This window comes from Pimephales promelas, chromosome 20 (genome assembly GCF_988280905.1).
Source record: "Pimephales promelas chromosome 20, fPimPro1.hap1.1, whole genome shotgun sequence".
NCBI classification, from domain to species: Eukaryota; Metazoa; Chordata; class Actinopteri; order Cypriniformes; family Leuciscidae; genus Pimephales; species Pimephales promelas.
Window position 1 is genome coordinate 1,190,932 of NC_142788.1, and position 72,089 is coordinate 1,263,020.

Here is a 72,089-nt window from a genome sequence, read left to right on the forward strand (position 1 = left end):
AAATCTGCAAAACAAAGGAATGACTTGATCTTTGTAAGCTGTGTCAGTTATACACCACTTCAGTAGGTTGCGAGCCTCTTTTTGAACATTATTAGACGAGGCCACAGACTAGAGGAGAGATTATTAATCTGTGAGCGGAGCGGAGTCTGCACAGGGAGAGCGAGTGATGAGAAACCCAGTAACTGGCGGAGAGACGGGATAAATAGAGCCTGAAGACCTGAATAGGAGGACATTCAGTATTTAACCCTTGTGCATCCTGATGGACATTTTTGTCCTTTTCAGTTTTGTGTTTTTTGATCACTTTGCCTGTGTTAAAGCTAACTGCAAAAAACTTGGCACAGATGTGTATTTTTATTGGAATTTTACTATTTCATCGTCATTTTCTTAAAAAAATAAAAGAAAAAAATATTCCCTCTCAGCGCCTTTTGGACAAAAATGTCCCCATTGAAACCCATTAAAACTGCCATTTTAATCCCCGGTTCAGTTAACTATAAAATAATGTAATCTTTGTTAAGAGGCTTTCATTCTGATGGCAAGGCTTTAAAAATTTTATTTTTTACTATTTTTTATCAGACGGTGCCATTTTTTTTAAGTTTGGCCTATAAAACAAAAATCGCTTTATTCCTGTTTTCTGCTTCGGCATATTATAGAGCCAACTGGATAAATTATGCAACGATATTTGTGTGGGTGTGTTGGTATGGATGTCAGAGTGTGGTTAGTATGTGTGTGTGTGTGTGTGTGTGTGTGCATGTGTGTGTTTGTAATACTGAGAGAGAAAAACTGCAAATTCAAACTCAATCACTGTGAGCTCCAGTGGGGTTTTGCTGCCACCCAATGGGGAAAATATGTTACTACACCCAAACAAACTGTTACCCAAAGCTCATTTTTTGAGATATCATCCTCAAATTTGGAACGCAACCTATTTAGATTTATGGCTTTGATTTTATTGCAGTTTTGAGTTCAACCTGATTTAAAAAAAAATATATATTTTATATAAAATATTGTTTATAAATAATTTTCATTGACTTATACTTATTATTATTTTTTTACTTCAGCAATAATCTGCAAAGGGTCTTCTTTAAAATGATACCAAACTTAAGTCTGTGCTCCAAAGCGTCACATTTTTATGACAGTTTTTTGCCATGGACATATTTTTTAATTGATGCACAAGGGTTAATGTGGTTTAAAGGACTGCTTTATGTTTACTGCGCAGAACCCCTATTTTATTTTGTTTGAGAGAGAGAAATAAAGAAAAAAAAACTTGCTGAGAACTTGCTGACCTGACTTCTTCGTCCTTTTTATTTGTGAACATTGTTACAATTGCATTTATTTAAGTTCAGCTATATGATAAAATATGCAAACACTGCACGAGCGTCACTACGGGAAGCAGAAAGTGTCAGACTTCACATCTCCTTGTTCAGCTCCTCCCGACTGTGAGCGGCTACTCTTCCGATCGGCTACATCCAGCCGCAGTTTGTTTAGTTGGAGTTAGAGTTAACACTATCTGGACACTGGCCCTCCAGGACTAGAGTTGAAGAGCCCTGGCTTAAGTAAACTAGCCTGTTATCTACATGCTCCAGATACCTGATATCGACTGATGGCTAATTATTAATCGTAGCTTTTGCTCGTTATATCAGTCCATACAGATGATATACAAATAACTCGCACAGAGATATTTAAACTGCATGCATTTAGTAGGAATTTTGTAATATTCCATGATAATAATACTTATCATGCTGACTCGTCAGTTAAATGTTTAAGAACAAATGTTTATTTAATCAATGCAATCGACATGCAATGCATTACGTACACAATAGATATTAAAAGTCAAGTTAAGTCTCCGTTGTTTATATAGCGCATTTAACAAGATACATTTTTTATAGATGGTTTCAAAGCAACTTTACAGAGATAAGATGAAAATAATGCTACAAATTTTGTTTTGGCTGTACAGCAGATCTAGAATAAAATAGAGTCATTGTCCAGCTTAAGTAAGTTTAGTGTTGATTCATTTCTTTTGTAAAAAAGTTTTTAATTTAATTAATTTATCTATACAGCAGCTCTGGAGAACACAGTGATGTCATCGTCAGTTCTCATACAATGGTGTCAATGCAGGCAAATCAATAATATTGTTGAATATTAAAAGGACAGTTCACTTTGAAATTAATTTTTGATGTGTTTTATCTTACCTCAAGGGCATCCAAGATCTAGATGTCTTTGTTTCCGCATTAATTTCAATTTTGATATTTTTAGGTCAAACCGTTCTTGTCTATCAGTCATATAATGGAGGTCTATGGTCACCACCTCAAAGAGCAGCACAGAGAAGTCCAGATTAAACATGATTTAATGACTCGTAAATGTAAGTACACACTGATGGCCTAAGACACGAAACGAGCGGTTTGTGTGAGAAAATACTGTGGAAACAAAGACACCTAAATCTTGGATGCCCTTGAGGTAAGATAAAACATACCAAAAGGCGCAGGTCCTCCATCTGTTCTGGATACGGCCCGGATCCGGCTGACTACATCATGAGTTGCTCTCCGTCGCATCCTATCACAGTAAACTGACCTGTCAATCATCTTGTCAAAGATAAAATCCTCCACATTTCATTTCATTTCATTTTCAACCATTGGAGAGAAATGCAGAAGCACTTTGATCTGCAGCCGCTGGTCTCTCATGCGGAGACTCCTCATATTAATCATCCATTTAAAAGTTAATGGCCAAACGGATCTTTATAAAAGTCTACATTGTTATTGCAGATGAAAAAATAAAACGGATAAGATTAAATTAATATTTTATTATCAGATTAAACTTTGATTAGTCACTCAAACCTTTATCTAAACCTTTCACCGTCGGTCACGCATATCCACCATGTTTTGTTGTTTTTTTTTAACTCTTTTTACTCGTGTCTGTAGTTCCTCCTCCAAAGTACAGTGGGTTGTTGTGGGTAATATTAGCCTTTTAGAGTGAGCACGGATCCACACTTCGAAAATCCACTGGGAATAGTAGAGCATCCGGGGACTTCTGGCCTACTCTTTTCAACATATATGCTTTTTACAGTCTATGTTTGGGACACAATTATTTCAGTGTTTAGGATGGATAGTAGCCTATGGACATTGAGACAGTCGAGACCACCTCACTCGAGTCCGAGTCGAGACCGAGACCAGAGAGAGTCGAGTCCGAGTCAAGACCGAGTCCATAGAGAGTCGAGTCCGAGTCGAGACCGAGACCAGTGAGGGTTGATTACCTAATTTACTTTTATTTACTTAGAGAAGTCTTTTTTTTTTTTTTTTACTGAATTTACTTAGAGTTTAAAAAATATGATCAGTTTAGGGTAAAAAGGCCACATAGTAGGTGGTGTTAAAAGTAATTTTATTGCAATTTGTCATGCGCAGTTGCGCACTAGAAAATCACCAATCACTGGGCGTGTCAATCAATTTAAAGAAATATTTTATTAACATACATTAATAATCATGAAAAATATTTTGAATTGAACTCGAGTGGACTCGGGAATAATTCCGAGTCCTAAAAAAAAAATGTTCGAGTACGAGTCAATTCCGAGTCCAAATGCACACGAGTCCATGACAAGACCAAGACCATTAAAATATGGCCTCGAGACCGAGTCCGAGACGAGTCCGAGTCTCGAGTACAACACTGCATTGAGACGCAGGGAGAGATATTTATAATGCCATTCATCTTACGATGTAATAAGTACATCAAATGTTATGGGAAGTGTTCCCAGTTTCCTTTAGGTATTATCAACTGGCCAGAATTTTGAGATCGCAATAAACGTGAAGTACTTTAAGAATTTGCTAAAGTATGAGGAGATAAACCATTCAGGGTTTTATCAGTAAGATTTGATTTATTATTAATCAAGAATATAATTTATCATAATTTATCATTATCAAATATGCATTTTCCGAGAAAACACAATTTTCAGTGTCAACAGCAGCAGTAATAGTGGTAATGACTTTATATGGGGTTTCTCGAGTTGTTTTTTTTAAATATATTTTCTGGTCTTTGAGCACTTTTCTAAATTAACTCCAAAACTCAAAATGGCCCTTTTTTGTGCATCTAATGACATTTCATAAAACTTCATAAAATAACCATCATCAGACAACAACATTAAATGATGTATTATAATAGAAATGCATGGGAATTGTGTTCATTAAATACAAAACGTATATTTATGGACTCATGCCAAGTATTATATTAAAGTTCAAAACTTCGAGTGATTTTAAAATAACCATAAATCAACGAGGGAAGTGTTTTATGAGAATATAATGAATCCATTACAGGCCTTCATGATTCGATGATGGAAAGGAGGAATTATTTGAATGATTATTAGTTGCATAATATATTGAGATCAAGCTTGTTTTGTAGTGAATATTGATCGGCTGTTACAGGTGCTCGATGCGCCTCCTCGACCAGGGTTCACCCGTTTAAACACATCTGCTGCAAAGTGGACAAGGTTACGCATGCGTCAGAGAAGACAGGTCACTTTGTGCATTTATCATACACACCTGTACATATCTTACACAGAATAAATACACGTAATGGAGCTTACACAAAAGCGTCTGGAGAAGATCTGGGTGCCGTGGATGAGCAGCAGACTGAGACAGAGAAGAGGCTGTAAGTCAGACATCTCTCTCAATCTTTGCTGTGTGAAGCTGCTTTGAAACTATCTCTATTGTAAAAAGCGCTATATAGATAAAGGTGATCCTGACTCTTTCTGTGTTCTTGCCATCAGTTATAAGACTACATCTTTTTTATTCATTATGCTGACACAATATTTTTATAAATAACCAATTTTGACCAATTTTTTATAAAACTTCCATATACTCTTTATAAGAGACTGCCTAAGTAAGAAGTGATAGTTAGTGTGTAATAAACAGATGAAAAGCATATTGCATAGTGAAAATGCTTTAAAATAAAATCATCCAGAGAATATTTCCAAATACTTTTTCTTATACTTTTGTTATGTGAGTAATTGTGATAAAAATCAGTTTTGTGCGTGTTTGTGCGTGCGTGTGTGTGTGTGTGTGTGTGTGTGTGTTATAGTTTGAAAGTGTATGATGGTTTGTGTCCTCTGGGCTATTCACCTCACTCGAGTCCAGTTCATTGCCATTCACACACACACACACACACACACACACACACACACACACACACGACTGATACATGAGACACTACTGTTTCTTTAGTAAAATGAATAACTTCACTACCGTAATTAACAATGGCATGAGTGGGAGTGTATACATTCGGTCTCCATAGAGATCAGTTAAAGAAACCCATTATAAAACCATATTAAATGATGCGTCAGTTTGAAATCAACTGTTAGTTTACTATAATGTGTGTGAAACTATCATGGGATTAATTGATTTACTGTAATTAGACATTGTGTGGTTGTTTCAGCATCAGTCCCGCAGTTCACCAACTCTCCCACCATGATAGTGATGGTCGGTCTGCCAGCCCGTGGAAAGACCTACATCTCCAAGAAACTCACGCGCTACCTCAACTGGATCGGCGTTCCCACCAAGGGTGAGAATTATTATTCATGGAAGCATCATATTATACAAACATTTCAATTTAAGAAACAGGTAGAAGCACAACATTTTCTCACACATTACAGTTTTTCTTTATTGCTTTAAAACGTTTCTTGAAACTATGCTTCCTTTTCTCAAAAATCTTAAACATTTAGTAAAAAATTGTGGGCATAGATTTTAAAATGTACAGGGGTTGGACAATGACACTGAAACACTGGCCAATGTTGGAGGTTCTGGCGGCCAATCTTCAGAGTGAAGCACGGGTGGATCAGTGATGGTTTGACCTCCAATATCATGACAATCCTGATTGTATTTGATGGACACGACACTGCCGAGGACTACCAAACCCTTCTGGAGGATCATGAGCACCTGATGCTCAAACCGTGTATCAGCATGATCATGCACCAACACACACAGCAAGACTTGTGGCTGTATTTGGATGCAAAATAAGGCCCTCACCATTCTAACAAATTATTGTGTTGTAAAAACAGTTTCATTGTCCAACCCCTGTAATTAGTTATAGTGTATTTAGCAATGAAGATAATTGCATGCGTATTGAAATAGAGTTAATAATGGCGAATATCAAAGCTAATAAATACAATGATGTTCTATTATTTATTTGTGCAATTTGGCAAATGGATGAAAAAATGGCTATATGCAAATGAGACACAAAATTGCTTAAAAAAATTAACACTTTAATATCAACAAAGCCTAAATGTACGGAGGCGTATTGCATTCACTTGAAGAAAAAAAAATCTACTCTGTTTTTCTGAATCAACGAGTTAATTTTTCATGAGAAAAAAAAAAATTGCTCTGTTTTTCTGAATTAATGAGTTAATTTTTCATGGAATTTTTTTTTTTTTGCTCTGACGAGTTAACGAGTTAATTCAGAAAAAACAGAGCAAAAAAAAAATTGCTCATGAAAAATTAACTCATTAATTCAGAAAAACAGAGAAAAAAAAATTTCTCATGAAAAATTAACTCGTTAATTCAGAAAAACAGAGCAAAAACAATTTTTCTCATGAAAAATTAACTCATTAATTCAGAAAAACAGAGAAAAAAAATTTCTCATGAAAAATTAACTCGTTAATTCAGAAAAACAGAGAGAAAAAAAAATTTCTCATGAAAAATTAACTCATTAATTCAGAAAAACAGAGAAAAAAAATTTTTTCTCATGAAAAATTAACTCATTAATTCAGAAAAACAGAGTAGATTTTTTTTCTTCAAGTGAATGCAATACGCCTCCGTATAAATTAACTGTAATATTTAAAAAAACTAAAAAATGTCAAGGCTACTGGTTGATTTAGGCACTAATATTTTTCTATTTTACACTTATTGGTCAGTACAGGTCATTGCAGACTGGTATATTGAACTCTGTACATTTTTATTGATAACAGTCAGAGTGGTCATTTGGGGGATTTTCAATGTTAATTAAGCAAATTTGTCAAAATGTTTGGTTGTTTTTCCAAATTCAGTAGTCTTTAAAGAACACAAGTCTATACGTAATATGTGCCTCTGTAGACCAAATACAATCATAGAGCATTATTTCTTGCAGTAAACAGTCACTGATGTGAAGCTATTTTAACAGTGTTTAACGTTGGACAGTACCGAAGGGACGCCGTACACACCTATAAGAGTTACGAATTCTTCCTCCCAGACAACGAAGAGGCCATGAAGATTCGCAAGTGAGAAACTCACACTTTACACTACAGAGCTTCATTTAAGTAACATCACATGAGAAGGAGTGCTGTTTCTCCAACATTAATATCAAGTTCTTGTTTATATCACACTCCCAATTATGCTATTGTTCTGAATATTCAGAATGAAAATATATTGATCAACATGTATATGGTGTAAATAATGAAAAATATATGTAAAATAATGGTAACACTTGACTTTATTTTACAGTGTCCTTATTGCATATATTTACCATAGAAATAACAGTAAATGATGCATAATTACATGCAACTAACCCTCGACCAAATCCTAATCCTTATCCTATCCTAAGTAAATGTAGGTGCGTGATATTTTTAGTACTTAAATATATATATATATATATATATATAACTATAACTGCAACACTGTAACAAGGACACCTGGAGAAACAGTGATGTCATCATCCAGCTCAGTTCAGTTTTTATTGTATTTTATTGTATTTTATTGTGTTATTGTATTTTAGTTTTCTGGTAAATTGTGCTTTAGAGCGTGTGCTCTGGCGGCGTTGAAAGACGTGTGTTGTTACTTCACTCAGGATCATGGACAAGTTGCAGTAAGTGACAAGCACACACACACACACATCTGAACACGGACGATAGTTACAAACGTTTCCGCAGATCTTGATGAATTTAGAAGAGCAGTGATTAGAAACTTAACTTTATCTGAACAATTAGCAGCTAATAAGGCCATATGTATCATCACAGTAGTTTCTGATTAATGTTTTATACACAACCAGCCAGTTGGAAATATTTAACATTTTTAAACATGTTTTTGAATGTTTGATGTTCACCAAGGCTGTTTATTTTATTGAAAACATAGACAAAATAGTAATTTTGTGAATTGTATTTAAATGTAAAATAACTAAGCAATTTAATTATGGTGAAGCTGAAATTGAAAAAGCAAATAATGATAGTGTCTTTACAAGCTTTTATTCTCGTAAGAATAGCTGTAGTTGTTTAACTAAAGGAAACACTGATCACCACAATGGTGACTGTAACATATATATTTTTTCTAAACCTCTGTTAATTCTCAATAAGAACTCCTGCAGATGTATGCCAGAAATGAAGTCAAACTGTTAGTAATAAGTGAAGCTGGTAAAGCTGTTTTTGATCTCCTCTGCTGAGATCTTGAGAGATATGCTAGTGTTTAATGTTTAACTTTTTTTTTCTCACTTTTTGTATGTTTTTATTTAAGAAAACTAACGATTTTGAGTAAAACATCCTTAATCCTTAAGGCATTTTTTTCTTGTTTTGAACTAATTTCATTTTACAGTGTAAATATATTGTAAAAACTCTATGATGATTCTCGATGATAATCAAGCCAGTTCTGGAAATGAAATTCCCCACAGGTGTTCGACGCGACCAACACAACAAGAGAGCGTAGAGAGGTGATTCTCACCTTCGCTAAAGAGAACGGCTATAAAGTGAGTGAAACAGGTGAATTGATGAGTCGATATTCATCAAAATGAATGCTTCATCTTTAGAAATGAATTAAAAATATCTCTACAATATATTATTTTTAAGTTTACATTGAATTATCCTTCTTGTAGGTCTTTTTTATTGAGTCTCTTTGTGATGACCCAGAAATCATTGCAGCAAACATCAAGGTAATACAATTTATTTCACGTGTTTAAAATGATATATGATGTGATGAATGTATATGATGTGTTTAAAATATATATTTATTTCTTGAGCTGCATAATTATTAAACTATGATCTGGTATTCTTGAAAGTTTGTATTGAATGATACTGTATGTTTGTGAAAGACCTTTGCTTTCCGTCTGAATCTGCAGCAAGTGAAGCTGAGCAGTCCTGATTACGCTGACTGTGATGAAGAGGAGGCTGTGACGGACTTCCTCAAGAGAATAGACTGCTACAAACTCGCATATGTTCCTTTAGATGATGACAAAGACAGGTGACACACTTTCGCCCATACTGTAATTACGTTCAAAAGGTCACGGGTGACGTAGCCGGAGTCAAAATCGTCCGACATCGTCGTTTTACCTTTTAATTCCTTTTTTTTTTTTGTAAACGGCGTTTGAGCTAATTTGCACGTTCAACCTATGCGTTCAACTTGTAAACACTGACTCTGTACTTCCGGCTACGTCGCCCGTGACCTTTTGAACGTAATTACGTATAACGTGACGTTACAAACGCGCCTCACAGAATAGAGCAAGGCTAGCATTTGTCCTTAGAAAAGTTACATTTTTGGAATAAGTTTTGAAATAAGCGATCGTTTCGCATGATAAGACCCTTATTCATCGTCTGGTGTCGTTTAAAGACATTTGAAGCTGCATCTGAAACTGTTATTAACTGTCTTTTGGACCTTGAACCGTTTGGACCCCATTGAAGTCCATTATATGGAGAAAATCCTGGAATGTTTTCATCAAAAACCTTCATTTCTTTTCGACTGAGGAAAGAAAGACATGGACATCTTGGATGACATGGGGGCGAGGAAATTATCAGCAAAAGCTTTTTCAAAAGTGAACTACTCCTTTAAGAGAATTGTCCATTTCCATCTGTTTGGAAGTTGAAGTAATCACGCCGGTATGGAGACGAGTTGTTGAGGATCAGTGCTGATGGATAACTCACAGTATATTTTCCTCAAAAACAACATATTTCCCAGAATGGACTGTTTTCTACGGTATATTACTGTTTTAAAGGGAAGTGGTATGATACAGTTTTCACAGCAAGCGTACATCTGTTGTTTGACATGACAGTAGTGGAAGTGCTCATCATTACTGTGTGTCCACAGGAACCTGTCATACATTAAGATCTTTAACGTGGGCAGCAGGTACCTGGTGAATCAGGTTCAGGACCATATTCAGAGCAGGATCGTCTACTACCTGATGAACATCCACGTCACCCCTCGCACCATCTACCTCTGTCGACATGGAGAGAGTGAACTCAACGTCTCGGGCCGCATCGGAGGGGACTCCGGTCTCTCTGCACAAGGAAAGAAGGTCAGCGCAAATCTAAAACAACGGAGCAGAACTTTCAATGAGTCCTGGATTGATGATGTTTTAACTGTTTATTATAACCGAACCACAATTCAGATATAATAAACCCAATAAAGAATAAAATAAAAGACATAGCACATTGATCTTCCAGTTGAGGGTCTTTCATGTGGAGAATTCTCCTCGTGTTTTTGCAGAATGATGCATTTAACAATTTAAATAAAGTTCACGATTTCATTTATTAATGAAACTGAATTATTGACTGAATTATTATACAGTCTGTTTCTTGCCATTCCATTAATATTCATATTATTGTCAGTATTTCATTTTGTGTTTTTTTTTATTTATTATTTTTATTTTAAAACGCTTATCACGTTATAATTGTATTGTGTGACTTATTTTTAGATAAATTGTACTGCAAATGATTAAGTTTTTTTTTCTCTCTCTCAAAAAGGATAAATTATGATATTTTGTAAAGAGAAAACAGTAGCCGTTTCAAATCTAGATTTGTAAAAGGGGAAGGTAAATATAAATTTCTCTTTTGAACATGCTGAGATTTTGTTTTTATTATTTTTTTGTTTAAATATGCTCTGTTATCGATGACCATATTCTGAAGAGGAAAAGGAAATGAAAAGAAATAAAATACTTCATTCATTTATCTGCAATGTTGTGTCAGTTTGCTGCTGCTCTCGGGACATACATCAGGGGTCAGTCCATTCTGGACCTGAAGATCTGGACCAGTCACATGAGGAGAACCATCCAGACTGCGGAGGCGATCGGAGTGCCCTATGAGCAATGGAAAGCACTGAACGAGATTGATGCTGTGAGTCTAGGTGCACTTATAGGAGATCGACTGAAGTGCACACTGGGAAAAAACCACAGACAGTTGCCATTTTGATTTTTGTATTATATATATATATATATTTGTCATGAAGTTCATGTGTTGGTGTGCAGGGTGTGTGTGAGGAGATGATGTACGAAGAGATTCAAGAACACTTTCCTGAGGAGTTTGCACTCAGAGACCAAGACAAATACCGGTACCGCTATCCAAAGGGGGAGGTGAGTGTATTGGGGCAAGCAACACATCAACAATACGTCAGAGACTTGCCTTCAAAGGGACTTTGTTAAAACTCACCTGGGCCATGGACACTTTTGAGACCCAAACAGCAATCCAATGGTGTCGATACTGAACAGCAATGAGAGATACATGTTTTTGGATGCTTTATGTGTTTGGGTGTTGCCCAGTGCATTACTGGTTTAGCAGTGAGCCTTTCGGAAGATTATATTCGCTTCCATTACCCACATAGGAACATATTGACGGCCCAGATCCGGCCCACATCTGGCACACGTGGAAAGATGATCTGGCCCACGAGCAGCGTGGAATGACGGCCCTTGGGTGGCTCACTCCTGTTTGCCGGATCTGGGCCAGAAGCCGGCCATAGCAATGCCACATGTCAGCCAAGAGCAAAGAAATAATCCAGAACTGGACCTTGAGCCACAAAGCTGTGTATTTTAAATATGGAGTCATCTCAGCCTTAATAAGCCTGTTCACAAGCAGAATCACTGAAGGAAAGAGGAGAACAGAAAAAGAGACGAGCAGATGGGACTTTTCCCGCTGGGCCGGTGGTGTTTCGAGGCCCGGTCATTGCAGTTCTTAGCAACACCAATTTGGAGTTGCTATATTTTGCTTGTGAAAAGTGAAATGAATGAATGTAGCATATGGAGAGATGGGTAAAGATGTGCTAAAGTAGAAAGAAATCTGAATTGTGTTGTATCATAACATCCTTTATTGCCAATTGTTTAAATATTGTGTCACTTAATGAAGTTACAGTAGTAGTAGGGATGGGGCCGATCCGATCCGGTATCGGGACCGATACCAGCGTAATTCACGTATCGGATTTTTCCGATCCAACCTGCGGAGAAATCCGATATTTATGAGCCATGTCTGCGCTTTAACGTCGTCTGCTGAAATGACTCCAAAAATGATTGCGCCGGGTCTGCTAGTCTGCTAGCTACGGAGGCGTATTGCATTCACTTGAAGAAAAAAAATCTACTCTGTTTTTCTGAATTAACGAGTTAATTTTTCATGAGAAAAAAAAATTGCTCTGTTTTTCTGAATTAATGAGTTAATTTTTCATGAGAAAAAAAAATTTGCTCTGTTTTTCTGAATTAATGAGTTAATTTTTCATGAGAAAAAAAAATTTGCTCTGTTTTTCTGAATTAATGAGTTAATTTTTCATGAGAAAAATTTTGTTTGCTCTGTTTTTCTGAATTAATGAGTTAATTTTTCATGAGAAAAATTTTTTTTGCTCTGTTTTTCTGAATTAACGAGTTAATTTTTCATGAGAAAAAAATTTTTTGCTCTGTTTTTCTGAATTAATGAGTTAATTTTTCATGAGAAAAAAAGTTTTTGCTCTGTTTTTCTGAATTAATGAGTTAATTTTTCATGAGAAAATTTATTTTTGCTCTGTTTTTCTGAATTAACTCATTAATTCAGAAAAACAGAGCAAAAAAAAAATTCCATTAAAAATTAACTCGTTAATTCAGAAAAACAGAGTAGATTTTTTTTTCTTCAAGTGAATGCAATACGCCTCCGTAAAAAAGTGAGTTAATACAATGAAGGAGATTAATTTAATCATCAGAAACTCAAAATAATAAGTAAATAAATTATTTAAGTTGATTTGACAAAAGAAAATACGTTGTGATAACAAATTTTGAAAATATTTTTTTACAGTGTATAGTTCTTGTGTTTCTGCTCGACTCTTTTTCTGCTTTTGTCTTTCCTTCGGTGATGCTTGTAAACAGGATTATTCAGCCAATTAATACACAGATTTTGTGGCTCAGATAAGGTCCAGTTCTGGATTATTTCTTTGCTCTTGGCTGACAATGCTATGGCCTGCTTGTGACCCAGATCACATGTGCCAGATGTGGGCCGTCAAAATGTGGGTACCCTTCAAATTGCGCAAATTTAAATTGCGAATTGAAAATAGAAACATGCAAATTTTGCAAAAACTCCCATATCTGGCAAAAAAAGTTTTTACTTTTGAGGTGATTTTTCATAGCCTGACTTCGTCAAAGCCCAACGGAGCGGTTTTAGACTCATATTCTCAATAGAATATGAGTCTAAAACCGCTCCGTTGGGCTTTGATTATGAGGCGTGTCGTAACCGAACCAGGAAAAAAAACCTCTGCACTCAATTGGATAGTCGGTAGACCTACAACCAATCAGAGCAACGCAGTAAGTCAACTCCTTTGCATAGCGCAGTTTTCAACTACAGAACTTACTTATTTTAGAAGTTAAATAACGAGTGTTGCTTCTTTACGCCACCAAAGGAGAAACCACAACGACCACAGGCTTTTCATTACGTCCCATCTTCTTAACGACCGTCAGAGCCAGCTGATAAGTTCATGTTGGAGAGATGCTAAAAATATCTTTCCGATCGACAAATGCCTTGATTGCAGTTTTCCGTTCGTCTATTAAAATTAATGCGCTGTCGATTTATTTTACAAAAGACGCGACAGCGTAATCTATACATCTCAATTCTCCAGCTGCAGTCATCGCTCTTTGATAACGTGATGATTACGTCCCTGCAGATCATCTGTCCATCATCGCATAAAGCCCGCCCTGGCAATCTGATTGGCCCGAACGTTTCTTGTCTGATCATAATTTCTCCTCAATGGATCGAGTCCAGACCGAACTTCCAGACCAAAAAATGTTGTGTGCGGAGTTCGGGCTGGCATCCAGGCTAGGTTTTTCAGGCAATTCGAAAAAAGAAATATTTCGCAAAACTCCAATGGAAACAGTTTTTGCGCATTTACAGGTCAACTGATGTAGTTCGGTATGTTTGGACAGAAGACGAGACATAGTCCTTTATTGAGCTCATAAAAGACAAAAGAATTACAGGAATACTGGATTTTAAACAACAAAGAAATACCACAATCAATTCAATTTACATTACATGCAAAGGTTAATATATTTGTGTGTGTGTGTGTTCAGTCCTATGAGGATCTGGTTCAGCGTTTAGAGCCTGTAATCATGGAGCTTGAGCGCCAGGAGAACGTTTTGGTCATATGTCATCAGGCCGTCATGCGCTGTCTGCTGGCATACTTCCTGGACAAAAGTGCAGGTACTTCTGGAGCATCCATTTACTCCAATACACAGGCTTTACTGAAAAAGTTTGCAAACACAGCTATTCCCAAAACATTGTAAGCAGATTGTAGGACCACAGCAACTAATGGTCTCTTCAATCAACTTGAGCCCTGAATGTCTGCATTGATTACTCATAAAAAGTGTTGTGATCTTCGTTTGTGTCTAAGAATAAGGCACTAACAGCATCGCTAAAGACATTGCATTGCTTGGTATTCGCCTTATTCACGGCAGCGCCATCTTTGATTTTTAATGAGAATGAAAGCGAGGCTGTGAGGGATAGACTTGCATCTCTTCAATGGGCTGTACTGTTATTTAACGTGTTTTTTGGATTGTTCTGCTCATGAAACACTGGAAAAATATCTTTCAAAGAAATGTCAGTTGACTAAAAACTCCCGACAATGTAAGCTGTGGAAAATTTTAAGTTAATCTAGCCGCTTTATTCAGCTTTTTACAGCGGATGCCGTTGGAAACACGGTAAGTCTATCCCTCACAGCCTCACTTTCATACCTGTCATGGCGCTGCTCTGAATAAGGTCTATAGGGGCATTTGTTATTCCACGGTTAGACAAGTTGACATCAAATGGAGAAGATTGAGGATTGTTGCTACTCTCCTTAAGAGTGGGCATTTAAATCCAATAGGCAATCCTCAACGAGATGATAAAGAACAGCAAAAGACCACCATCATTCAACCTACTGGCTCTTTGCAGAGGTGAATGCAAACTGTTTCTCAAGAGAACTTGAAGAAAGATGAAGTGTGTGTGTGTGTGTGTGTGCAGGCTTGGGTGTTGTGACGTCATTACTGGCGTGGCGGCCATGTTGCAGCTTACGCGCATGTAAACATACAGCAAGTCGAACGAGGAGAAGCAGTAGAGTTGGGATAAAGAAAAGAAAAAGGGTGTTAAAATCTCTAAAAGGTTGCAGAATTTACCGGGATATGTTACCGGGAAGCCAGTGACCGGTATGTGGACTAAACCCGGCACTTAACGGTTTGGATCCATATGAAATTTCCAACAAAGAGTCGGCAAACAGTGGGAACACAGTAATCCGGAGAGATGGTTAGTAACGTTAGCCGTCAACCCTCACGTTTGTTCCGGGTTTCTCACGTACTTGATCTCTTTTCCCGCTGTCTTGCCGTTTTAGTATATTCCTGTAAAATATCCCGTATTTTAATATTCTCATAACATTAAAGGGTTAGTTCACCCAAAAATGAAAATTAAGTGCGGAAAGTACGGTAATTAAAAAGCGTATGTACAGCGCGCATCTTCCTCTGCTTGTAAACAGAAAGTTTTGCGCTTCCAGCTATATCAGCACATCATCTTATACGGTAGGGGGCGGTAAAACTCCTAAGCGGTGAGCAGCCGGTAACAAGAAGTAGTCGAATGAGAACGTCCTCGTCTCAGTTCTCGCGCATGCGCCCATAAGGAAGTAATAGAATCGTCGAATAAAGTCGTTATTTATGTTTTTTCGCACAAAAAGTAGTCTCGTCGCTTGATAAACTTATAATTGAGCCGCTGTAGGCACATGGAATATTTAAACCTTTTCTTTAATGACTTTATGGGCCGTCAAGAGCCAGTCCCTTAGGCAGTCTATGTAGGACTGATCCAGCTCTCAGATTCAATCAAAAATATCTTTATTTGTGTTCTGAAGACGAACGAGGGTCTTACGGGGTTGGTACAGCATGGGGGTGAGTAATTAATGACTTAATTTTTGGGTGAACTAACCCTTTAACATTAGCCCTTTAATCGGACCTGTCAGTCTCTGTTGTCCTGTTGCTAACTGTTAGCCTCTTGCTTTAAGCATCGTTTTGCTTACTAACTTAAGTTTGCTTAAAACAGCTAACGTTGCTAACTACACTTTTGAAACACATAAGTATGTTACATGTGTGAATGCCCAGATAGCAAACTGACATTGAATCAACGTGGAAATATGACATCGAAACAACGTTGATCTGACATTGTTTTGCTCATCGAATTAACGTTGAACCAACGTCAGACGCGTCATTCTTTCAAAACTAACGGAAAATCAACTTGAAATCAACGCGTTGTTTCAACGTTATGAAAGCAAACCAATTTTCGATTTTCATTTAGCTTTGAAGAATGCCGCGTCTGACGTTGATTCAACGTTAATTCGATGAGCAAAATCAACGTTGTTTCAATGTCATGAGAGACGTCGTTTCCACGTTGATTCAATGTCAGTTTGCTGTCTGGGCTAGCAGCTAGGTGGAGCGCAGTTTACCTTTGTCCGGATTAAGTTAGCGTAACGTACTGTGCTGAAATTTCAAATGGATCCAAACAGTTAAAGTGCCGTTTTATCCACATACCGGTCCCTGGTTTCCCTATTAAACGTATCCCGGGAAATTCCGCATCCTTTTAGGGATATTAACATCTTTTTTATTTTCTTTCTCCCAACCCAGCTGCTTCTCCTCGTTTGATTTGCTGGTGTGTTTACATTTGCGAAGCTGTCAACATGGCCGCCACGTCCCAGAATGCAACGCGGCGCCCAAGCCCTTTACCCACATGCCTGAGCGCGCTCTGCAGATTCCACACGCCATAGATATGTATATAAAGGCTAGATATGTCGTCCACGCTGCTGGCCAATGGAGGTCGACGTCCGCACCTGGCGGCCATCTTGTCACAGGCAGCTCGCTCACTCGTAACATTGTGTTAATGGTGCATGTACTATTTAAATGACCATAACTTGCTCAATTTTCTACCGATTTTCAAACGGTTTGTTTTGTTATAAACGTCAGAGACGTAGTTATGACACTCCATACTTATGAATAAAAAGTGTATAAATAAATAATCATCCAGATAATTATAGCCACGTTAATAACCAAACCGTTTGTAAATCGGTCAAGATTTCAACGAGATAAAAGTATTTGTGTTCGTGCTGACCACTCATCTTACATCAGCTTGCCTGTGACAAGATGGCCGCCGGTGATGACGATGGAAACTCCGCCGTAACACAACTAGCCTTTATATACATAACTATGCCACACGCCACTGGCCTTTCCTGAATACGCTGGAGGCGTTTGGAGCTCCCCCTAGTGTCAGTGTTTCAACACAACGTTGAAAATGACAGACAGAAAACAAAGAAATATTGATGGTGTGAAAGTACTTGCTTTGATTTATAGGGTGGATGTTCGAAATTCATCTTCACTGGTGTAGATTTTATAAGCAGCTACAGGAAAGATTTTGTTTAAGTTGAAAGAACTACAAATTGTTCAATTCTGGGGTTAGCTTACTTTTTCCAGTCTGCACTGTAAATTATTATAATGATAATTTATGGTCTTCAATAAAAGAGTGTTGTAAGTGCTTGTGTATAATTGTGACTGAACAACTGAACAGACCATCAGCGATCAATGCAGAAATACAGTTAGTTCACAGACGTTTCTTGTACATGTAAGTCTTTGTAATTCCTGACGTCTCTCTAGATGAGCTGCCGTATCTGAGGTGTCCTCTGCACACGGTGCTGAAACTCACTCCTGTTGCCTATGGTCAGACTCTCTTACTCTCTTCTGTAATACAACTGTTTACATAAAGATCAATTAGATCGTTAAATTATACATTTCCTATTGTGTTTCCAGGCTGTGATGTTGAGTCCATTTTCCTGAAGGTTGAAGCAGTGAACACACACAGAGACAGGCCTGTGGTGAGCACAGTAACACTCTCGTACTGAAGCACTTCTGGAATAAAGAGTCTTTTTAGATCAGTTTGGTACAGCACAACCCCAGTTATAGAAACACTGGGACATTTTGTAAATAGCATTTATTAATTCCCTTGAACCGTTATTTAACTGACAGAAAAGTACAGAGAAATGATTCTCAATGTTTTCACTGGCTAACTTAATTGTATTTGGTAAATATAGAGAGTCACTTGTAGTTCTTGTGTTTTCTGCTCATCACTTTTTCTGTTCAAAAAGATAGCTGTGTGTCTCATATGACCTTGTGATTTGTACACTCTGTGACTACACAAATCACAACTTAATAACTAACTTAATTGTGTTTGGTAAATATAGAGAGTCACTTGTAGTTCTTGTGTTTGTTCTCTGTTCTCTTCTTTCCTCGAACAGAAAAAAAAGATGGCTGTGTCTCATATGACCTTGTGATTTGTACACAAATCACAACATGTAAATAGGAAAACGTTTGCGTTATTTTGTCACTGATTAGGAGTAGTATGCTAGCTGTAGCCATTTACATCCAGTCTTTGTGCTAAGCTAGGCTAGCGGTGGGTGCGTCAGACAGAGTTACAGCATGCACAGAGATAAAAAAGGTATATATGGACTTATCTAACTCTGGGGGATACGGTGAATAAGCTAAAGTCCCCAAAAGTCGAAGTGCTCCTTTAAATGCTGTCCTGATTTCATTTGTAAGGCTTCCTTTGTATTTTTGATCTGTTCGGTTTTAGCAAGTTTATTGTCAGCACTTGTCAGGCCATAATACTGTGCTACACTACATGCTTGGGTCTTGCCCAAACCTAAGATATGATTGCCCCCATTGTGAGAGTATAAATATTACGACAGTCTCCTTCCTGGATCGCTTTCTTTGCATGAAAACACTAATGCCTCACCGGGACATTTTGAAGGATGTTTAAGTAAATATAGTTCATATTCATTCATCTGATTTGTAAGCTTGCATGAATATATAACTGCAGTTTTTGTGTACATTCTTTGTGATTAAAAAGTGCTTGATTTCACAAACATTAACCATATTTTATCTTCTCTTTTCCAGCAACCTCCTTTCTTTGTTTGAGATGTGAGTTACTGTGATACTGATGATCTTCTTGTGATGTTTCAGAATGTGGATGTGGACAGAGATCCAGAGGATGCTTTACTGACCGTACCAGAACACAACTAGACAACATCACAACTTCTCCTTTCTGTCATCCGTCTGACCTTGGATGTAGTAGTAATTGTGGAGTGAAAAGTGTTATTCAGCACTGTAGACAATGTCACAAAGATCTTAATTCAGGTATGATACTAAATTACCCATGTGTTAAATAGTTTAAAGAATATTAGTTAAACGGTTAGTCCCAAGAATGAAAATTATCCCATTATTTACTCACCCTAATCATATATTACATTCTTCTTTTTAAGTCAAACACAGTTATATTAAAAAAAATCTCAGCTCTTCAAAGCTTTTAATGACGTATAGAAGTCTAAAATGAGATTTTTTAAAGAGAAATGTTGCTTTAAAGAGAGGATCGTGAGTTTGTTGCCCAGCCCTGTTTGTTTGATCCGCAAGAGGCGACTACTCTCACTTACGCTACTCCTACAGCCTAGGTCAGGCGTCGGGTCAGAGGTCACTCTTACAAACTAGACTAGACTTGTGTACGGCCATTACCGCAAAATGAATTTTTTTCCCCCCTAAATTTGTTAACAGTTTGGGGGCATAAGTAAATACATTTGCATGTAAACTGAAGGATGAGGAAATTAGTTTTTGAATCAAAACCATATTAATTGTGGCTCTACATGGTCTCTGATTAAAAGGAGAAAATTAAAAAGACAATTAGGACAAACTGGCATATGCTATACACAAAGCAATATGATTTGATATTATGCTGATTCAATGTTAAATAAGTGATTTAATTTAAGTTGAACAAATATTGATTTTTATGTCCATCTTGATATACTTTTCATGAAAAGTGAACACCAGTCGTGTTCACACTAAAAACACCAGACCCATCGGATGATACCCTTGTGGGTAGGCCTACCTTTGGATGGCTTTTACATTGTATTGTGTTTTATAAAGTCAAAAAAAAGTTTGAACCCAATTACAATCTTACATTAGTTGATCTTACATACAAAATGGTAATTTGCACTTTATATCGAACTTTCCCAGTAAGCTACCTTTTTTATGTTATATCATCTTTGTTATATATTTTTAAATGTTAATTGTTCTTGTTATGCAATTTTAACTTTATCATATGATCTTAATTAAGTATAGGACTACAGATGGTAATTAGTATTGTGCTAAATCTGGCACAGCCATCTTTTTAATGTAACTGCACATTGTCCTGATTTAACTAAAATAAACAAACAAACATTATTTCAGGGTGCACACCTGATGAAGAATGTAAAATTTCAACATAGAATAGAAGATTATGTGAGAGGGGTCGTCATAGCACTTAGTATTGTTGTCCTACTGTTAGTTTATCTTTGGATAAAAGTGTCTGCTATTAATAAATAAATGTAACCTAATGTAAATTTGGTTGATGCTTGTTGTTGGTCTACGCCAACGTCATAAGAGTTAAAATTCAAATTCGCATTATATTCCATATCATTAATAACAACAATTACTGTAGCCTACACATGTTCAATTATTGAATGATTTAAAATAAAATTATTTGTTAAAAATCACGCACAAAAAGGAAGCTTCCACGGAATAAAAAGATTAAAAGTAGGCTATTTGTGGCTTTTTGTCTCAATATTCTAATTGTTTATATAATTGCGAGTTTATATCTCACAAATCCCACTTACGATTGCGAGAAAGACAGAAATATGACAATATAAGTCACAATTACCTTTTTTTTATTTAGTGAAGAAAAGAGAAATAACTATATCTCTGGCAAACTGCTCGTGAGAATGCTGCTCGTGAATGTGTGCTCAGCGGAAGGACAAATAGTTCCTATCCTGCACAACTACTCGCCGACATATAGTCCATTATATTCATTCCAACACTTGTGGTATGAAATCAGTTAATGCTAAACAATTATTAAAATAACCACTTTGAAATAAACACCGTTATCATTAAATGAAGGTATTTGTAAATACCCTCGAGTATTTACGTCAGTATCAGTATTAGCTACTATTTGAATATCCATCCGCCAAACCCACCTGAATTCTAGTAACTTTACACACACACACACACACACACACACACACACACACAGACAGCTACTCAAATACCCCAGCTGCAGTCCGAATTTAACGTGAGCCTGTCTTAAACTTAAAAGCAATCTGCTAATTATTTGTTGAGGATCAAACGAGACTTTACTTTGGAAAATCCTCGATAGTTCGCGTCGTGACTGAAAATGAAGTCAATGCTTCACTCTGGCGCTGACTCGCGCCCTCAGAGTTGCTCAAACAGCGATGTGGACGGAACAAACCAATGTATCGTTATCAAGCTGGAAGAGGACGATCCAGAAACTGAAATGGATCTGAGTATATTCGCTCCTGTCGAGTCAGATAACTCAAACGATGAAGAAGAAGATGATGATGAACTCTCGTGCTCATCCAGAGCTTCTACATGGAGCAGGAGAAACATCCAAGAGCGAGGTTTGGCTTGTTTGACCACATCTTATCGTGTATCTCTCTGTGTGCCTCCATATCAAATCTAAACACATTATAGTAAGGTTTTAAAGAAAATAATTGCTCTATTCTGGCATATCTTCACTTTTCTGAGCCATTTTGCAATATGCTCTGGTGTTTTGTTTTTATTGTTTTTTTTTTTTTACCGTTAACGTGGATGAAGTCAGTTCTCCTCAGGTTCTCCTCAAATCCACACTTGTGTAGCTAACGTTAGTTCATCACATTAACCATGTCGAACACTAATTTTTTACAACCACAACGTGTCACTCTTACTAATCAACACTAGGCTTATACTGTTATCACTTAAAACCCAACACATTTCTTTTGAATGTTTTGCTCCAACTATGCTTTTTTTTATATATAGCTTAAATGCAGAGTCTATGTATGGACAGATTTGTGTCAGTTAATTTATATATTTTCCTCTCTTTCTGTCTCAGAAAAGCAGGAGTATTGTGCGCCCCTGAAACAGTCTCCCAGGGGGGGTTTAGAAGGACACCATGAGAGCCGACAAACCTTTCGGGATGAGCAGAGCCCAAAGCAGAGTCCTGACTGGGGTGCCGCACACGGGGTATTGTGCCACAGCCCTCCTTCTCTCTTTCATCAAAAGTTTAGCAGTTAATACATGAAAAATAACTAAGCCAGAAGTTTATATCATTACATTTTGAAATTGACATCATTTATGGGTCATTCATTTCTACAGAGCCCCTGAGGGGACATCGTGATTGAAATAAATAAACAGAGGAGGGGAGGAAAAATTATATAATGCTTTTGCATTCACTTCCAAAATTTCGTTTTGGGACTTTGATGTCCCAAAAACAGTAGTCTTTTTTTTCTGTTGTTTTATAGGAGTAGTTCACTTTAAAAAAAACATTTGCTAAAAATTTACTCGCCCCCATTTCATCCAAGATGTCCATGTCTTTCTTTCTTCGGTCAAAAAGAAATTAAGGTTTTTGATGAAAACATTCCACGATTTTCTCCATATAATGGACTTCAATGGGGTCAAACTGTCTTTTGGACCTTGAACCGTTTGGACCCCATCAAAAACCTTCATTTCTTTTCGACTGATGAAAGAAAGACATGGACATCTTGGATAACATGGGGGTGAGTAAATTATCAGCAAAAGTTTTTTTAAAAGTGAACTAAGTGAAGAACCAACCAATGTCGTGAAAACATAGTTAAAATAGTCCATGTGGCTCCAGTGGTTCAACCATGTTATGAAGCGATTATTTTTTGTGTGCAAAATTTCTTCATTTGTGTTCCAAAGATCAACAAAGGTCTTATGGGTTTGGAACGTCATTACTAGTCCTTTAATATATAAACTTTAATGAAATTTAGAATTGTTGACATTATTTGATGATCGTATCTCCATGTCGACTTGCAGCAGCAGTCGTATCATTTAACCAGAGTTTTTATAAAACTACATTTTAGTCTTGTAGTGAAGTTTATCTTCCACGCAACAGACCAGGAGACTTTGAGGTATTTTTCACGCAGAAGTTCTTTATTGCGTCGCTGTTGCCTTCTCAAAGATAGTCTCACAAACTTAGAATACAGTACTTTATACATTTATAAGGGAGTGGCTTGCATAGAGGTGGAGACACTGAAGCAGAGCAAATGGAAATGCATGTGACCCTAGAGCTCCAAGGCAAATGGTCTCAGACATTAACACAGCGGGTGTCCAAACTCGCTCCGCAGGAGTCTTCACACGGGGAGACGAGAAACAGGAAAGGCATGACTTTCTCATGCGGTCACAGGGCAGTCAGAAGTATAAACTCCTACTGTTGGCAGAGATTTAGAGACTTTCTTCATGTAAAACATTAAATTAAACATGTTTAAAATTTGTAATACCACAGTCTCATCTTTTTTAACCCTCTGGGGTTGTTCGTTTCAGAGTCACACTCGGGGTGTTCGGGTCCAAATGGACCCAAAGGGCGGGATTCATATTTAAAAAAAAAAAATCATGATTTTTTTTTTTTTTACTTGTTTTTTATAATATTTTTCTTTTTTGGTGTTTTGAGAAAATTTCAAAAAAAAAAAAAAAAAGTATAATTTGTATTAATGAAAATTTCTTTTTTAAAGCTGTATTTCATTTTAGAGTCAAACCTAGGCCTCATAAAAGCAATTTTTGAAATGAGATGGATGCCATCTGGTGGAAAAACTGAGCATTTTAAAAATGCAAAACACATGTATAATCTGAATTTTTTTGGTGTGTTTGTGTATAAAAGTGTGTTTGTGTCTGGATGTGTCTGTTGTGCCTTCACTGTTGTGTGCTTTTTTTCAAGATCATGGCTGATTTGTAGATTGTATACACAAAAAAAGTCAGTATTTTCACATTTTTGCCAATTTCCCATTCATTTTCCATGCGGGTCCATTTGGCTATTTTTTTTTTTTACAACCACTTAGACTATTCCCATCCTGTCCCCCAAAATTCACATCCTGTTTTTTGGGTGTTCAAATACCAAATACCACCAAAGTCACAAAATTTCGGACCATTCCGAGGAAACTGTGATTAAAATTTTTTTTTAATTTAAATTCTTCGGGTCCATTTGGGCCGAACAACCCCAGAGGGTTAATCAATGATATGGCAGGTTGATATGGTTAGTTATTGTTCAATGACATTGGTGTTGTCGCATCATCTCGTCTTACTTATGGAATAAAATGTCATCAATGTACTTTTTTTTAATCATAGATTTCAGTAACAAAATTAATGTTCTGGAAGATATTTGAATGGGTTTGGAACACAGATCCTTTAACTTGGAGTATCAGATCATTTTTTTGCTCATGCCAGTAATGATCATTCTCTTCCAAAGGACATGAGCGTAGGACTCCCTTCTGAGGAGCACACCGGTTACCAAGCTGGGCCTCCGTGTGATTCGGCCAGGGGTCCTGCAGAGAAGTCTGGACTGAACATGGCGATCAGCCCTTTAGCTGCCATGGAGCCTCCAGTATTTCCAAACGCACCAGAACAGGTTTGAGTCTCATAACCCAATTCACCAATAAACTATTACACAGATCAAGGTCAGTCTCCTTTTTCAGTAACGTCTGAATTGTCTTCTAAACCAGAGCAAATCTGCTGTCGGGGAGGACCAGCAGAATATCCTGCTGGAGGTGCTGAACTACTGTAGGGTAAGAGCTTCTGTTTTCAACTTCATGACGATTCAGAGTCTAGGTCTCTTTAATACATCTCACCTGTGTGTTGTCTTTCAGTTCCTGCATGCAGCAGTGCAGAGGATTGAACAGAAGATTGACATGCAGATGGCAAATGAGGTGCCGTAGACCTTTAACCTCTTGACAATAAGGATGAACAAGGGCCGGCTGCCCAGTTCATGCTGCCAATTATGATAGTGCGTTAATGTTAGTCCGGAGGTCTCCAGCCCTGCTCCTGCTCACCCGCTGAGGTCCGACCCTAATCAAAGGTCAGGTCACCTCGTGCGTTTTTACTGATCGGATTTATTAAATTTTTGAAGACTTTTCTGAATATTGTAGAAGGCAAAACACTGCATATTTTATTGACATCTGCATCCATTGCATTTCATGCTGTTTTACTTAATTTTCCGGGTCAGAACGTCTACATTTGGTAGTTTCAGCAATAGTGTAAATGCAAAAATCGGATATGGGTCACATTTAAAACATGACGAAAGCGGGGTGTCAAAAAAAAATCAAAATATTGTCAGAAAATCGGATTTGGGCATCAAGACCTGCAGTGTAAATGTGTCTCCGCAAAATGGAAATGAATCCGATTTTCAATTCCTGTTCACATCATGAAAGCTACCGATATGAGCTGCAATTTATTTATCCGCTAATTTCAAGATCACAGACATCTTCTAAGAGATACTCTACTAGTGCTGTCACATCTGGCTTTAAGTTTATTTGATCATTATGGAGGAGTAAAACTGACACGTGGTTTCGTCAACCTGATACCTTTACACTCGTCTGGTTTAGAGCAGCACCTGCAGTGGTTTGAGCGATGGGATGTTAGTGACCGGGTGTAAAAAGCCTCAAACACTATAAATAATAGTCTATTTATATAGAATAAACGTCGCAGGACAGCGGATCCCCAGGAGCAGGGTTGTGTTAGAGGGTTTTACAACTGGTATCGCACAATATGAGCCCTTAAAGCTTTTGATTACCTAAAACAAAAATATAAGATGTGTTTTGTGATGTAACTTTTATATTCAGGTAAATAAATCACGTTTTAGTTTATTTTTGCCCCAGGGCCGGTAAAAGCGTCACCAGAGCTTCTGCAGCGACTAGGCCAGCAGGAAATGATCTGATTGTCAAGCCCTGACAATGACTGTATGGCTGTACCGATGCGAGATTTTTGAAAACAGATAATCTCTCTGTCTTTTCCTAAAGGCGTCTGATGTAAGGAGCTCGGCAAGGCTGAAGAAGGCTTCAAAGGTTGGTCTGTAAACCATTTACCTCTCTGTCCCTCTCATGCACACACTGTTGAGCTAAATGCAACACTAAATCCATTGTGCAGAAACAAGTCTGAGTCCTGCATGGGGTGCGCGATATGGCAAAAAAAATCATTTTATATGAAATCACGATTCTTTCTCATGTTGGTTTTACTGTTTTGCAAGTGACTGAGCATTAGCCAAACTAATGTCCCTGTTTTAAAAACAAAGCCTTGGGTAAGAAAATATAAAATAAAAGAATGCATCTTCGTCATTTGACCGATCTGACGGCGATCGCCATCTCCGTGAATATGCCTACACAGAGAAATGCACATAATGGATTACACAATTCTGAATTGTTTAGTTTAAAGACATTTCAAGCTTTCTTTTTTTAAACTTTTTTTTGTTTTTTGACAAAAAAAAAAAAAGAAACAACAGCAACAACAACAGGCAGACAGACCAAGGAATAGCAGGCAAATATGTCATAGGTTAACAGAAATGCTCAACATCAAGTAAAGCAAGGAGAAAAAAAAAAACCAAGACATATACATCTCAGTTTGTACTCAGATAAGATATCCATTTTTCCCAATATGCTTCACATTTACTCCTGGCATGTCTCGGAGAGAAAGTCAAATGTTCCATAACATAAATTTCTATCCATTCAGCAATTGTGGGGCATTCTTTACTTAGCCATTTCCTTTGTAAAAAGGGCCACGAAATCGACCCAAATCGCGGAGTTCGATTCGTGGTGAAGGTCTCAAGCGTGTTCCGTCTTTTCCAAGCAAAGTGAATTTTAATTAAATGCAACTCATTTAATCTTATGCATTAACTCGTTTCATCTGACTCCATAAAATGAAAAGGTTTATCAATGATATCTGTGCATCATTTAATACGTTAATGCTTGACTATTCCTTTTAACTCTAATGAAAATAAAGTCAAAGTCTGTTAGAATAGCCAAATATAACAATTTATTATTTCAGGTAAATGTATTATTACAATTCCACAAGATAATCAATGCAAACCATTAAATGTTTCAAAGAACAAAGAACTTTACCCAACATATTAGGCTACATGAGCTGGGAGGACACAACATCATGGGCTGATCTGAATACAGAAAGCAGCCCCGAACTCTTGTTACATCTCCCTTTATAATCAGACCTCACCTGATATGTAAATCACCAGGATACAATGGAAAGTTACTGAATCTCCCCAACATGCTTATTGGGCGCAGACCATTTGCTTGGTAGTAAATTGCATTCAGACAAAAGGGCCAGACGTGTGAAGTCAAAGGCACATCCTTCTTTGTGTGCAAGATATTTCTATATTCTTAAAACCTTATTACCTTTTCTTTTACTTCTTTGGGAATGAGACATTATTACCAGTCACCCTGAGACCATCAAAATGATTCTAAACAATCCTTAAAGATGATCACATTCACATTAAAGCCATATTCTTGTGTAAGTTTTCAGTGTTATAGAGAGAGAGAGAGAGAGAGGGGGTAGGGTGTCAAATGTTAATCTGCAAGCAATGCTATTGTCTTAGAGAAGGCACTGGTCAGATATTTTCTCTAACCAGTTTTCCAGTCTTACACCTTGTTATTGTTTTTTTTTTTGCTACCAGGCATACGCTGAGTTTCAGTTCATTTATGATGAGACGCTCCAGTTAACACACAACAAGTGACCGCGCCGGAGCCTCATATCATTATTATATTCTCTGCTATATTTTTTTCTTATTTATTAAATACAGGCAATTGGTTGATAAAAAAAATGATTAAAATTAAGATTTTAGAGATCTTAGATTTTAGAGATAAAATAATATTTATACAAAAAGACTCTATTTGGACAAATTGCTGCACATTAATTTAACCCTCAGGTGCTCTTCGGTCATTTCTGACCGAAAAAAGTTTTGTTTTGAAATTTTAAAAATCACAGCTTCATCGGAATGTTACGAAACTTGGTGACTTTTATGGCATTGGGTATGTGAACACAAAACAAAATTGAGGTCATGATCCGAGCAGGCTAAGTGGTCGTAAAAAAAATAGTCACACTTGTGCTCTTCGGTCAAAAATGACCGACCATTGGAAATGAATGGGAAATTGACAAAAACACAAAAACTTTGAGAATTTTTGTGTGTACAATCTACAAATCGGCCACAATTCTAAAAAAAAAAAGTTCACCGCAAGAAAGGGGTGACACTCTACAACATCTAGAGTGCAAAACAGACACACCCACCAACACACACACACACATACAAACACACTTTTGTAAAAAAAAGAAAAAAGAAAAAAAATTGTGAATATTTGTTTTTTTGTCATTTTTTTATAAGAAATAGTTTTTGAGATTGTTTTAACTATATATACAAATCCACCAACAACAACAACAAAAATGTGTTCATAAACAGCTGGGGAATTCACATGCCTCTCAATAGAGAGCTGTACATGCCATCTAGTGGTTACACCACGATTCTTTTTCTCTATACTGTAACTAGATGGTGCTAATTTTCTTCAAAAAATATTTTTTTTCTGAAGGCCTAGACTCTATATTAAACTAAAATACTGCATTAATATTTTTTTTTTTTAAAAATAATATATATATATATAGAAAATAATATATATTTTTCTATGGCAAAAATAAACCATAAATATTGCATAAATATTAATAAATTAATTTAAATAGTCTCAAAATAATAAATTAAAAAAGAATAAATATTATAGAACAAAAATAAATTGCATTGGTTTTACTGGGATGGAGAAAGTTTCATTTTTAGGTGTCCGGTCACTTTTGACCGGGAAGATAACAAGTGTGACTCCGAAACGAAGAGCACCTGAGGCTTAATTCTGAATTTTGCACACATGCGTTGAAAGGCATTTGTTTACGTGCATAGTTAAACATATCTGCAACAATTATCAAGTTTGCTTATAATTGTGCATGCATTCATTAATCATTGATACTAAAATCATAATAAAGTAGGCTAAACTATGTACAAAAAAATCAGATGAGCCCAGATTATGAACGCAACGTGTTTAAGAAAACGTTAAGCATTTTCCTCCCATAGAAAACCATTATACGAACGCTTAATGTCCTCTTATTATGTTGAAATAACAAAATGTATTTTTTTTTTCTTCACCATGTGGATCAGGACTTCCAGAACACAGCCTGAATATAACTTTGATTATTTTTGGGTTTGCTGACGGGAAGCTTTGGTCTTTCCTGAGGGCGTTCATTCTTAATGCATATGCCGATCCATTAATGGGCATTTCTTCATAAATATTCAGCATTGTGATAAATGCATTTTGCATATATGGCGTTATGCGTAGTAGAACTTGATGTAGGCCTACACATACAGGAACAGATATTGGGTTCTGCGACAGAGAAGTAACGAGTAACGTAAAAAGTTGCTTTCCATATTGGGTAACTAAGTCAAGTAACGGATTATGAGGTGTTGCACTACTTTTTAAAAGTAACTTCCCCGACACTGGTCTCAACGTTATAGCATAAAAAGGATGGAAAAAAGCACAATCCTGAAACTTTGTAATATAATCAACCAAAATTCCTGTATTTTACAACATGTGTCAGGTGTCCATCCTGCCTCTCACATTGGCAACATTTAGACCAAGTCTGAGCTTGGTTATTCAAAAGGAGTGTTTTCGTCATTAATTTGATCTGATAATGTGTCCCACATCTCTCAGAGGCCGGCGTCTCTACCTGTTGAGGACGGGCTGGTGTCCAGTTCTTTGTCCCAGCGTCTTCATCCGCCAGTCCAGACAAACCCGTGGTGGATGGCTCCGTGGAAGCGAGGGCCGGACAGGACAGATCTCCAGCAAGCTGACGACAGCAGCCTTCAGTCGGGCAAGCCTCCTGGTGCGGGACGGGGGAGGGGACGGGGCAGGGGGCGGGGCCGGGGGCGTGGACGTCGGGGACGCTATAATGGATCCCAGCGCCAATCTCAAACTCCGGATCCTGCGTCACTCGTGTTAAAGCCATTCGGAGACGAGACAACATATGATCCACAGCCATCCCAGATAGTGAAGAAAAGACCTTTGTGCAACACAGGCCCAGTGCATCAGCAGCAAACGGAGAACGGCCTGCCTCCGCTGGAGAAGAGAGTGAAATTGGAGAAGATGGCCAACAATAAAGAGGCCACACTTCAGGTTCAGGAGGAGCCCAAAGGTAGGATATGGACTTGGCAGTATGATGTCATTACTTGGTGGGCATTGACAAATAACACTGTTTGAGATGATACAAGGTAATTATCTTTTAAAAAACTTTCGTTCTTAGAAATCTCATCTAAGAAGTCATGTTGGCTTATGATATTCGACAAAAGTATTGATTTAGCTTTAAAGGGTACATATCATGCTTTTCAATCATTCATTTTTACATATAAATCATACCGTTGTGGTCTATATAAATCATAACTGCAACGCTTGGGTCTGAATTCCTCATTATTATAGCTCCACAAGCCCCTTTTCTGATGAGCGACCCGTTTCGAAGCGGCCCCTTTAAATAAAAAGGAGATGCGTCACACCCCGCCCGCTCTCCAGGTCGATGAGTTCTCGGTCGGTTCAACTGCCCACGTTCGGCCATTATTGTTGTAGTTTGATTAGAGATATACGATTATATACGAAACCTTCAAAGAACATTTTTATTCACACGTTTAAAAAATGTCAACAACAGAAGACTTGTCCATCAAGCCTTACATATTCGAGCCAGAGCGAGCGAGTCGATAAAGACGACGACGAACCTGCAGAACAACCTCTTCATGTATTGGTATGCGAGTTAACTGTTTTGTGTTATTAGTGAAAGTCGACTATTTCTCTTGTTAAAACAAGCACACCGACAAGATAAATGACTACGGTCTAATCTTACCACAAACAATCTGTGCTGATAATATGAGGCGTTTAGAAAAGCAGCTAAATGAGCATTGATGAAACTCAAGAACAATAATACTGCAGACGTGTAACGTTACTTCAAAACCAAAACAAAGAAAGACAAAGGTACTGCTAAACCATGACCACCATGTGTTTAAGAAAGTAAAGTACTTTATTTTTATTAACGATATTTACAGCTTATGGAAATGCTCTGTTCGTCGTCTCCAAAGATAGAAGGAATTTACCTCTCATTCAGACGAAGTCGATCGGCGAACCCTTCTGTATAACGTTACTGGCGGAGGTTGTTGAAGTGGGGATCCTTGAAGTGCTTCAGGTCAACAACCGAACATTTTGACTTGCCCTCTCGTAACTTCTGCATCATTGAGCTCGGACTACAAAATCGGAGCGAGAAATAATAATGGCGGATTGCTCGACGTGTTGGGCCGGTAGTCGATGTCCTTATTTGTCAGTTCCGCTGCAAATACGGTGACGCTGTAGTTAAAAAAAAAACAAACGCTGTAGTAAAAAAGTGTATTTTGCATGATATGTCCCCTTTAATGATATAGCTGATAATTCGCAGTTAAACGCAAATAGTTGACCGCTTTTCTTCCGTGTTGTGTAATGGATTATCAGAATAAAATGTAGAACTAAACGTTTCAAACTAAAGTGCCCCTGTGAAAGCACATTAAATGTAATACGAACTGTGAAAGTTGATTTAAAGGTACAATATGCAGGATTTTTCACCACTAGGGGTCACTAACCTCTTACAATAACAAAGGTGTTTATTGATAACGCTTTATGGATGAGTGAATGCAGTGATGTTTTTTTTTTTTAACTCTTTATTTATTCAAGTAACAACAAACATGACATAACAAAACAGAACAGCAGGGTGTAATCACACTTGAGTCTTATAGAGTATCCATTTCTTCCATCTCTTTTCAAAAAGAGCTGATTTCAGCCTAACAAAGTGAGTGATTTTTTCCATTGTAAAGATTTCTTCCATTGTGACACTGTTAAAGTGTGACTCTTCAGCCAGTTCCTTGTAATAGTTTTTTTGGTGGCCATCAACAAAACTTTGTATAGATACAAATCCTCTGGTTGTATAACAGAATAGGAAAGTAAACCAAGATACATAGTTTGGAAAACAGTTGGAAACGCATAGCCCAAGACAACTCTTATTTCAGTCGCTATGTTTAACTAACTAACTTTGGGACAGAGAGTGATTGGCGTTCATGCTGCCACAGAGTCTCCAGCAGTACTGGGAGGACTTGAGTTGCTTACTTTTGATATGAGGTGTAATGAAATATCTGATTATGTTTTTCCAGCCAAATTCTCTCCACTGTCTTGAGCTGGTGGAAGTGTGTTGAAGTAGACCAATAGAATGCCAATCATCCTCTGACACCTTGATCTGTAGTTCAGATTCCCACTTTTGTTTTATATAAAGGGAATTAATGCCAATACAGTTTTGTAGGCTTTTATACAGTCTAGAAACAATTTTTGAGGGTAATTTTTGGTATGCACCCGACACCAATTCTATCAGCTTACAGCCCTCCTGATGCAGTGACGTTTTTATCATGACTGTAGTATGAAGCAGGGCGCCATTGCTAGACGTACACCAGCGTCACACGCAACGCAAGTCCCGCGGATATATAGGAAAAAGGACATTTAATTCTACCGAACTACACGCTGAATTACTCCCACAGGCCAGTTTATTCGAGGAATTAAACTTGAGGTAACAGCGCTGCGTCACTAGCTCTAACAGTTTCACTATCACACTAAACCGCATTGAGTGTGTTGAATGTTGTTGTGTGTTGGCTGTATGAGCTAGATCAACATTAGAATAACATACGAAGTTAGTCGCGGACGGACGTGGAGCTCTCGGCATCTCCAAAGATGTTGATCTTCGTTTTAGTCCTCTTTTTATCTCCAAGTCTGCTTGTCATGGTCCATAATGTATGAACAAAACAACAACAGCGTGAGCGTCCTGCTAGGCATGATGGCAGTAACCCGGTCTGTCGCCATGGTTACTATCGCAAACTCAGCGGAAACCGGGGGTAACGCGGATATGATATCATTGAGTGGTGACTCCTCACCCCGTTTCCTCGGTTAAAATCGCAATTTTCTCACCATTTACAAAGAGTTGGAAACATTTGGGAGATTGTAAATAATCAACTAAACGAAATATGTAACATTAGCCTAGCGGTTTTTGGATATTTTACTGCAAAAATCCTGCATATTGTACCTTTAACACCATTCACTCCCAACTTCTGATAACTGATCTCCATATTTAGATCTATTATACGAGCTTTATATTATAGATGAGTGTGTCACATTTAACTCCCCTTCCAACGTCATCACTTATGTGTAGCCTGAACGAGCTGAACGTTTTACAAAGGCCCCCTCATGATTATAACTGTGAATAAACACAAAGTTAATGTGGGTGGGAGTAATGAACACAATATCCTCGTTTTATTGACAAAAATCTGTAAATATTAATACAAATATGCACTTTTCAATAATATATCATATTCCGGGGAATCACTTCCACCTGAGTAGTCACACCGGGTCAAACGCAAGTTGTTGAGAGGAAAAGAAAACGGATAAATTGCAACGGTATAGCAGTCACATTTTATTATTACGTTTAAAAGTACTTGTATAATGCATTTAATGTCCAAAAAATAGACACTTATGTTTTTATAATGTCTATGCTACAAGTCATTTTGGAATACGACCTTGAGTGTCCAGAAAGGCGCCAAATAAATAAAATGTATTATTATTATTATTATTATTATAAGTAAGTCGCAGCATGTTTTAGATGGTTCAGAAATGCTAAGGAAAATATGGTGGACCTACAGCAGATTATTTTGCGGGTCAGTGGCTGGTCTAGAGGTTTCCGACCAGTTAATATCAGTTCGTTCGATGGTTCGCCTGCTTCTCGGCTTGAAGGGCACTACACACTAAATTAAAATGTATGCCAAACTATTGCTTATACTCGTTTTTTACTTTAATATAAAAAAAAATGGAGAAAACCTTTTAAAATTTGACTTCAATAACTAGTTTAAGTGCAAATCTTGTAAGAGTTGATCCGTGATGGCCCTTTTCCCCTCAGTCATGATCGGGAGCGCCTTGCGTAAAGTGTGGATCCCGTTGTCCGTGTACAAGGAGGTGTTTAAGGAGGTGGAGCCGCAGAAGGCCGTGGAGCCGGTGCTGCACGCTCTCTTCTCCATCAGCACACTGTCCTGCAGTGCGGTCACGGGCAACCCCGCCAAGGGCGTCCAGCAACTCGACCCCAACAAAATAGAAGCCCTTCGAGGTAAGTGCAGTTGTCATCATCTCCATGAAACGCTCAATTATGTCTGGTTTAGCATCTCGTATTACCGTTAATCGACTTCAAATGAAATATTAATCTGTAGATTGTGGATTTTTTTTATGTGCTCCATTAGCATGTCTAAATGGAAATGACAAATATATGAAGAGTTCAGATGCAAAAGCCTCTAAGTGCCATTTGAAATTTTCTTCTAAAATGATAATTTTGATCAAGCTTGTATATTTAAGTTCAGTAATTTCACTTAAATGGCAATGAAGATTACCTATTAATTGTCATTTAAGTGAAATTACTGAACTTAAATATACAAGTTTAATAAAAATGATCATTCTAGAAGAAAATTTCAAATGGCATTTAGAGGCTTTTGCATCTGAACTCTTCATATATACTCTTTGTATGTTTCAGAGTTCCTGGCTGAGATGTACCCACAGTTTGACGTTGGCGTGAGGGGTGTGTCATGGGCACAGTGTCTCGGAGTGATCAACAACATCACCAAAAACCTTAAGAAAATAACCGGAAAAACATCATATCTGCCAAAGGAGGTGCGTTTCTTCATCATGCCGGTGCTCTGTTGATTTTTTGCTGCCTTGTCAAAATGCTAGCGTAGCGGGAATTGATCACAGAATGCCGATTAAAGTCGTATGAAATACAATTATAATACGATCCTAAGGTATGAGTAGCTACTGTATACTGTAGACGACTGTTTTTATTTTTAAAACGGTGTGAAAAGTAAAAATTATCATAAAATATTCATCTTTGACTTGTCAAAGTACACCTTTCCTCAAAGTAACTGAAACTTTCAGTTATTCTTTTTCAGCTGGCTGACCGTACAAATATTCATATGGTAGTAAGCATTTTTTTAAAAGGAAATTATACATTATAACAGGAAAATGTACCTTTTGTATATATATAAAAAAAAACTGTCTGCACATGTGCATAACCAGTAAGTACACTCTCAGAAAAAAGGTACAAAAGCTGTCACTAGGACTGTACCTTTTCAAAAGGTAAACTTTTGTCCATTTTAGGTGCTAATATGTTAATTTTAGGTCCAAATATGGACATGTAGGTGTTAATATGGACATTTATTTGTTAATATGTACATTTTAGGTGCTAATATGGACATGTAGGTGCCAATATGTACATTTTAGGTGCCAATATGTACATTTAGGTGCCAATATGTACATTTTAGGTGCTAATATGGACATGTAGGTGTTAATATGGACATTTATTTGCTAATATGTACATTTTAGGTGTTAATATGGACATGTAGGTGCCAATATGTACATTTTAGGTGCCAATATGTACATTTTAGGTGCTAATATGTTCATTTTAGGTGCCAATATGTACATTTTAGGTGCCAATATGTACATTTTAGGTGCCAATATGTACATTTTAGGTGCTAATATGGACATGTAGGTGCCAATATGTACATTTTAGGTGCCAATATGTACATTTTAGGTGTTAATATGGACATGTAGGTGCCAATATGTACATTTTAGGTGCCAATATGTACATTTTAGGTGCTAATATGGACATGTAGGTGTTAATATGGACATTTATTTGCTAATATGTACATTTTAGGTGCTAATATGTACCATTAAGGTACTAATACGCACCCTTTAGGTACAAAAGCATACCTTTTGAAAAGGTACGGCCCCAGTGACAGCTTTTGGACCTTTTTTTCTGAGAGTGTAGCAAATCTCGATGGGTAGCATGAATCGTCAGAACACCGGCTAGGACATATTTGACCTGCATAATACACTCTCATTCAGTAGTTCAAGGGGCCAGACACATGTTTTAAACAGTGCTTCTGTGCTTTATTTCAGGTTGAAGGAGACGCACAAAATGAGCCTTCATACTCCCCAGGGTCTGTTCTGTGTTGTAATCCTGATACATACACATTTCAATTCAATGAATGAGCTTAAGTGCCACAGCAGTGTTCCTCTTTTCTATAGCTGCTATGTTTCTAAGGAAAGAGAAGTTTTCAATGCATAATATATTAACTTTTTTGTTCTTAATAAATCCATATATTAACATTTTTTGTGTTCATACACCTGTATATTTTTTACAATGCCAAATAAAGTTGTTTTTTTCAGATCTGTTGAAAATGATCTTATTAAAGTAACAACCAGTATAAATCACAACTGAAATTAAATACTAGTCACACATTCTAGCATCTCGCTTCGATGTCATGGAGCCGCTCTAGCGCATCCCTCTCTTTATGCCCATCTTGCGCTCGTATCGAAACTTGCGGATGGTGCTGTTTATGGCTCCAACACACACCTTCCAGTCACTCCCGTCTTCCTCCAGCTTCATCCAGGGGAAGCGCTCCAACAGGTGCTCTGAAGAGGAGAAGAAGAGAAGCTGTGACTGCTGTTGGGAACCGAGAACTAGTCCTCGTCTGGTTTCAAAAAAGTCGGACGCCTCACCTCTTAGCGCAGAGATCTTGTTGTGGTCGAGAGCCTGAATGCCGCGCCGCACCCCGCCGTAAACATTACTGCGCACCAGCACGTCCTCTGGGAAGATGAACTTGATGAGGTAGCGCGCGATGAGCTCAGGACGTGTGCGCAGATGTGCTGCAGACAAGGCAAACCCAGGAACCTTCACATCCCGATGAGGGGGGCCCAGATACACTGCTCAGAGGGACACGGGAATGAGGGGCTCACTCTGCGTTTCCATTGATTGAGTGCTCGTTTGTCACAAATTCAATTCTGATTTGAATGTAGTTTTGATTTGAAGTAGTAATACACTGCACCTTATGTCAAAAAATGATTGATTGACAGATGCTCCGCCCCTTTCGGCATAGAATCAAAGGGTTCAACAGAGAGCAAAGGTGATAAAATGAGATCAATCGGAGGTTTGGCAGATAGTTTTGACAGTTAAGGCCCATTCATGCTAAGCACGATAAAGATAACTATATATGCGTCCACACCAACAACCGATAACCGTTTTTTTACTCTAAGCAGGCGCCCGAGTTTTGAAGTAGCGAAAATGGATGACTGCTGCTGCTTTACGCTGCTTTTTATATCCTTAAAGGGATACTCCACTTTTTAATAGGCTTTTTAATAGGAAATAGGCTCATTTTACAACTCCTCAGAGTTAAACAGTCGAGTTTTACCGTTTTCATATGTATTCAGCTGATTTTCTGATATTTAGAAGAATATCAGTAACCAGACAGTTTCTGGTCTCATTGACTACTATAGTATATATTTTTCCTACTATGGAAGTCAATGAGACCAGAAACTGTCTGGTTACTGATATTCGTCTAAATATCAGAAAATCGGCTGAATGGATTCAAAAATGGTAAAACTCGACTCTTTAACTCTGAGCCTATTTCCAAAAAAAGTGGAGTATCCCTTTAAAAGACGAGCTGGGAGCGCATCTAAACAGTGAATCTAGTGGATTTATCTGCCGAAGTCAAGGAAGGGATAAAAACATCGCCTATTCAACGCCTTTTTCACTGCAACTTCAGCAATGGTAATTTTGTAACTCTATGCTAAACTGCATAATATCGTATTGTGAATACTCACTGTTTATTCCCAGGACACGACCGATTGCTTTCCATAGGCTATATCCATCTTTTTTAACGTATTCTTGAAAAGGGGGTTTGACTTGTCAAACAGTGGAGTGGATTTTTTTTTTTTGTACCTCGACGATTAACTTCTCTGCAATGTCATCTGCCATTTTAAATGCGCGAGACCTTTAAATTAGAATGGATTCTGATTGGTTGTCAGTGTTTTATCGTTCTGAAAGTGATCGCAATGATATTGTTCCTCATATCTTTATTGTTATAGCTGTGGTGTGACCTCTGTTATTCTTTAATATGGAGAAGGATTTTTAGATCTTTATAGTTATCGTGGTTGTTGTGAAACGGCCTTAAGTTTTTGACCTATTGACCCTCCTAGCCCTTGATCATGTCGTTTTTGAGAGTTAGTTTTAATTGCGATGCCTTTTGAACACGACAGAAAGAGTCTGTTTGCGTGTTTTTGAACGTGGTATCACAGGATACTCCTATATTCCCGAGTGTACTGTAAAAACTGATAAGGGATGAACTGTGGAAGCTTATTATTAAGGCATTGTGAGGCTGCTAGTGAATCCAAAATTTAGTGCTATACGATACCAATCATCAATATGGAAATGCTGGTATAAGTGTCTCTTATAGAAATGTTGTATTTTTTAGCCTTTTTATAATCTTTTTTTTATCTTTGTATTTTTATTTATTTATTTATTTATATATATATATATATATATATATATATTGTGTGTGTGTGTGTCCTTTTGTATGTTTTCTGATTTATGTATGTATTGTCTTTGTCTTCTGAATGGACGCTGATGATGGCTGACTCGCACACAAAAAATGTTGAAAAACATTCAGCTCTTTAAAATAAAATGAGTTTTTCAGCTGGGTTGAAGAAAGATTGAGTGATTCTCTCTATCGCGCAGGCAGACATGTGCAGTTTGTGTGTGTGTCACGCAGATTTCTATGTTTAGTTCAAATAAACAAGGCTATAATTCCTTCCAAAATAAAAGGTAGTGTGTGTTGCTAATCATTTCTTCTCCAGTTATAATCTGTTGAACGCCTATCTCATCCGTAGGGAGTCGAGCATGAAACACAGCTCATGTTCTGATGGACCTCACAGTTCACGGTCAGGTTACAGATAAAGTACCATAATTCATTATGCGATTGGACACAACTGTGTTTTTCTCCGTTTATTTGTTATGACTAATAAATAGAGTTGGGACCCTCTGGCTTTAATAGTTCCCCTCAGCTCGTCATCTCCGCTCTCTCTGGGTCATCAAAAATGCAAAACGGTGAGTGTATTTCTATCTATTCATTTATCATAAAGTATGATATCGAAAAATCTACGACATTTATTATGCAGTTTTAAAAATGATTTTTATACCTGCTGTAACTAAATTCTACATTACTGTTTTAATCATTCTTTGTTATAGTGTTTTATTTAAACACATCCTCTATGTCAGGCAGTGTGTATTTTAAACACTGATTCATTATGCTCATCTGGAACATTTGATGCATTTGAGGACTGATCTCTCTCTACTCTTTTATAAATTAAAAAAATGAACGTATTTTAATTCTCTCTTTTTTTTTTCTAATTCGCAGCAGCTACTCTGGTGATTGATGCAGACCACGCAGCGGATGGTAAAAACAACACCTATCGCCGATTTTTATGAGTCGGCGACTCATAAAACAAAAACAAAAAACTAACAAAAAACTCTGCCTCGTATTATGTCCAAACCAAACGGTCACTTTTTGCCTAATTGCAAAATGAAAAGTTGTTGAATTTTTAAAACGCAAAGTTGAACACCAAAATCTTAATTTGAACTGTACGTAAAGTACGTATATACTGTATATATATATATATGAATTTTCCGATATTTGATTCTTGCCCCTTTATTAAACATTTAAAATATTTCACAAATTAATAGCTTATGGAAAAAAAAAATGATTTTACTGGTTTTCTGAAGCCAAATTAGAACCTGGAAATGATATTTTCTGCTGAATGAGAAGAGCCGTAATTAATAGGTTTATAATAGGTTTAATATCAGTTTCGGCTAAAACTATATCTCCATCTCCGGATGCACCTTTAGAGAGAGATAAATACATTATTAGCTACATAATTACATAGCCAACAGATATTAGCTTTCGATTCGAATTTGTTCATTTTAAATTGGACATTAATGCTTTAGTCTATAAAGGATAACCTCTGTAGACTAAAGCTTTAAATGTCCAATTTAAAACGAGCAAATTCGAATGTGGTGGCTGTTTCAGTTCTCGCGCTCCAGTTCACGGAGATCATGAAGCGCGCCTGATTGTTTAATTTATTTTACAACAGCACAACGTTTTCTTGTTATTGTGAGTTTACGCAAATACATGTATTTGTGAATAATGTATTATTATTTTCTGTATGACCAGAAATTAAAGAGTATTTTGCAATGTTCGCATGGGAAACTGCAAGTGTTCGCATCATCCAGTGCGAGCTCCACACGTCGCACACACACTGGATATGCGTCAACATATTGTGTTTATTTGTGCTTTTTTGGATAAAGGCGTCTTCTACAATATGTAGCCTAATAAAATGTTACTATAATGATGATGATTATTATTTGCGGACACAGACCCAAAACACATAAAATGTCGCATTGCAGTTTTGTGAAATATTCTTTTTCGCTAAGAGTATTTTTGCGAAGTTTAGCGGAGTTTTTGCGAAATGGTTTCCAATGTTCGTATTTATTTTCAATTGGCAATTTCAGTTTGAAGGGTGATGGAAACGCGCCTACTTTAACTGCTCTGTCCTTACCACTGCGTTTTATCTCTATAAATTCATTTCGTTTCAAATGGGGTCCAACCAGTTATTAAAGGTATTAAGAATGAACTCCCGTGTGTCTGAATCTCGAGGTTACGGCGCGCACACTATGGTTAACCGAGTATTAACCGCTAAGGGCCTTAGTTAACGGTTGATGAAAAACTTGAAAACGTGCAGCCCTAATTGTAGTTTATGTGCATATCATCTTATCGGATAAATCGGAATTTTTTTTTTTTATGCGATATCCCAACATTTGTATAAAAATACACGAATGGAAACATAGCTACCGTATTAAAGCTGCCGACGGCATTTTTTTGATCATATTCAGTGAAATCGATGCTATAATGCTTCTAACTCCACCTGGAGCGTGTTATTTGTTGACGAGCACGAAGCTGACGAGCACAAACTCTGTGGGAGGGTATCCGTTGATGGTGGGGAGGGGCACGACATGCCGACTGCAGCTTTAACAAACGTAATATTAAACAAACGTGTGACCTTGACCCCAAAGCACAGCCCTAATAAGAGTTTGATTGACAGATGTCTGAGTGCGCACTGACCGCTGTTAGAGTCCCAGTCGGCGGGCGTGTCGTACTCCTCGGCGGCGTGGCCCATCAGCACTTGCTGTTGTTTCTGCTCCGTGTCGCTGTCAGACAGCTCGACGTCGATCTCTGCAGCCGGTGCCACCGACCCACTGTTCTCCGCTTTTACACCTTCTTCAGTCTTCAGCTGTGAACCAAACTTAGCTGACTAACAAACACACCACTCACATTCTTAGATGCATCACGATGCGGACGTGGACGATTCTGAATCGATTCACAAATGTAAAAAATCGATTTTCTAAAATTTTTTTATATATATATATTTATAATAACGTAATATTGACGGAACGCGAAAGACGGAAACGCGGTAGTGCAGTGGCCGGACCGTCTGTGGCGTGTGCATAACAGAGACGCGATGGCTGAGAGCGAAGTCCAAACACCCAAACGCTTGGACATATTTTGGCTTCTGAAGTTGAAGAGGGAAAGGAGCTGGACAAGAGCCACACTAGTTGTAAGCTTTGTAGAATAAAACTAATGACGGAAACACGACAAATATGAGAAGCCATACGACACGTTTCCAGCCAAAAGAGGAAAAACACTTGGCTGTACCGGTGGTTTTATGTTATTAATTTACTACAAGTATGCTCCTAGTTCAGGCACACATTTATTTTCCTGTTGGTTCTTTGCAATGTTAATAAAATATATTGTACATTAATTTTTTATGGGTCATTACTTTGTACTTTTAAAGCAAAGTATTTATAGTCGGTCACACACACAAAAGATTCAGATAATCGATTTGTACCATTATAAATGTCTTCACTGTAACTTTTGATCAACTTCATTTATCCGTGATGAATAAAAGTATGGATTTCTTTTTTCTTTCGCCCAAAAAATTAAATAAAAATTCTTACCGACTCCAAACTTTTGAACGGTATTGTTTAACCCTCAGGTGCTCTTCGTTTCGGAGTCACACTTGTTATCTTTCCGGTCAAAAGTGACCGGACACCTAAAAATGAAGCTTTCTCCATCCCAGTAAAACCAATGCAATTTATTTTTGTTCTATAATATTTATTCTTTTTAATTTACTATTTTGAGACAATTTAAATGAATTTATTAATATTTATGCAATATTTATGGTTTATTTTTGCCATGAAAAAATATATATTATTTTCTATATATATATATATATATATATATTATTTTTTTCAAAAAAATATTAATGCAGTATTTTAGTTTAATATAGAGTCTAGGCCTTCAGAAAAAAAACATTTGAAGAAAATTAGCACCATCTGGTTACAGTATAGAGAAAAAGTGTAGAATCATGGTGTAACCACTAGATGGCATGTACAGCTCTCTATTGAGAGGCATGTGAATTCCCCAGCTGTTTATGAAAACATTTTTTTGTTGTTGTTGTTGGTGGATTTGTATATATAGTTAAAACAATCTCAAACTATTTCTTATTAAAAAAAAATGACAAACAAATTTTTTTTCATTTTTTTTATAATTTCCCATTCATTTCCTATGGGGTCATTTTTGACCAAAGACCACAAGTGTGACTATTTATTTTTTTTAAGACCACTTAGCATGCTCAGATCATGACCTCAATTTTTTTGTGTGTTCACATACATAATGCCATAAAAGTCACCAAGTTTCGTAACTTCACTATATTTCTATTAAATCCTAATCTAATTATGACAAATTATATATCGTTGGAAAGGTCTAAGACTTCTAAATAGATATTCTACCCCTGTTTTGTGTTAAAAATTATGTAGGAAGAGTAATTGATGAATTCATGACAAAAGTGCACCTCAAAAAATCTGAATCATAACAGGAGTTTTGACCTTTGTCACAAAAAGTCGATGCACCCACTTTTAATCATTGAAACTTCTGTTTTTATGCTAAAATTTCATAATAAAACATATAATCTAGTAAATAATAGTATAATATTACCCTTTAAAAATGATAATATTTATATTTATTATCCTCTAAAATATAATATTTTTATCGCCTTTTTATTATATCACATATTTTAGTAGTTATCATAAATTGGGTATCATTTGAAAGCTTATAAACTCAGAATTCATCGTGTGAAAACTGTTTTATAATTGAACGTTGCGTTACCATAGAAACGGTACTTGTTTTATCAGGCTCCTCCCCTTTTGGGCGTCATTATATTTCATAATTTATGATCAAAACCTTTTCTAATCTTGACAAAATTGATATTGTCAGAAAGGTCAGAGTCTCAAGGTTCCAAATTTTGTGACCGAATTGATATTTGAACAGAAATGTATTAATTTGTTTAGGCAGAATGTATACAACTAAATTCAATGGAATTCAAAGGCACCCGGAGGCTATTTTTGGTACTACGCCTAAACAAAATCTCATGGCAACTTCAATTTTTGTGATATCAACTTCAAATTTGGAACATAACTTGATAAGATTTATGGCTTTGATTTTATAGAAATTTTAGAGTAAAAATATTTTGTAAAATATATATTTTATATAAAATAAAAAATATATAGTACAGTATATTTGATTTACTGTGAATTAAAACTTCCATAACTTTTTCATACTTTAATTTTTTTAAGTGTTTCCACTTCAGCAATATTCTGCTGAGTGTTTTCTTTAAAACAAGACCAAACTTGGGTATATTCCAAAGCATTCTTATTTACAACCATTTAAGTTTGAATAGTGCATTTTAACCCCCATTCTCAAAAAGGGGGGTGACAGCTAAGGGGTTTAATCTAAAAATATATTAGATTCAGTACAACTACTTGAGAATACTCCAGTCTCGTGTAATCGCTCAATCAGTGTTTAAAAGGCTGACGTCAGTGTTAGTTAGAGAAGAAGAGTTACGGTCATCCTCACCTTCCGTGTCTTGTCCATGAACCGATAGTAGCGGGCCATTGAGTTTATTACAGACAGACACACTTTCCAGTCTTTGCCCCTCTCTCGAAGATCAAATTTTGGGTATCTCTTCACCGCCCACTCTGTGGAAATACACAACACTGTTAAAACCTTCATCCTGAGCAAGGCATGTAAATCTGACAGATTTGTGGATTAAAATGTCCACTTGAACAATGATATATATGTTGTTGATTTGTATATATTATGCCAAATGTTCCTAATAATGTTTAAATCCAGAGAAATAACCAGGACACGGACGTCGCCTATCAATGACATCATACCCGCGTTACCCTGCGTTTCCGGAGGAACCGTAGAAACCATGGAAACGGCAAAGACGCTTTAATATATGATGTGTCTTATTAGACAGGTGAGCAACTGTTTGTATACATTCATCGACAGAAAACTTTTTGTTTAAATCTGGTTTTCTTGATTTATGGCGAGTACTAGTATAGATCTAGACCTATAGATGTGTCTTGTACAGTAACTGCATGTTTCCACACACTCAGATGTATCTACTATGATAAACCAGCGCAGTGTTCGCCCTCATACGCATGACCGGGAGAAGCGGATCATAGAAGCCGGGTGTCGTGCTCGTCTCTCATTAGCGGTCGCTCCAGCGGCTAGTAAATACATTACCGCTCATCCATGAATATGATTTCTGTCCGAGTCCCGTCGTATTCTCCAGCGGCTGTAGAGGTGAAGACAACAACTCCCATGATTCAGCGAAAACAAGGCGTCATCAAGCTAGTATTAAAAATATTTTATCGATAATCGCCTTTAAAAATATCGCGATATCTGATTATATGGTCTACCCAAGCCCCGCCCCCAACACGCCCCCCGCGGGACACAACGCTACGGACATACACTGCTTACACAAGTAATGTTGAATTGGCTAGACTTTATCTAATGATAGCCAGCGATTTAGCTAGTTTATATAATGATTGAAACGTTAACGGTTTAGTTTGAACCAAAACAAGCATAAAACATTAGCTTTGCTGTTACGTTAGAGTGTCGCTAATAATCTTCACACTGTACATATCGCTAGGGTTGGGTATCGTTTGAATTTGAACGATTCTGATTCCGATTTCGATTCCGGTTCCTAACGATTCTCGATTTTGATTCTTTTGATTTTTTTTAAGAGGCAGGGTCAAAAAAGTTTAGCTAACCTTGCTAACCAACAGTCTTTCTGAAGGAAATACTCCTTCTGTCACAAATACTTGTCACAAATTTTGCATTTTGCCGAGATTTCGTTATTTTTAGAAAAGTGAAGCCACACTTTGGACCGCTGACGTAAGCTACTCATGTTTGACTCGCGTGGTTATGCCAACACTTCCGGTAGACGCTTCTTCGTTGGTGTTGTTCAGCGGTTTCTTCTTCCGCTCGGCGGACTGTGAATATCGAAACTAGGAATTGAAATTTTTACTTTTGAACGATTCCGTGAAAAACGAAAAGTTAGTCCCGGTTCCAATCGATACTCGATTACTACATATCGCATTTGAGTTTGAAACGAATTTCATTTGGCGAGATGTGGTGATGGTGAGAATGGTGAATGCATGACGATGTTACAGCGAGGTGTCTTGCCTATTTGTTTTTCGTAAGGCCTGATGGTCCTCTTTCTTTCTTTTTGGTGGTATCGCCTGATTTAATGATGAAAAGTTAAATTTCCTAATAACACTGTTTTTAAACTTGTATTCAAACTATAATATATTTGTTATTTGTCTAAAATTAGGAATTATAAGTAAATTGTTTCGTTCTGAATGAGCAAAAAGGTTTTTAGAGTTCAAAGGTCACCCCCAGCCGCTAACGAAACACAAATTACAGCTTTATTTACTTAAAAATTATATTTGGGTATTTTTTTTTTGTTTATTTTTTAATCTAAAGCAAAGTATAACGCTCCCAATATATTTTTTCATCATGCTCCCCTTTAAATCTAGCAGCACCCATAAATACATAAAAAAATACATAATTTAAATGCTTAAAGCTACACATTTGTTCTGAGTAAATGACCTCTAGTGGCGAAATATTACATAGTGTGCCTTTAATATGTTTGAAATGTAAGTCCATGATTTAAATGTAATTTAAAGAAGACATCACACAGAGACAGTGATGTAGCGAATTAGCAGACCCCACTGCCAAATAGTCTTCTTTCTAAAAAGCACCTAGCAACAAATCTAGCTAACTAACTTTTTAGTCACTATATAATATTTGTTACATAAATATGCAAATGAGAACGACTTCATTGGACATTTGGCTATATTTTATATTAAAATACAGTGTGTGAGCACAGATTAGGAGAGAAAAATAGAGAAAAATGGCCTAAATGGTTAGTAAGTAAATGGCCAACAATTAGCAAATAACGTCATCTAGCGACATTTCACAACTTTTTGAGCCAGCTTTAGCGACTTTCCATTGAAACTAGTTGCCAACCAGTGTTGGGAGTACTGCATTACAATTACTTATTACTTTTTGCTGTAATGCAGTAGTGTAAGGCATTACTAATCAACTTTCAGTAATATTTTACTCGGTACTTGTTCAGTAACGCTTGCGTCACAACACGTTTAGAGTACAACACAACACGCTTGCGTTTAGCCCAAAATTTAATTGTTAAATAAAAAAAAAACAGTAAGACCGCGAGACACAATGGATAAAAAATGTTATTACCTGTTCGTGGTCAGTCATAGCCGCGTGTGGTGTCCAAGTTTGTAAATAAAGACTGAATGGCAGCGTCTGATATATTTGTATAGCGATTTATGTCCCTCTTGCTGGTGTACGTTTGTGTTGTGTGCCAGTCCAGTGAAGGCGTGTTTAGGGCGGGTTTACAGGGGTGTCGCGACGCATGATCTCGGCCTCTGCGCAGCTAATGGGTGAAGATGGCAGAAGAAGACAATACATTCGCGAGATGGACGTATGCGCATTACTTCGAGTTTGTCAGAGGTAAGGACATGTAGAACGTCAAATTTTAGTATGTTAAGTTTTACTCCTGTTGTTATTTGGGTGAAAGTAACTCAAAAGTAATACATTCTGAGACAGTAATATTAGTAATATAAGGTAAAGAATTACTTTTAACCCTTGTGCATCCTGATGGACATTTTTGTCCTTTTCAGTTTTGTTTTTTTGATCACTTTGCCTGTGTTAAAGCTAACTGCAAAAAAATTGGCACAGGTGTGTATTATTATTGGAATTTTACTATTTCATCGTCATTTTCTTAAAAAAATATTTTTTGCATTAGGTACAAAAAAAATACTCCCTCTCAGCACCTTTTGGACAAAAATGTCCCCATTGAAACCCATTAAAACAATTTGCAATTTTTAATCCCCGGTTCAGTTAACTATAAAATAATGTAATCTTTGTTAAGAGGCTTTCATTCTGATGGCAAGGCTTCAAAATTTTATTTTTTACTATTTTTTTAGCAGATGGTGCCATTTTTTTTTTAAGTTTGGCCTATAAAACAAATGTCGCTTTATTCCTGTTTTCTGCTTCGGCATATTATAGAGCCAACTGGATAAATTATGCACCAATATTTGTGTGGGTGTGTTGGTATGGATGTCAGAGTGTGGTTAGTATGTGTGTTATACATGTGTGTGTTTGTAATACTGAGAGAGAAAAACTGCAAATTCAAATCCAATCACTGTGAGCTCCAGTGGGGTTTTGCTGCCACCCAATGGGGAAAATATGTTACTACGCCCAAACAAACTGTTACCCAAAGCTCATTTTTTGAGATATCATCCTCAAATTTGGAACACAACCTATTTAGATTTATGGCTTTGATTTTATTGCAGTTTAGAGTTAAACCTGATTTATAAAACATATATTTTATGTAAAATATTTTTTTATAAATAATATTTATAAACTTATACCTATATAACTTTTATTTGGATTTACTTATTATTATTTTCTGACTTCAGAAATAATCTGCAAAGGGTCTTCTTTAAAATGATACCAAACTTAAGTCGCTCCGAAGCGTCACATTTTTATGAGTTTTTTAACATGGACATTCTTTTTACCCATGTGTAACTTTTTTTAATTGATGCACAAGGGTTAAATAACAGTAACAAGTCATCTATAATGTATTACAGTTTGGAATTAACACTGCACAGAGAAGGTCATGCATGAGCTGTAGATCCGCGCACCTCTGATGGCATTGATCTTGTTTGGGTCGAGTCTCTTTAGGCGTCTGGTTGGGTTTCCATTTGTGCTGCTTTGAGAAAGTTCCTCCACTGAGAACACGTTTCGTGTGAGGTACCGCACCGCCGCACCCGGACGTGCCATTTTACCAGCCCTCTGTAGGATAGAGTTTGACAGGAACACCTTCCTATCGGAGCCACCCAGACAACCTACAGGAGCACAAGCAGACACAGGCAGCGTTAAAGGCACACTGTGCAAGAATTGTACCTTATTATAAACGCTTCAAAGTCACTTCCGTGGTAAACAAACGCGCGCCGCTGGAAAAACCAGCAATGCAAGTTTGAGAGGAGCGCCCTTGACAAATCTCGCGAGAATCACGACATGCTTTACGGCGACGACGTCACACACATCAACAACAACACATGAGGCATGGAGACACTTGCGCGCATTACTCGACGATGTAAAAAGCCAAGCAAATGAGGTCAAGAAGAGAATGAGCCTCTCTGCTCAACCCGTAAATCAATGCATCGATCCGCAAGATTTGTTTGAGCTCTTAAATGGGAGATCTTTTGCCAAGCGTGTCAGACGTTACAGGTTCTCTCTCATTAAAACTGAATAAGTCCATCAGTGGTTACAGTCTATATCAAGCAGGGACACGTTTGTGTGCATTTTATTTAGTGATTTCACTGGAATGAATAGAGAGTCTCCGATTGAAGACTGCAAGACACACACTGAATCCATGACACTGATAGCAGCGGACACGAGTTCAAACACACATTTTATATTTATATTTTATATATTAGCGCTAGATCTCTTATTTAATGCAAAAAATGCACAGTATGCAAGATATTTACCTTAATATAACAGCTTCAAACGGGGTATCAGGCTGTGAGCGCAGTGACAGTAACGTTAAACACAAGTACGCCACAGTGACTCTAGGGGGCGCTGTTTGACAAAAGCAGAATTCCTGCATAGTGTGCCTTTAAGTCATTCAATTTAGTCAGGTTCAAATGCCACTTTAAAAAAACACTTTAATTACACCTAAAGTGCCCGTATTGTGCGACTTTTAAGGTTCCTAATTTTGTTTTAGTGTCCGACAATGGTTTACATGCATCTAAGGCCAAAAACACCTATTGAAAACCATTAGCTGCCATTATGCGAAGTAGTTACAAACCTAGATTGTAATTACTGATGGCTGATTTTAGGCAGTTCGGAATCGTTTATTTTATGTCCATTTATCATGTCCTTTGAAACTTTGCAGACCTTTTACATTTAAAAACAGCTATATAACACACTACATGAGAAAAGCATAATAGGGGCATTTAAATATTCTCTGAAACAAAGACCTTTTAGACATTTTTCCACGTACTGGTCTTGTACAGGTCTGTAGTTGACGCGGGGCTGATTTCAGCAGGACTCTTGCTTTGATCCGGCTGTGGCGGCGCTGGACTCGTCTTCTCCGCGCCGAGAGGCTCTGGTGTGGCGTGGGTCGGCGCCGGGTTCTGGACGAGGAGTCGTGGAGGGCTGGGCACCTCTGGGCCGGGGGAGAGCGCAGGGGGTTTCCAGCTCTCCACAGACGGAAGCGGAGACGTGGAGGAGATGTGAACGAGACGGGGCATCGGCGCCTCAGACTTGGCCTGGCAGCGCTCTCTGTATCTAGACGACAAATGTGTCCTCTAACACGACAGGGAGAAAGTTCATTTACAGTCACGACTGCACATGGATCTCTCTTTTATTATTAAAACTAACAGATTATTTGATTTATTTTGACAAAGATGAATGTGAAAATACAGAGCTGTTGATTATCGTCCACATTATTACAATTATTATATATATATATATATATACATACACTCACCGGCCACTTTATTAGGTACACCTGTCCAACTGCTCGTTAACACTTAATTTCTAAGCAGCCAATCACATGGCGGCAACTCAGTGCATTTAGGCATGTAGACATGGTCAAGACAATCTCCTGCAGTTCAAACCGAGCATCAGTATGGGGAAGAAAGGTGATTTGAGTGACTTTGAACGTGGCATGATTGTTGGTGCCAGAAGGGCTGGTCTGAGTATTTCAGAAACTGCTAATCTACTGGGATTTTGACGCACAACCATCTCTAGGGTTTACAGAGAATGGTCCGAAAAAGAAAAAACATCCAGTGAGCGGCAGTTCTGTGGGCGGAAATGCCTTGTAGATGTCAGAGGTCAGAGGAGAATGGCCAGACTGGTTCGAGCTGATAGAAGGGCAACAGTGACTCAAATAAGAGCATCTCTGAACGCACAGTACGTCGAACTTTGAGGCAGATGGGCTACAGCAGCAGAAGACCACACCGGGTGCCTCTTCTTTCAGCTAAGAACAGGAAACTGAGGCTACAATTTGCACAAGCTCATCGAAATTGGACAATAGAAGATTGGAAAAACGTTGCCTGGTCTGATGAGTCTCGATTTCTGCTGCGACATTCGGATGGTAGGGTCAGAATTTGGCGTCTACAACATGAAAGCATGGATCCATCCTGCCTTGTATCAACGGTTCAGGCTGGTGGTGGCGGTGTCATGGTGTGGGGAATATTTTCTTGGCACTCTTTGGGCCCCTTGGTACCAATTGAGCATCGTTGCAACGCCACAGCCTACCTGAGTATTGTTGCTGACCATGTCCATCCCTTTATGACCACAATGTACCCAACTTCTGATGGCTACTTTCAGCAGGATAATGCGCCATGTCATAAAGCTGGAATCATCTCAGACTGGTTTCTTGAACTCAAATGGCCTCCACAGTCACCAGATCTCAATCCAATAGAGCATCTTTGGGATGTGGTGGAACGGGAGATTCGCATCATGGATGTGCAGCCGACAAATCTGCGGCAACTGTTTGATGCCATCATGTCAATATGGACCAAACTCCCTGAAGAATGCTTCCAGCACCTTGTTGAATCTATGCCACGAAGAATTGAGGCAGTTCTGAAGGCAAAAGGGGGTCCAACCCGTTACTAGCATGGGGTACCTAATAAAGTGGCCGGTGAGTGTATATATATATACTACCGGTCAAAAGTTTTAGATCAGTAAGATTTTTTTAAATGTTTTTAAATGAAGTCTCTTCTGCTCACCAAGGCTGCTTTTGATGAAAAAAAATGACAAACAGTAATATTGTGAAATATTATGACAATTTAAAATGATTGTTTTCTATTTTAATATATTTTAAAATGTAATTTAAAAGCTGAATTTTCAACATCATTACTGTTGCTGATTACACATCAGTTTTCAGTGTCACATGATCCTTCAGAAATCATTCTAATATGCTGATTTTATGCTCAAAAAACACAACTTATTATTTTCAATGTTGAAAACAGTCGTGTACCATTTTTTCCCAAAAAAATTCTCTGATGAATAGAAAGTTCAAAAGAACAGCATTTATTTAAAATACAATCTTTTCTAACATTATAAATGTCTTTACTGTAACTTTTGATCAATTTAACTCATCCTTGATTAATAAAAGTATTTTCTAATTTCTTTCCCCCCCAAAAAAATAAAAATAAATTCTTACTGACCCCAAACTTTTGAATGGAAGTGATTAATGTTACAAAAGCTTTCCATTTCAGATCAATTCTGTTCTTTTGAACTTTCTATTCATCAAAGAATCCTGAAATAAAAATGTAAAAAACTGTTTTCAACATGGATAGTAATCATAAATGTTTCTTGAGCATCATATTATAATAATGTCTGTAGGATCATGTGACACTAGAGACTGGAGTAATGATGCTTTGAACACAGGAATAAATTACACTTCACTATATATTCACATAGAAAACCGCTGTTTTAAATTGTAATAATATTTCACAATATTACTGTTTTTTTTTTTGTTTTTTTTTATCAAATAATTGCAGCCTTGGTGAGCAGAAGAGACTTCTTTTAAAAACATAAAAAAATCTTACCGATCTAAAGCTTTTGACCGGTAGTGTATACCGCGGCACGTATATATATATATATATCAAAAGTGCTATAATTCAGTGCAATTTTTGAATAATTAGTTTAAAAGTTTGTTTTTAATCACCTTGTGTTGTGGTGATATAACATGCTATAAACATAATAATCACTGCAATAATGACCCAATCATAGACTCCAAATTTAAATCCACACAGTGGCTTTTTTGGGGCGGGGCTATAGCTCAAGCGGCAACCTCCCCGTCCGGCCGGCCCCGCCCACTTTAGGCTTCAAAAACGCTCTTCAGAAACCTACGGGTGACTTCACGGACACAGCGTCCATATTTTATTACAGTCTATGTTATAGCTGCTACTGTAAGACACTCAATATTTATATTTGTGATGTACAAATACGGTGTGTTATGTCTACCTGAGAGAGGACAGCTGGATTCTGGATGCTCGCTACTTTCGCCTGGAGCATCTCGAACTTCTCATCGAGTTTCAGAATGGCTCCATATGTGACCTGCACAAAGACACCTGAACGTCAGACAGCCTTTCAAAACACAACTCAATGTTTAACAATCTTTGTTAAATCTGCAGTACAAAAGCAAGACAAGAAGCAGAATTGAGCCTTCGCTGAGCTCTGGGCGGGGCTTAGCGATGCCTCATCAGTACCTGACAGTATGCCAGAATCTCTCCCAGAGTTCTTTGCAAATCAGCTCCATATATCTCAGTCGAAATGACGCTATCTGCCTTCATGCACAACAAAAAAGGTATTGAGAGAAAAGTTAGGCAACTAATTGAAGCTATTATTTATTACAGGAATGAAGTATGTTCGTAAACAGCCATCACCTCATGTGAATCACATGGTATTTCATGTGTGATTTCATTGATGAGACCTTCATCATCCGCCTCGGACACCTAGCAGAACACATGACAGGATAGGACTGTTTCACGTCTGCATTTGCTCCATCAAATGACCAATAGACATGAATCCACATATTACTCTTGCCTGTTATTAGAGTTTAAAGGGATAGTTCACTTTGAAATTAATTTTTGATATGTTTTATCTTACCTCAAGTGCATCCAAGATGTAGGTGTCTTTGTTTCCACAGTAGTTTCAATTTTGATATTTTTAGGTCAAACCGTTGTTGTCTGTCAGTCATATAATGGAAGTCTATGGTCACCACCTCAAAGAGCATGCACAGAGAAGTTCAAATTAAACATGATTTAATGACTCGTGAATTTAAGTACACATTGAAAACACACGAAACGAGCGGTTTGTGTGAGAAAACGAACAGTATTTATATCGTTTTTACCTCTTGTAACCACAGCCACGTCCAAGTGATCTGAGGGCGCGGGCGCTTTGTGGCTGTGGTAACAAGAGGTAAAAACGATATAAATACTGTTCGTTTTCTCACACAAACCGCTCGTTTCGTGTCTTAGGCCATCAATGTGTACTTACATTCACGAGTCATTAAATCACGTTTAATTTGGACTTCTCTGTGCATGCTCTTTGAGGTGGTGACCATAGACCTCCATTATATGACTGACTGACAGACAACAACGGTTTAACCTAAAAATATAAAAATTGAAACTACTGCGGAAACAAAGACACCTACATCTTGGAAGCACTTGAGGTAAGATAAAACATGCCAAAAATTAATTTCAAAGTGAACTATCCCTTTAAAAAAAGAAAACAAGGAACTGCCACAGATGGTTAACTTTCCATCCTGAGCAGTCCTGTTGTATTCTCCTCTCCAAAAAGTCTGAAAGTGTACAGTGTGATACTCTACCATACTGTCGCTGAGGGGACTGGGGCCTCTGGATCTCGCCCTCACTGCCGTCCCGTCGCTGTCCATGCTCTCCGGACCATCCTCGTCCTGCAAACTGCACAACACACTTCTCCCCCTGTTCACTGGAGGTACAGAACTTGGGTGAGTGTGGATTATTTCACTGCGCCAAAGTCGTAGTTACTTAAAAATGCTTGTGAAGTTGTGCTAATTACAAACAAATGAGAGGTTAGACTTCCTTTTATTTGAGTGTCAGATGATACACTGCCGTTGTCATAATGATGTGTTTCTTGAGCAGTAAATAAGCGTATTAGAATGAATCATGTGAGACTGAAAATGCATCTTTGCTTCACAGGAATAAATTGTATTTTACAATATATTACAATAGAAAACTGTCATTTTAAATTGTAATAACATTTTACAACATTACTGCAGTATTGGTGAGTATAAGAGACTTCTTTCAAGAAACTTTCTGTGTTCTGTGGGGGAAAAGTTATTCAAGTGACTTTATGTTATGAATTATTATGAATGAAGTGCCTGGATGGAGTTACAACAATACTAACTCCATTTTTACACCAACTTAAGTTACCATGGTTGTACCTTATTATTTTTTAAGGCACCTTTTATTATTGAACATAAACACAGTAAGTGCCTTGTTATTTTTGAAGTATTCTGGAGTAAATTAACATGGTATTAATATAGAAATCATTTGGTTTCATAGTAAATCTTGTTATCACCATCTGATTACTGTACTTCGATGGTAGCATCACAAAACTACAATAGAATCGAAAAGACTTGGTTTTTAACGTGAAACGTAGTTGAAATATCTTTAAGTACCACGTTAATACCATTTCTAAGAGGTATTTGGTGTTAAAACGGACATTACAAAGCGTTCCGAACGCTATAACAGCTGATGTTTGTTACTTCCGTTCTCCGTTCATTTCGCAGTAAACGAAGAACGGTGTGTTGAATAAACGCTGAATAAGAAGCCTCTTTCTTTTTTTAGAGCCAGCAAAACACCATAAAGCGATAGACAAAACCACACCGTTTTATATCGTTCTGAGTCAGTCACATTTAAAGCGTTCAATGTGTATTATCGTTGTAAAGAGATGCACTTGTACCGTGAACAGACATGCTCGGTCCGCCGCTGTCACTCGCGTAGTGTTTATCGTACAGCTTTATTGTAATTTATCACCTATTACTTGAGCTTGTTGTTGACAATTGAACGGTTTACTTAGGTTAGGCTGTTGTTATTAAACGGGATTTTTAGATGACATTCAAACCACGCCCGTTCTGCAATGTCATTCCTGACTGCGCATGTCTGAACGCAGCGTAGCGTTCACTTTACAAAGCGTTCCCTTCCTACGCCCCTCCTGTCCTGACTGAGAAACACATAGAAACACGGTGGGCTAGAAGAAACGTTGGTGCCCTGACGTTTTCACAGACGATGTCACTGTGCATTTCGGTTAAATGGATGTTAAACTTGAGTCATTATTCAGGAACAAACGATCATCTAGACCGGTGGCTGAAACGGCACATGAACGCGCGAAGAGCGCCGTGGTCACGTGGTATCTGTTACTCTTCTCAGCGCTAGGGAGGATTGAGCAGTCGCAGTTGTCGATGATTGCTATAGATATGACATTTTCTAAATCATTATTATTCAGAAATAATAGGGCAGATTTCCCTGTTTTATGTCAGGAATATTTTTTTGTGAACATTAAATCATTTCTGTCAAAATACACCCCCCCCCCCCCCAAAAAAAAAAAACAAAAAACAAAAAAAAACACCCTCCTGAGCCGCAACAATTTTTGTTTTGTTTTTATCTAATCATAGTTTTATTTATGTCTTAATATACTGGATGTTCTTCTTCTTGTTGTTGTTGTTCTTCTTCTTCATCTTCCTGTTATTTTCCCCACCATGGGAGTCTATGGCATTTGCAGCCCGTAAAACCGCTCTCAGAAAAGTTATGAAATGTGGCACACATAGCGATCATTCTCAACATTAATCATGGCAATTTTGGAGACTTAATCCCTCTAACTGTTCAAATTTGAACTTACGTTTATGATGATAACTTTTTAACTGTAAGCCCTAGAAGCAAAACCCTTTCCCCTCTGATTAGCTCAAGCCGAGTTGAATTTTTGCGAACTCCTCCTTGCCCACAGGTTTTCAAACGCTGGGTCATGACCCACCCGAATAAAAAAGAAAATAGTAGGGTAGGAAGGGGGGGTTCACCTGTACCCGAAAGATATATTTTTTTAACCTAGTTTTTTGTAATCCTTAAGGTGTCTAGAAAAGGAATTTTGATGTTCTCCGCGCAAATTTTTGTCCCATATGTGATTTTTTGTATCATCTTTTGTGTCCGTGCTTGATTTTTGGCTGCGCAAAATGAAAACTTTAAACCTACATAGAATCGGAACAATACATTCTACAGACACAATCTACCCCATTTTCTCTTCGTCTTTGCATGAGGAATTGATAGATATGATATATTGTCTTGATTAGATGATGTATAGTGCATAAAAACTCAAATAAACACCAAAAAATGACAAAAAATGGTGACATTAGATCACTGGAACTCCTCCCCTATGGACCCTTCTGACATATGTTTTCTAACTTTTGTATTTTTACAGTCTTTAGGATGTCTAAGAAGCAAATGTTGATGATCCCCACCTGAAACATGTTGGTCCAAATGAACATCTCCCACTATTCAAACCATTATATTGGTGTTATATTTATTGAAAAAAAAAACAGAAAACCACTCATATATTCAAATACTGTATGTGTAATGTATATATGAAGAGTTCAGATGCAAAAGCCTCTAAGTGCCATTTGAAATTTGGTTCTAGAATGACCATTTTTATCAAGCTTGTGTATTTAAGTTCAGTAATTTCACTTAAATGACCATTAATAGGTAATCTTCATTGCCATTTAAGTGAAATTACTGAACTTAAATATACAAGCTTGATAAAAATGATAATTTTAGAAGAAAATTTCAAATGGCACTTCGAGGCTTTTGCATCTGAACTCTTCATATAGGGTATAACAAATCCCCATTAGAATAAACTGAAATAGAAAAAAAGTGATTCTAATCAACCCCTCCTTGCACTGCCACCTTAACGTGGTGGAGGGGTTTGAGTACCCGAACGACCCTATGAGCTACGTTGTCCGGGGCTATATGCCCCTGGTAGGGTCTCCCAAGGCAAACCGGTCCTAGGCGACGGGTCAGACCAAGAACGGTTCAAAAAACCTTATGAGTGAAGTGAAAACAAGGACAGCCTTGGACCTTGGAGCCAGTATGTGAGCGCCTGGTGGCAGGGCCTCCCACACGGTGTCCGGCAGGGCTCAGTCCGAAGAAGCAACGTGGGGCCTCCTTCCCGTGGGCTCACCACCTTCAGGAGGGACCGTAAGGGGCCGGTGCTGAGAGGAACGGGCGGCAGTCGAAGGCGGGGGCCTCAACAACCCGATCCCTGGACATGGAAACTAGCTCTAGGGACAGAATGGCCCCCCTGACCTGAACCCGAGTAGTGTTCAGTTATTGGACTTCTGTGCTAGTCACAGTTTGTCCACAGCGAACACCATCTTCAAGCAAAAGGGTGTCCATCAGTGCATGCAGCACCTGAACACCCTAGGGCGTATGTCGATGATCGACTTTGTGGTCGTTTCATCTGACTGCAGCCATATGTCTTGGACACTTGGATGAAGAGAGGGGCAGAGCTGTCAACAGATCACAACCTGGTGGTGAGTTGGATCAGATGGCGGGAGAGGAGTCTAAACAGACTCGGCAGACCCAAGCGTACTGTAAGGGTCTGCTGGAAACGTTTGGCAGAGATCTTCAACTCCCACCTCTGGAGGAGCCTCGACCAGATCCCGAGGGAGGCTGTAGATATTGAGTCCGAGTGGACCATGTTCTCCACCTACATTGTCGAAGCGGCTGCTCAGAGTTGCAGCCGTAAGGTCTCCGGTGCCTATCGAGGCGGCAATCCCCGAACCCGGTGGTGGACACATGAAGTAAAGTATGCCGTCAAGCTGAAGAAGGAGGCCTATGGGGCCTGGCTGGCTTGTGGAACTCCTGAGGCAGCTGACTGGTACCGGCAGGCCAAGCGGACTCCAGCCCGGGTGGTTGTGGAGGCAAAAACCCGGGCCTGGGAGGAGTGCACTTTTATGATGGACAGATGCACTTTTATGATGGACAGATGCACTTATGTGATGGATAGATGCACTTTTATGATGGACAGATGAACTTTTATGATGGACAGATGCACTTTTATGATTGACAGATGAACTTTTATGATGGATAGATGCACTTTTATGATGGACAGATGAACTTTTATGATGGATAGATGCACTTTTATGATGGACAGATAAACTTTTATGATGGACAGATGCACTTTTATGATGGATAGATGCACTTTTATGATGGACAGATGAACTTTTATGATGGACAGATGCACTTTTATGATGGACAGATGAACTTTTATGATGGATAGATGCACTTTTATGATGGACAGATGAACTTTTATGATGGACAGATGCACTTTTATGATGGATAGATGCACTTTTATGATGGACAGATGAACTTTTATGATGGACAGATGGACAGATGCACTTTTATGATGGACAGATGCACTTTTATGATTGATAGATGCACATTTATGATGGACAGATGCACATTTATGATGGACAGATGCACTTTTATGATGGACAGATACACTTTTATGATGGATAGATGCACTTTTTTATGATGAACAGATGCACTTTTATGATGGACAGATGCACTTATGTGATGGATAGATGCACTTTTATGACGGATAGATGCACTTTTATGATGGACAGATGCACTTTTATGATGGATAGATGCACTTTTATGATGGAGTTTTTTTCTCAGTGATCGTAAATAAAACAAAATTCCATTTTTCTCGGTTTAATGAAAACCGATAGGTCGTTATGGCACATAGACATATACACTAGACCTCACCTTGGATACGGCAGTTCATTGGAACGAATGCGTCAATAGAGCCGCCATCTTGAAACAGGGGAGCCCCTCCACTTTAATGCATCAGCGTCAATGTAGTAGACACAGTAAATCACCATAAATCATCATGAATGCGATTTTTCTTGTTTTTTTGGTTTGTTCCAACAGTCAGACATGTATTTATCATTGATTCCAGAAAGAAAAAAAAAAAAAAAAAAAAAAAACACATTCTTTCTAGTTCAGATTTAATCCGTGAACATCATACGCTGCACAAAAGTCCGCCACCATCAATGAATTTGAAGTAAAGGCAGAGATAGCAGCGTTACCTAGCTACTTCAAGACCCCTGTTCCAAGATGGCGGCGGTTTTGACGCATGCTTAGACCCCCAAGGTGAGGTTTAGTGTATATGTCCATGGTTATGGCAGAGGCGAATAAACATCTGGATATCTCTCCACTGGAGCGTGTTAACGCAAACGTGTAAGTTTCACGTTTGAGGGGGTTAAACCGTGACATCTACACATTTTCCAAAGTGGACTATTTAGGCTGCTTCGGCGTGGATCGAGGCAAATGAATCCTTTTCACCTTGAAAATAATAAATGTTTTTTGCATTTTAAATAATAGACCATTTCTCAGTGATCGTCAATAAAACAAAATTCCATTTTTCTCGGTTTAATGAAAACCAATAGGTCGTGATGGTAAGATTCAGTTTAAGTGTAAGTTTCACGTTTGAGGGGGTTTAAACCGTGACATCTACACGTTTTCAAAAGTGGACCAACGTGATTATTTCACGTCTTGTCGTGATACCGGGTTGAAGAAACGTTGTTTTGGCCACTTTGTTTGATATAATAACAACAATTGAACATAAGCAAGAATGGGATTTGAACTCAGATCTTCTTGATTAAAGCCCAACGCTTTATCAATTGAGCCACTGAGTCTGTTGAGTTCAGAGGTGTATTGAATTAATTTTTATTGACGGTTTGGTTTTATTTGTTGGAAAAATAAATATAGAAATATAATTTGACACAAGAGGGCAGTATAGCCCTATTTATAGTTTTGAGTTTAAACTAAACCGTGACAGCTACACGTTTTCCAAAGTGGACCAACATGATTATGTCACGTCTTGTCGTGATACGGGTTGGGCACTGAAGTTACAGGAGTTTCTTCCCGTTGCTAAGCAACGGAACTAGGTCGAGTATTTAAAAGGTTATGGTTAACACCGTTAACGTGGTTTAACGTCGATGTAATACGCTCCTTTTGCTTAAACGAGGAGCTGGGGGACGCCGGAAAAACAGACATTTTACTCAATAGGCTGCTTCATTAAAAACGTGACATTTAGACGTTTTCTTCGGCGTGGATCCAGGCAAATGAATCCTTTTCACCTTGAAAGTATATATATATATATATTTTTTTTTTTGCATTTTAAATAATAGAACATTTCTCAGTGATCGTAAATAAAACAAAATTCCATTTTTCTCGGTTTAATGAAAACCTGACATCTACACATTTTCCAAAGTGGAATATTTAGGCTGCTTTACTAAAAATGTGACATTTAGACATTTTCTTCGGCGTGGATCCAGGCAAATGAATCCTTTTCACCTTGACAATAATAAATGTTTTTTTTTTTTTTTTTTTTTGCATTTTAAATAATGCTGAGATAAGAGCTGAGATATCAAAATTCAAAATTTCGACCAGAAATAAAAAACGACAGTGTTACCCCTTACGTTTTTTTTTTTGGGTGAAAAATTAAGTATCCCCAATCTTCTCAAAACTCTGGATTCTGATAGAGGGCCATGAGACATAGACCTGAGTGCAACAATGGACGCTCTAGACCATTCCAGTGCTGAGATATCGAAACTCAAAATTTCGACCCGAAAAAAAAACGACAGTGTTACCCCTTACGTTTTTTTTTTTGGGTGAAAAATTAAGTATCCCCAATCTTCTCAAAACTCTGGATTCTGATAGAGGGCCATGAGACTTAGACCTGAGTGCAACAATGGAGGCTCTAGACCCTTCCAGAGCTGAGATATCGAAATTCAAAATTTCGACCAGAAAAAAAAAACGACAGTGTTACCCCTTACGTTTTTTTTTTGGGCGAAAAATTAAGTATCCCCAATCTTCTCAAAACTCTGGATTCTGATAGAACACCGTGAGACTTAGACCTGAGTGCAACAATTGAGGCTCTAGACCCTTCCAGAGCTGAGATATCGAAATTCAAAATTTCGACCAGAAAAAAAAACGACAGTGTTATCACTTACTTTTTTTTTTTGGGCGAAAAATTAAGTATCCCCAATCTTCTCAAAACTCTGGATTCTGATAGAGGGCCATGAGACATAGACCTGAGTGCAACAATGGAGGCTCTAGACCCTTCCAGAGCTGAGATATCGAAATTCAAAATTTCGACCAGAAAAAAAAACGACAGTGTTATCACTTACTTTTTTTTTTGGGCGAAAAATTAAGTATCCCCAATCTTCTCAAAACTCTGGATTCTGATAGAGGGCCATGAGACATAGACCTGAGTGCAACAATGGAGGCTCTAGCCCCTTCCAGAGCTGAGATATCGAAACTCAAAAATTCGGCTCGAAAAAAAACGACAGTGGTACCCCTTATGGTTTTTTTGTTTTTGGGGCGAAAAATTAAGTTTCTCCAATCTTCCCAAAACTCTGGATTCTGATAGAGGGCCATGAGACTTAGACCTGAGTGCAAAAATGGAGGCTCTAGCCCCTTCCAGAGCTGAGATATCGAAACTCAAAAATTCGGCCCGAAAAAAAAAACGACAGTGGTACCCCTTACGTTTTTTTTTTTTGGGCGAAAAATTAAGTTTCTCCAATCTTCCCAAAACTCTGGATTCTGATAGAGGGCCATGAGACTTAGATCTGAGTGCAAAAATGGAGGCTCTAGCCCTTTTCAGAGCTGAGATATCGAAACTCAAAAATTGGGCCCGAAAAAAAAAACGACAGTGGTACCCCTTACGTTTTTTTTTTTTTGGGCGAAAAATTAAGTTTCTCCAATCTTCCCAAAACTCTGGATTCTGATAGAGGGCCATGAGACTTAGACCTGAGTGCAAAAATGGAGGCTCTAGCCCCTTCCAGAGCTGAGATATCGAAACTCAACAATTCGGCCCGAAAAAAAAAACGACAGTGGTACCGCTTACGTTTTTTTTTTGGGCGAAAAATTACGTTTCTCCAATCTTCCCAAAACTCTGGATTCTGATAGAGGGCCATGAGACTTAGACCTGAGTGCAAAAATGGAGGCTCTAGCCCCTTCCAGAGCTGAGATATCGAAACTCAAAAATTCGGCCCGAAAAAAAAACGACAGTGGTATCCCTTACGGTTTTTTTTTTGGCCGAAAAATTAAGTTTCTCCAATCTTCCCAAAACTCTGGATTCTGATAGAGGGTCATGAGACTTAGACCTGAGTGCAAAAATGGAGGCTCTAGCCCCTTCCAGAGCTGAGATATCGAAACTCAAAAATTCGGCCCGAAAAAAAAAACGACAGTGGTACCCCTTACGTTTTTTTTTTTGGGCGAAAAATTAAGTTTCTCCAATCTTCCCAAAACTCTGGATTCTGATAGAGGGTCATGAGACTTAGACCTGAGTGCAAAAATGGAGGCTCTAGCCCCTTCCAGAGCTGAGATATCGAAACTCAAAAATTCGGCCCGAAAAAAACCCGACAGTGGTACCCCTTACGTTTTTTTTTTGGGGCGAAAAATTAAGTTTCTCCAATCTTCCCAAAACTCTGGATTCTGATAGAGGGCCATGAGACTTAGACCTGAGTGCAAAAATGGAGGCTCTAGCCCCTTCCAGAGCTGAGATATCGAAACTCAAAAATTCGGCCCGAAAAAAAAACGACAGTGGTACCCCTTACGTTTTTTTTTTTGGGCGAAAAATTAAGTTTCTCCAATCTTCCCAAAACTCTGGATTCTGATAGAGGGCCATGAGACTTAGACCTGAGTGCAAAAATGGAGGCTCTAGCCCCTTCCAGAGCTGAGATATCGAAACTCAAAAATTCGACCCGAAAAAAAAACGACAGTGGTACCCCTTATGTTTTTTTTTTTTTTGGGCGAAAAATTAAGTTTCTCCAATCTTCCCAAAACTCTGGATTCTGATAGAGGGCCATGAGACTTAGACCTGAGTGCAAAAATGGAGGCTCTAGCCCCTTCCAGAGCTGAGATATCGAAACTCAAAAATTCGGCCCGAAAAAAAAACGACAGTGATACCCCTTACGTTTTTTTTTTTTGGGCGAAAAATTAAGTTTCTCCAATCTTCCCAAAACTCTTGATTCTGATAGAGGGCCATGAAACTTAGACCTGAGTGCAAAAATGGAGGCTCTAGCCCCTTCCAGAGCTGAGATATCGAAACTCAAAAATTCGGCCCAAAAAAAACCCGACAGTGGTGCCCCTTACGTTTTTTTTTTTGGGCGAAAAATTAAGTTTCTCCAATCTTCCCAAAACTCTGGATTCTGATAGAGGGCCATGAGACTTAGAACTGAGTGCAAAAATGGAGGCTCTAGCCCCTTCCAGAGCTGAGATATCGAAACTCAAAAATTCGGCCCGAAAAAAAAAACGACAGTGGTACCCCTTACGTTTTTTTTTTTTTTGGGCGAAAAATTAAGTTTCTCCAATCTTCCCAAAACTCTGGATTCTGATAGAGGGCCATGAGACTTAGACCTGAGTGCAAAAATGGAGGCTCTAGCCCCTTCCAGAGCTGAGATATCGAAACTCAAAAATTCGGCCCAAAAAAAACCCGACAGTGGTGCCCCTTACGTTTTTTTTTTTGGGCGAAAAATTAAGTTTCTCCAATCTTCCCAAAACTCTGGATTCTGATAGAGGGCCATGAGACTTAGAACTGAGTGCAAAAATGGAGGCTCTAGCCCCTTCCAGAGCTGAGATATCGAAACTCAAAAATTCGGCCCGAAAAAAAAAACGACAGTGGTACCCCTTACGTTTTTTTTTTTTTGGGCGAAAAATTAAGTTTCTCCAATCTTCCCAAAACTCTGGATTCTGATAGAGGGCCATGAGTCTTAGACCTGAGTGCAAAAATGGAGGCTCTAGCCCCTTCCAGAGCTGAGATATCGAAACTCAAAAATTCGACCCGAAAAAAAAACGACAGTGGTACCCCTTATGTTTTTTTTTTTTTTTGGGCGAAAAATTAAGTTTCTCCAATCTTCCCAAAACTCTGGATTCTGATAGAGGGCCATGAGACTTAGACCTGAGTGCAAAAATGGAGGCTCTAGCCCCTTCCAGAGCTGAGATATCGAAACTCAAAAATTCGGCCCGAAAAAAAAAAACGACAGTGGTACCCCTTACGTTTTTTTTTTTTTTGGGCGAAAAATTAAGTTTCTCCAATCTTCCCAAAACTCTGGATTCTGATAGAGGGCCATGAGACTTATAGCCTGGCTGCGCCCTCCTACGCACTTCCGCTCAATTTCATTTTACTTCTGTACTACGTCTGGGATCGCTCCATATCCTTAGGTTTCCAGAACTCAATTTTTTGTAGGACCAATCAGCGAATAGAGGGAGTGGCTGAGAAAGATGACGTTGATGTAAGCGCGTCAGTTTGAGTTCAGTAATGGCAGCGGAGAAAGACGTGAGAAAAGCTATTCGGTCCGTTGTTGGAAAAGAAACTGCCGAATATACAGAATTTAAAGCCGGATTGTTATCGTCTAACCTCTTGTTGCACAAGTGAAGGAGGCAGAAAGTTTGGAAGTTTGTGCTGGGCAGTTCGTGCACGATGACCGTGACATTTTGGACGGACAGTTTAGCCTGGTGTTCGCGGTGTTCGGAAGCCCCGAGTCCTGGCTGATAAACTATGGTTGAAGATCCGCTCAGGAGTCATGTCAGTCGCTCATATTCCCAACTGTAAATTTACTGATTCTTGTGATGAATAGACATTTTGAGCCCTTGTGCACTCGTGCAGGAGGTTGGTGTGTCAGTTTTACATGTTGTAAATCATACAAATTGGTTGTGATTTAAAAAAAAATAATTGTCATAAATAAAAATGTGAAAAACCATACTTTGAAGATATTTGATTTTCAGGTTTAGATGGCAATGGTTGAATTGTTTTACTAAAAAAAAAAATGCCACATAAAAATGTACAAACACATACTTTGAAGACCATAATTAAGGTAATTAAGAAACAATAAGACGTAATATGAAAAATTGTTGTTTATTACACATCTGCAGATAGAGACAGACTGATCATTCACTGTAGCTGCTACAGCATTTGCGGCAGATCAGAAACGACCACAGCGGTGTATTTGTAATGATTAGACTCAGCTTCCACCATTGAATGAATATATCACTGTCCTTCGTGTCAAATATACATTTCGAATTAATAATTGTTCCTAGATTAACAAAACCTGCGGCGCTCGTTGACTGAAATCCTATTGTAAACATAATCCTCTGATCATTCGGACTTGTTGTTTCCAGCCATTTTGGCGCGTGACATACGTCACTCACGACACCCCGTTAGCTATTGGCTATGGCAGATCGTGAGTGACTTTGGGCAGATCCAATAGATTTGAACTTTAATAGTGAACCCGCCTACAAGGAAGGAAACGTTTCTCAATGGAGCGGTTCCAGACTCTATGTGGAAATGAAATGAACTAGAGTCTGGTTGAACCAGGCTATGAGACTTAGACCTGAGTGCAAAAATGGAGGCTCTAGCCCCTTCCAGAGCTGAGATATCGAAACTCAAAAATTCGGCCCGAAAAAAAAACGACAGTGGTACCCCTTACGGTTTTTCTTTTTGGGCGAAAAATTAAGTTTCTCCAATCTTCCCAAAACTCTGGATTCTGATAGAGGGCCATGAGACTTAGACCTGAGTGCAAAAATGGAGGCTCTAGCCCCTTCCAGAGCTGAGATATCGAAATTCAAAAATTCGGCCCGAAAAAAAAAAAACGACAGTGGTACCCCTTACGTTTTTTTTTTGGGCGAAAAATTAAGTTTCTCCAATCTTCCCAAAACTCTGGATTCTGATAGAGGGCCATAAGACTTAGACCTGAGTGCAAAAATGGAGGCTCTAGCCCCTTCCAGAGCTGAGATATCGAAACTCAAAAATTCGACCCGAAAAAAAAAACGACAGTGGTACCCCTTACGTTTTTATTTTTGGGCGAAAAATTAAGTTTCTCCAATCTTCCCAAAACTCTGGATTCTGATACAGGGCCATGAGACTTATACCTGAGTGCAAAAATGGAGGCTCTAGCCCCTTCCAGAGCTGAGATATCGAAACTCAAAAATTCGGCCCGAAAAAAAAAAACGACAGTGGTACCCCTTACGGTTTTTTTTTTTTTGGGCGAAAAAATAAGTTTCTCCAATTTTCCCAAAACTCTGGATTCTGGTAGAGGGCCATGAGACTTAGACCTGAGTGCAAAAATGGAGGCTCTAGCCCCTTCCAGAGCTGAGATATCGAAACTCAAAAATTCGGCCCGAAAAAAACAACAACAGTGGTACCCCTTATTTTTTTTTTTTTGGGCGAAAAATTAAGTTTCTCCAATCTTCCCAAAACTCTTGATTCTGATAGGGGGCCATGATACTTAGACCTGAGTGCAAAAATGGAGGCTCTAGCCCCTTCCAGAGCTGAGATATCGAAACTCAAAAATTCGGCCCGAAAAAAAAAAACGACAGTGGTACCCCTTACGGTTTTTTTTTTTTTGGGCGAAAAAATAAGTTTCTCCAATTTTCCCAAAACTCTGGATTCTGGTAGAGGGCCATGAGACTTAGACCTGAGTGCAAAAATGGAGGCTCTAGCCCCTTCCAGAGCTGAGATATCGAAACTCAAAAATTCGGCCCGAAAAAAACAACAACAGTGGTACCCCTTATTTTTTTTTTTTTGGGCGAAAAATTAAGTTTCTCCAATCTTCCCAAAACTCTTGATTCTGATAGGGGGCCATGATACTTAGACCTGAGTGCAAAAATGGAGGCTCTAGCCCCTTCCAGAGCTGAGATATCGAAACTCAAAAATTCGGCCCGAAAAAAAAAACGACAGTGGTACCCCTTACGTTTTTTTTTTTGGGCGAAAAATTAAGTTTCTCCAATCTTCCCAAAACTCTGGATTCTGATAGAGGGCCATGAGACTTAGACCTGAGTGCAAAAATGGAGGCTCTAGCCCCTTCCAGAGCTGAGATATCGAAACTCAAAAATTCGGCCCGAAAAAAAAAAACGACAGTGGTACCCCTTACGTTTTTTTTTTGGGCGAAAAATTAAGTTTCTCCAATCTTCCCAAAACTCTGGATTCTGATAGAGGGCCATAAGACTTAGACCTGAGTGCAAAAATGGAGGCTCTAGCCCCTTCCAGAGCTGAGATATCGAAACTCAAAAATTCGGCCCGAAAAAAAAACGACAGTGGTACCCCTTACGGTTTTTTTTTTGGGCGAAAAATTAAGTTTCTCCAATCTTCCCAAAACTCTGGATTCTGATAGAGGGCCATGAGACTTAGACCTGAGTGCAAAAATGGAGGCTCTAGCCCCTTCCAGAGCTGAGATATCGAAACTCAAAAATTCGGCCCGAAAAAACCCCCGAAAGTGGTACCCCTTACGTTTTTTTTTTAGGCGAAAAATTAAGTTTCTCCAATCTTCCCAAAACTCTGGATTCTGATAGAGGGCCATGAGACTTAGACCTGAGTGCAAAAATGGAGGCTCTAGCCCCTTCCAGAGCTGAGATATCGAAACTCAAAAATTCGGCCCGAAAAAAACAACAACAGTGGTACCCCTTACGTTTTTGTTTTTTTTAGGGCGAAAAAAAATAAGTTTCTCCAATCTTCCCAAAACTCTGGATTCTGATAGAGGGCCATGAGACTTAGACCTGAGTGCAAAAATGGAGGCTCTAGCCCCTTCCAGAGCTGAGATATCGAAACTCAAAAATTCGACCCAAAAAAAAAACGACAGTGGTACCCCTTACGTTTTTTTTTTTGGGCGAAAAATTAAGTTTCTCCAATCTTCCAAAAACTCTGGATTCTGATAGAGGGCCATGAGACTTAGACCTGAGTGCAAAAATGGAGGCTCTAGCCCCTTCCAGAGCTGAGATATCGAAACTCAAAAATTCGGCCCGAAAAAAAAACGACAGTGGTATCCCTTACGTTTTTTTTTTGGGCGATAAATTAAGTTTCTCCAATCTTCCCAAAACTCTGGATTCTGATAGAGGGCCATGAGACTTAGACCTGAGTGCAAAAATGGAGGCTCTAGCCCATTCCAGAGCTGAGATATCGAAATTCAAAAATTCGGCCCGAAAAAAAAAAACGACAGTGGTACCCCTTACGTTTTTGTTTTGGGCGAAAAATTAAGTTTCTCCAATCTTCCCAAAACTCTGGATTCTGATAGAGGGCCATAAGACTTAGACCTGAGTGCAAAAATGGAGGCTCTAGCCCCTTCCAGAGCTGAGATATCGAAACTCAAAAATTCGGCCCGAAAAAAAACGACAGTGGTACCCCTTACGGTTTTTTTTTTTGGGGGAAAAATTAAGTTTCTCCAATCTTCCCAAAACTCTGGATTCTGATAGAGGGCCATGAGACTTAGACCTGAGTGCAAAAATGGAGGCTCTAGCCCCTTCCAGAGCTGAGATATCGAAATTCAAAAATTCGGCCCGAAAAAAAAAACGACAGTGGTACCCCTTACGTTTTTTTTTTTTGGGCGAAAAATTAAGTTTCTCCAATCTTCCCAAAACTCTGGATTCTGATAGAGGGCCATGAGACTTAGAACTGAGTGCAAAAATGGAGGCTCTAGCCCCTTCCAGAGCTGAGATATCGAAACTCAAAAATTCGGCCCGAAAAAAAAACGACAGTGGTACCCCTTACGTTTTTTTTTTTGGGCGAAAAATTAAGTTTCTCCAATCTTCCCAAAACTCTGGATTCTGATAGAAGGCCATGACACTTAGACCTGAGTGCAAAAATGGAGGCTCTAGCCCCTTCCAGAGCTGAGATATCGAAACTCAAAAATTCGGCCCGAAAAAAAAAACGACAGTGGTACCCTTTACGTTTTTTTTTTGGGCGAAAAATTAAGTTTCTCCAATCTTCCCAAAACTCTGGATTCTGATAGAGGGCCATGAGACTTAGACCTGAGTGCAAAAATGGAGGCTCTAGCCCCTTCCAGAGCTGAGATATCGAAACTCAAAAATTCGGCCCGAAAAAAAACAACAACAGTGGTACCCCTTACGTTTTTTTTTTTTGGGCGAAAAAAAAAATTAAGTTTCTCCAATCTTCCCAAAACTCTGGATTCTGATAGAGGGCCATGAGACTTAGACCTGAGTGCAAAAATGGAGGCTCTAGCCCCTTCCAGAGCTGAGATATCAAAACTCAAAAATTCGGCCCGAAAAAAAAAAAACGACAGTGGTACCCCTTACGTTTTTTTTTTTTGGGCGAAAAATTAAGTTTCTCCAATCTTCCAAAAACTCTGGATTCTGATAGAGGGCCATGAGACTTAGACCTGAGTGCAAAAATGGAGGCTCTAGCCCCTTCCAGAGCTGAGATATCGAAACTCAAAAATTCGGCCCGAAAAAAAAAACGACAGTGGTACGTGCCCCTTCCTTTTTTTTTTTTTTGGGCGAAAAATTAAGTTTCTCCAATCTTCCCAAAACTCTGGATTCTGGTAGAGGGCCATAAGACTTAGACCTGAGTGCAATAATGGAGGCTCTAGCCCCTTCCAGAGCTGAGATATCGAAACTCAAAAATTCGGCCCGAAAAAAAACCCCACAGTGGTACCCCTTAAGTTTTTTTTTTTTTTTGGGCGAAAAATTAAGTTTTTCCAATCTTTCCAAAACTCTGGATTCTGATAGAGGGCCATGAGCCTTAGACCTGAGTGCAAAAATGGAGGCTCTAGCCCCTTCCAGAGCTGAGATATCGAAACTCAAAAATTCGGCCCGAAAAAAAAAACGACAGTGGTACGTACCCCTTCCTTTTTTTTTTTTTTGGGCGAAAAATTAAGTTTATCCAATCTTCCCAAAACTCTGGATTCTGGTAGAGGGCCATAAGACTTAGACCTGAGTGCAATAATGGAGGCTCTAGCCCCTTCCAGAGCTGAGATATCGAAACTCAAAAATTCGGCCTGAAAAAAAACCGACAGTGGTACCCCTTAAGTTTTTTTTTTTTTTTGGGCGAAAAATTAAGTTTTTCCAATCTTTCCAAAACTCTGGATTCTGATAGAGGGCCATGAGACTTAGACCTGAGTGCAAAAATGGAGGCTCTAGCCCCTTCCAGAGCTGAGATATCGAAACTCAAAAATTCGACCCGAAAAAAAAAACGACAGTGGTACCTCTTACGCTTTTTTTTTTGGGGCGAAAAATTAAGTTTCTCCAATCTTCCCAAAACTCTGGATTCTGATAGAGGGCCATGAGACTTAGACCTGAGTGCAAAAATGGAGGCTCTAGCCCCTTCCAGAGCTGAGATATCGAAACTCAAAAATTCGGCCCGAAAAAAAAACGACAGTGGTACCCCTTACGTTTTTTTTTTTGGGCGAAAAATTTAGTTTCTCCAATCTTCCCAAAACTCTGGATTCTGGTAGAGGGCCATGAGACTTAGAACTGAGTGCAAAAATGGAGGCTCTAGCCCCTTCCAGAGCTGAGATATCGAAACTCAAAAATTCGGCCCGAAAAAAAAAACGACAGTGGTACCCCTTATGTTTTTTTTTTTTTTGGGCGAAAAATTAAGTTTCTCCAATCTTCCCAAAACTCTGGATTCTGATAGAGGGCCATGAGACTTAGACCTGAGTGCAAAAATGGAGGCTCTAGCCCCTTCCAGAGCTGAGATATCGAAACTCAAAAATTCGGCCCGAAAAAAAAACGACAGTGGTACCCCTTACGTTTTTTTTTTTTTGGGCGAAAAATTAAGTTTCTCCAATCTTCCCAAAACCCTGGATTCTGATAGAGGGCCATGAGACTTAGACCTGAGTGCAAAAATGGAGGCTCTAGCCCCTTCCAGAGCTGAGATATCGAAACTCAAAAATTCGACCCGGAAAAAAAACGACAGTGGTACCCCTTACGTTTTTTTTTTTTGGGCGAAAAATTACGTTTCTCCAATCTTCCCAAAACTCTGGATTCTGATAGAGGGCCATGAGACTTAGACCTGAGTGCAAAAATGGAGGCTCTAGCCCCTTCCAGAGCTGAGATATCGAAACTCAAAAATTCGGCCCGAAAAAAAAAACGACAGTGGTACCCCTTACGTTTTTTTTTTTTTTGGGCGAAAAATTTAGTTTCTCCAATCTTCCCAAAACTCTGGATTCTGATAGAGGGCCATGAGACTTAGAACTGAGTGCAAAAATGGAGGCTCTAGCCCCTTCCAGAGCTGAGATATCGAAACTCAAAAATTCGGCCCGAAAAAAAAAACGACAGTGGTACCCCTTACGTTTTTTTTTTTTTGGGCGAAAAATTTAGTTTCTCCAATCTTCCCAAAACTCTGGATTCTGATAGAGGGCCATGAGACTTAGAACTGAGTGCAAAAATGGAGGCTCTAGCCCCTTCCAGAGCTGAGATATCGAAACTCAAAAATTCGGCCCGAAAAAAAAACCACAGTGGTACCCCTTACGTTTTTTTTTTTTTGGGCGAAAAATTAAGTTTCTCCAATCTTCCCAAAACTCTGGATTCTGATAGAGGGCCATGAGACTTAGACCTGAGTGCAAAAATGGAGGCTCTAGCCCCTTCCAGAGCTGAGATATCGAAACTCAAAAATTCGGCCCGAAAACCTGCGGCGCTCGTTGACTGAAATCCTATTGTAAACATAATCCTCTGATCATTCGGACTTGTTGTTTCCAGCCATTTTGGCGTGTGACATACGTCACTCACGACACCCCGTTAGCGATTGGCTATGGCAGATCGTGAGTGACTTTGGGCAGATCCAATAGATTTGAACTTTAATAGTGAACCCGCCTACAAGGAAGGAAACGTTTTTCAATGGAGCGGTTCCAGACTCTATGTGGAAATGAAATGAACTAGAGTCTGGTTGAACCAGGCTATGAGACTTAGACCTGAGTGCAAAAATGGAGGCTCTAGCCCCTTCCAGAGCTGAGATATCGAAACTCAAAAATTCGGCCCGAAAAAAAAACGACAGTGGTATCCCTTACGTTTTTTTTTTTGGGCGAAAAATTAAGTTTCTCCAATCTTCCCAAAACTCTGGATTCTGATAGAGGGCCATGAGACTTAGACCTGAGTGCAAAAATGGAGGCTCTAGCCCCTTCCAGAGCTGAGATATCGAAATTCAAAAATTCGGCCCGAAAAAAAAAAACGACAGTGATACCCCTTATGTTTTTTTTTTTGGGCGAAAAATTAAGTTT

The 72,089-nt window shown here is 38.3% G+C and overlaps 3 protein-coding genes across 3 annotated transcripts; 2 read left to right on the top strand and 1 right to left on the bottom strand.

Moving 5' to 3' along the window:
- Positions 1-4,433: 4,433 nt before the first annotated feature.
- On the top strand, positions 4,434-20,051 carry LOC120479051 (6-phosphofructo-2-kinase/fructose-2,6-bisphosphatase). The gene is made up of 14 exons (XM_039671324.2): positions 4,434-4,629; positions 5,413-5,538; positions 7,132-7,228; positions 7,746-7,812; positions 8,608-8,682; positions 8,809-8,865; positions 9,052-9,173; positions 10,014-10,221; positions 10,892-11,038; positions 11,170-11,274; positions 14,212-14,341; positions 17,797-17,859; positions 17,950-18,014; positions 19,159-20,051. The coding sequence occupies exons 1-14, from the start codon at positions 4,554-4,556 to the stop codon at positions 19,216-19,218; spliced, it is 1,398 nt and encodes a 465-aa protein (XP_039527258.2). The 5' UTR covers positions 4,434-4,553; the 3' UTR covers positions 19,219-20,051.
- Positions 20,052-20,218: 167 nt separating this feature from the next.
- Positions 20,219-36,354, top strand: LOC120479048 (uncharacterized). The gene is made up of 10 exons (XM_039671321.2): positions 20,219-21,638; positions 22,109-22,239; positions 24,479-24,637; positions 24,732-24,794; positions 24,876-24,935; positions 26,025-26,069; positions 29,754-30,234; positions 34,042-34,245; positions 34,663-34,799; positions 36,084-36,354. The coding sequence occupies exons 1-10, from the start codon at positions 21,395-21,397 to the stop codon at positions 36,174-36,176; spliced, it is 1,617 nt and encodes a 538-aa protein (XP_039527255.2). The 5' UTR covers positions 20,219-21,394; the 3' UTR covers positions 36,177-36,354.
- On the bottom strand, positions 36,053-55,401 carry LOC120479049 (BEN domain-containing protein 2). The gene is made up of 11 exons (XM_039671322.2): positions 54,986-55,401; positions 53,868-53,989; positions 52,924-52,992; positions 52,747-52,824; positions 52,502-52,594; positions 49,524-49,830; positions 48,160-48,363; positions 43,991-44,112; positions 41,141-41,309; positions 36,687-36,890; positions 36,053-36,599 (listed from the first exon to the last, which is right to left on the bottom strand). The coding sequence occupies exons 1-11, from the start codon at positions 54,996-54,998 to the stop codon at positions 36,460-36,462; spliced, it is 1,521 nt and encodes a 506-aa protein (XP_039527256.2). The 5' UTR covers positions 54,999-55,401; the 3' UTR covers positions 36,053-36,459.
- Between the last annotated feature and the right edge of the window lie 16,688 nt (positions 55,402-72,089).

Excerpts from the sequence above, each read along its gene's own strand:
- LOC120479051 (XM_039671324.2), top strand. The coding sequence starts at position 4,554 with ATGGAGCTTACACAAAAGCGTCTGGAGAAGATCTGGGTGCCGTGGATG. Across the intron at positions 8,866-9,051 it reads TCATTGCAGCAAACATCAAG|CAAGTGAAGCTGAGCAGTCC; the intron begins GTAATACAATTT and ends CTGAATCTGCAG. Across the intron at positions 14,342-17,796 it reads CTTCCTGGACAAAAGTGCAG|ATGAGCTGCCGTATCTGAGG; the intron begins GTACTTCTGGAG and ends ACGTCTCTCTAG.
- LOC120479048 (XM_039671321.2), top strand. The coding sequence starts at position 21,395 with ATGAAGTCAATGCTTCACTCTGGCGCTGACTCGCGCCCTCAGAGTTGC. Across the intron at positions 24,795-24,875 it reads AGGTGCTGAACTACTGTAGG|TTCCTGCATGCAGCAGTGCA; the intron begins GTAAGAGCTTCT and ends GTTGTCTTTCAG. Across the intron at positions 24,936-26,024 it reads ACATGCAGATGGCAAATGAG|GCGTCTGATGTAAGGAGCTC; the intron begins GTGCCGTAGACC and ends CTTTTCCTAAAG.
- LOC120479049 (XM_039671322.2), bottom strand. Across the intron at positions 41,310-43,990 it reads TCATGGACAAGACACGGAAG|CTGAAGACTGAAGAAGGTGT; the intron begins GTGAGGATGACC and ends TTTGGTTCACAG. Across the intron at positions 36,600-36,686 it reads CAAGATCTCTGCGCTAAGAG|AGCACCTGTTGGAGCGCTTC; the intron begins GTGAGGCGTCCG and ends TCTCCTCTTCAG.